Source organism: Piliocolobus tephrosceles, chromosome 2 (assembly GCF_002776525.5).
Source record: "Piliocolobus tephrosceles isolate RC106 chromosome 2, ASM277652v3, whole genome shotgun sequence".
In the NCBI taxonomy this organism is placed as follows: Eukaryota; Metazoa; Chordata; class Mammalia; order Primates; family Cercopithecidae; genus Piliocolobus; species Piliocolobus tephrosceles.
The window spans coordinates 171,940,062-171,997,094 of record NC_045435.1 but is presented as its reverse complement, the minus strand read 5'-3'; the positions used below and the strand labels follow the sequence as shown (position 1 = coordinate 171,997,094).

General features: G+C 42.2%; 1 protein-coding gene and 2 pseudogenes across 1 annotated transcript; 2 read left to right on the top strand and 1 right to left on the bottom strand.

The window, feature by feature from the left end:
• Positions 1–12,178: 12,178 nt before the first annotated feature.
• Positions 12,179–40,575, bottom strand: TM4SF4 (transmembrane 4 L six family member 4). Its single transcript, XM_023215407.2, has 5 exons — positions 39,495–40,575; positions 38,633–38,722; positions 26,690–26,826; positions 16,123–16,312; positions 12,179–12,396 (listed from the first exon to the last, which is right to left on the bottom strand). Exons 1-5 carry the CDS (start codon positions 39,666–39,668, stop codon positions 12,379–12,381), a joined length of 609 nt encoding a protein of 202 aa, XP_023071175.1. The 5' UTR covers positions 39,669–40,575; the 3' UTR covers positions 12,179–12,378.
• Positions 40,576–49,200: 8,625 nt separating this feature from the next.
• Positions 49,201–52,402, top strand: LOC111544755 (annotated as a pseudogene).
• On the top strand, positions 50,360–50,756 carry LOC111544692 (annotated as a pseudogene).
• Positions 52,403–57,033: the final 4,631 nt, after the last annotated feature.

Genomic DNA, 57,033 nt, shown 5'->3' with positions numbered 1-57,033 from the left:
TCTTCTCTTCTCTTTCTTTTTTTTTTTTTTGAGACAGAGTCTAGTTATATGGCCCAGGCTGGAGTGCAGTGGCGTGATCTCAGCTTGCTGCAACCTCTGCCTCCTGGGTTCAAGTGATTCTCCTGTCTCAGCCTCCCAAGTAGCTGGGATTACAGGTGCCTGCCACCACCGCCCAGTTACTTTTTGTATTTTTAGTAGAGTTGGGGTTTCACTGTGTTGGCCAGGCTGGTCTCGAACTCCTGACCTTGTGATCTGCCCACCTCAGCCTCCCAAAGTGCTGGGATTACAAGCGTGAGTCACCATGCCCAGCCCACACTCCTTTTCTTACAGCACTTCCGAGTCTGATAGCTATAACAGGAGGTTGTTTTAACTATGATATTTTAACTATGACTCTAATCTTTATAAAGGGCATAACTTCAGCAAGCCAAATTAGAACGCATATTTCTCATTACCCAACCAGAAAAGCTGACATTTCTACCATTAGGATTAGACTACTAAAGCCAGAAAAAGGCCCCCTCCTCCACCAAATATCTTCCCTGGGGAATGATAATGTGATAAATTGGGCTATAAATGGAGAAAACTAATTTGTGGGCTTAGCAGAAATTAACAGTCATTACTGTCTGCACACTAGAATGATAACCAATTTATGGGATTAGCATAGAGCAAAATAAGAGTTTCAGAGAACCAAAATAAGGATGAGACATTAATTGGGGAATAGGAGGCCCGGCACATTCCACGTAGCATATTGGAATTGGAAGAAAAGTAGCATATTGAGTTCTGGAGAAGGCGGGGTGTGTGAGTGCTAATAAAAGGCATGTGTGGGCTGTCTCCTTAACAATTCACCCTGGGTTTCATTACGACAGCAAGTTAAGAAGTTCAGCACTGTGCAGGTATCCATTAATGCCGTGACCTTAACCAAGTTTCTTAAAGTCTCAGAACTCAAGTTTCTTTTTTTTTTCTTTCATTTTCTTTCCTTCCTTCCTTCTTTTTTTTTTTTTTTTTTTTTTTGAGACTGAGTTTTGTTCTTGTTGCCCAGGCTGGAGTGCAATGGCATGATCTCCTCTCACCGCAACCTCCGCCTCCCGGGTTCAAGCGATTCTCCTGCCTCAGCCTCTGGAATAGCTGAGATTACAAGCATGTGCCACCATGCCCAGCTAATTTTATATTTTTAGTAGAGACAGGGTTTCACCATGTTGGTCAGGCTGGTCTCGAACTCCTGACCTCAGGTGATCCGCCTGCCTCGGCCTCCCAAAGTGTTGGGATTACAGGCGTGAGCCACCGCGCCCGGCGGGAGCTTCAGTTTCTTTACACGTAAAATTGGCATAATAAAAAAAGAGGGGTACAGTGAGAGAGTGCTGAAGATGAAGAGATTTATGTGAAAACCAGTTGTTAACAGGTGGTCAATAAATATTCATTCCCTTCTTTGAGCTTTTCCCTCTCTTGGCCCAGACCATGTCTTTCTCTGCAGCATTTACCACCATCTAACAGTGAGAGACAACTTACTTTTCCATTGTCCCCATTAACTTGTCAGCTGCATGAGAGCAAGGATTTTGTTCGTTTTTTACCTAGCACCTTGAGCCATGTCTAACGCAGAAAACTTTCCTTTGGGCAGTGCCATCTTGGACTTGTTTGCTGTCACTTCCATGACTTGCATTTATAAGGTTTTTGGAAAATGTTCCTTGATGAGAAAATATTCGAGAAAAATTGGATTATTTAGGAAGATGGGCAAACCTGCTCACAGAGACATTATCTGCTTAGTGACCTGTTATCTGCTGCCCTCTAATGGCTGAGCCGAGTCGCCATTAGCAGGCAGCAGGTGGCTTTGTCAAGATGTAGTGAGTGACCAGTGCCTGGCTCAGGGGGTGCAGCCAACCAGAGCTGGGAATAGAATGGGGCATTGCTGAAGGGGGAAAGAGAAAGACATGCAGAATACATACATGTTTGTTTCCTTCTTTGCACTGACCTGTGTGTCCTTTGGTGAGGAGCTCTGTGGCTTTTGAGTCAGAATAACGTTATTAAGTACAAAGAGAAAAAAAAAAAACAACAACTAAAGTCATTTTCAGAGCAGGGTTCACAGTAGAGTCAATGGCTCACCTGCCTTAGAATTACCCAAGTTGTTGGTGTAACTGAATTTCTCAGACCTCCTGAACCTGAAAGAGACTGAGGTCTGAGACTCTGCATTTGTTCGGTGAGCTTCCAGGCGATTCTGGTACAGTCAAGTTTGACACCTGAGGAGTAATCGCCAAACTTTTTTCTTCATCATGGAGCCCCAATGTATGTATGTTTGCTTGTTTATTTTTTAATGTTATAAATTAAATACAAAATGACTGTTCTAGTGTATTGTGTACATTATCAAACATTCAAAAATGGAAATTTTTAAAGGATAAAAAAATACACTAAAGTTTACGTATGAACTTCACATGCCACAGTTTGGATGAGTATAATTTATGCTAATTAAATGTTATGTAACTGATCCTTAGGGTGATCGTGATGGCACAACATTCATTTTCCCAAGTTTGTGGCCACAACATCAATAGGCATTACGAGGCAGCAGGATTATCTGCAGAGGTTTTATTTCTGCTTCAATAGCATCACGGGGCATTCTCTTTCTTCCCCTCCCCCTGTTTTTCTACCTCTTCACAATATTCACATTTGATGCTGGGAAAAGGTGTCATGTTTACTCTCTTAACCAAGCTGATGTTCTTAGTATTGCAACTTCTGGGTAGGAAAGTAAGTGTGGACTGGTAAGTGTGCTGGCATCGTACAGCCTGCAATGCCCAGGTGCTTAAGCAAACACACATATACACCCTTGGGACTACTCCAAGACTGAACCAGTTGCAAAATCATCTGCTGTGAAATCCTGCCTAGAAAGAGCTTTCAATGCATGATTACACTCCAATCTGGCTCTTAATTTTTCTGGGGTCATGGATCTTTAAGAATGCGATGAAAGGCCGGGCGCGGTGGCTCAAGCCTGTAATCCCAGCACTTTGGGAGGCCGAGACGGGCGGATCACGAGGTCAGGAGATCGAGACCATCCTGGCTAAAATGGTGAAACCCCGTCTCTACTAAAAAATACAAAAAAAAAAAAAAAAAAACCTAGCCGGGCGAGGTGGCGGGCGCCTGTAGTCCCAGCTACTCGGGAGGCTGAGGCAGGAGAATGGCGTAAACCCGGGAGGCGGAGCTTGCAGTGAGCTGACATCCAGCCACTGCACTCCAGCCTGGGCGACAGAACGAGACTCCGTCTCAAAAAAAAAATAAAAATAAAAAATAAATAAATAAATAAATAAATAAATAAATAAATAAAAATAAATAAATAAATAAAAAGAATGCGATGAAATCTTCAGGCTCCCCAAGGCTGGGAAAAAATAATTCACGTGACCATAGGTACCACTTAAGAGAGTGTAAACACTTCTGTAGTTCTCAAAGTGTGGACTCTGGGCTGGCAGAATTAGCATCATTAAGGAACTTAATAGAAATGCCCAGCAGGGCATGCTGGCATATGTCTGTAATCCCGGCATTTAGGAGGCCAATGCAGGAGGATAGCTTGAGGCCAGGATAGGAGACCAGCCTGGGCAACACAGCAAGACCCTGTCTCTACAAAAAGAAAGAGGCTGGGCACGCTGGCTCACACCTGTAATCACAGCACTTTGGGAGGCTGAGGCGGGTGGATCACCTGAGGTCAGGAGTTCAAGACCAGCCTGGCTAACATGGTGAAACCCTGTTTCTACTAAAAATACAAAATATTAGCCGGGTGTGGTGGTGTGGGTCTGTAATCCCAGCTACTCGGGAGGCTGAGGCAGGAGAATCACTTGAACTCGGGAGGCGGAGTTTGCAGTGAACCGAGATAGCACCACTGCATCCCAGCTTGGGCAACAAAAGAGAAACTCTGTCAAAAAAGAAAGGAAAGGATAAGAAAGGAAAGGAAAGGAGGAAGGAAGGAAGGAAGGAAGGAAGGAAGGAAGGAAGGAAGGAAGGAAGGAAGGAAGGGAGGGAGGGAGGGAGGGAGGGAGGGAGGGAGGGAGGGAAAGAAAGCGAGAGAAAGAAAGAGAGAGAAAGAAAAAGAGAAAGAAAGAAAAGAAAAGAAAATAAGCAATGCTCGACCCTCAAGGCTACTGAATCATTAACTTTGGGGTGGGAGCTAGCACTCTGTATTTAGCAAGCCCTCCAGGACTCAAGTTTGAGAACCCTCCAGAGCAGTTCTCCAACCTGCTTCCTTATTAGAATCACCTGGTGAGTTAAAAATAAAAAGGACTGATGTCTGATGCCTGGCCTCCAAACTCAATTAAGTTAATATACCTGAAAGTGGGGCCTGAACTGGACACTGGGATTTTTTTAAAGCTCCACAAAGGAGCTAAGCTCTGTAGACCCAAGTTTTAATAATCCAGGCTACTTCTCCTCCTCCTCCTCTTCCTCCTCCTCCTCCTTCTTCTTCTCTCTTCTCTTCTTCTCTTCTCTCTTCTTCTTCTTCTTTTTCTTCTTCTTCTTCGTTCCTCTTCTCTGCCTCTCCTCTTCTCTTCTTTCTTCCTTCTTCCTTCTTCCTTCTTTTTTCTTTCTTTCTTCTTTCTTCCCTCCTCCTCCTCCTCCTTCTTCTTCTTTTTTTTCTTCTTCTTTTACTTCTTTCTGAGACAGGATCTTGTTCCGTTGCTCAGGCTGTACTACAGTGGTGCAGTCATAGCTCACTGCAGCCTCAAACTCCTGAGCTCAAGTGATCCTCCTGTCTTAGCCTCCCAAAGTGCTCGGATTACAGGCATGAGCCACTGTGCCTGGCCCCAGGCTACTTATGACAACTCCAAAACCAAAGCATGATAGATTGCACTAAAGAGGAACTTAGCAACAGCCTGACTCGATTGCTCTTACTTACTGAGAAGGAAACTGAGGTCCAAAGAGATGGGGAGGCTTTCCAAGGCTACACCGTTGCTGAGTATCACAGTTAGCACCCAGTTCTCCTTCTCTCCCTGCTCCAGGAAAGGCCACACAGGGAAATATTGAAATCAAAGCGCTACGGAAGAAGCCTGGAAAGTTGAGATAGGCAAGTTTAATTTTTATTTTTTTTTTATTTTTTTATTTATTTATTTATTTTTTTTTTTTTTTGAGACGGAGTCTCGCTCTGTCGCCCAGGCTGGAGTGCAGTGGCTGGATCTCAGCTCACTGCAAGCTCTACCTCCCGGGTTCGCGCCATTCTCCTGCCTCAGCCTCCTGAGTAGCTGGGACTACAGGCGCCCGCCACCTCGCCCGGCTAGTTTTTTGTATTTTTTTTAGTAGAGACGGGGTTTCACCGTGTTAGCCAGGATGGTCTCGATCTCCTGACCTCATGATCCGCCCGTCTCGGCCTCCCAAAGTGCTGGGATTACAGGCTTGAGCCACCGCGCCCGGCCGAGATAGGCAAGTTTAAAAGTAGCATGGGAGGTTTAGCTGCCGATCATTGACATCAGCCTCCAGGGGATTTTCCCCTTTGGCCCCATCTCATCAGCACTTGCTGCTCCTTTTCATCCAGCTCGGTTCATTGAGCTTCCCCTTGCCTGACCAGTGGAGTGCAGGAGAGCTGTAGTTCTGTCATTGGACGTCTTTGTGTTGACACTTAGGGAGACAGGCAGGACAGCCAGGTGGTGGGGAGCTTGGGCTTGACGTCCAGGTGTCCTGGGTTTAATGCCTGCTCTGCCACTGACTAGCTCCGTGCAGTTGGCTTGTTGCACAACCTCTTCAAGCCTCAGTTTCCTCAGCTTTCAAATAAGGTGATGATAGCACAGCTATCCCTGAAGGACGTGAAAGGACGGTGTTTGTACCAGAGGGAGAGCTCTGGGAGGGGAGGTAGGCAAAGAAGAAGGGACAGGATCGGCCCGTCACAGAGGAGAGATCGTAGGGAGTTGCCTTTTCTTTTAACTCTGAGGATTATAGAAACCTGCCTCTGCGTTCGGGCCTCTTCCACACAGATGAGGTAAACCACAAAATAGAATGACTTGGGAAATAAAGAGCACAGGAGTGAGCACAGGCTGCTGTGTACAGTTCCCTTCGTGAGAGGTACTTTGAGTAATCGCATAAAAATCCTGATATTTATTATATTTTAGTTGATCATTTTCCCTAATTCAGGTGAAATGAACAGTAAAAATTATGCCAGTAAAAAAAGTAACACTTTGGCCGGGTGTGGTGGCACACTTCTGTAATCCCAACACTTCGGGAGGCCGAAGCGGGAGGATCACTTGAGGCCCAGTGTTAGAGACCAGCCTGGCCAACATGGTGAAAACCTCGTCTCTACTAAAAATACAAAAATTAGCTGGGCGTGGTGGTGGGCACCTGTAATCCCAGTCACTCAGAAGACCGAGGCAGGACAATCGCGTGAACCCAGGAAGTGGAGGTTGCAGTGAGCTGAGATCACGCCACTGCACTCCAGCCTGGGCTACAGAACGAGACTCTGTCTCAAAAACAAAACAGTCAAAACAAACAAACAAAAAAACCAACAAACAACAACAAAAAACACTTTTTATTATTTTCAGTTCTATGTAGGAACCCAAGCATTCCTTCCTAGGTGATTTTAGAATTGGTGAGAAATCTAGCTCAGTGGCTGAGGGAGTGGACTCACCCTCAGATAGTCGGACCATTTATTTGGCTTTGGAGCCTGGATTTCCTATTTGCTGTTTTTGGGACCCTGGGAAAGTTATTTATTTTTTCGAAGCCTCACTTTACTCTTATGCAAAATGGGGCTTATCATTGTTTCTATATCATAGGCTTGTGTCAAATAAAAACAAACATGGACTTAGATAAGAAGAAATGCTACTCAAAAGGACTATTGCAATAGGGAAAGCTCTCCAATCTCAGGAATTTGCAAATGTCTCAGAGACAAACAGAAAAAGCTTTTCTTTTATTGGGAGAGGTAGGCAGAGCTTAGCAGAAACGGGAAGTTGGACAAGCAAGGGGGCAGAGACTGACAGGAACAGTTCTCTAGCTAAACTGATAAGGGGGGTTTTCGTGCCAGCTCAGGCTTTGGGGCAAGCAGAGCTGAGGCCTGACTAAAGTGTGGTCACGACAAAGCAGAGGGTAAGAAATGGGCAGCTGTGAACACGTGGTCAACCACTTGGTCAATCACATCACTTACCAAGGTCTGGGGTTATTTTTATTATGAATGGCCTGATTCCAAAATGCTTGAGCAGCCCTTTCATTTTCCCTTGAGCAGAATAACTCTGTCACACCATCATAACAACGACAACATCCCACTGAGGGAGCACCTACCGTGTGCCAGGCCCAGCGCTTGAAAGAGATGCAAATGCTGATGAGACAGTCTCTGAGTTCTCAGTCCAGGGGGAAGAACGAGTTAGGCGACCTAACGTGACACAGGCACTCAGACATGGACAGCGTGTCATGGGAGAATGAGGCAGGTTTTCCACAGTGTAGAGGTTGAGAAACCCTGACCTAGACTAAGAAACCACACACATACACAGACAAGAAAACTAAAAAGCCACTCTCTTCTCTAGATCGGGTACAGCCATTTGGTAATGAGCCAGGCTAAACAGAACTACATTTCCCCAAATTCCCTTTCCTGTGTTTCCTGTTAGGGTGCGCCGCAGGAGGGATTCTTGAGAGCTTTGGAGGCAGAAGAGAAGGAGTATCTGCTTTTTAGCGCACAGGCACGGTTGCTATCCGCTGCCTCCCCTCACTAACACAGGACTGCTGGGCCTGCAACCGTTCATCTTCCCCAGGATTCTCCTTCAGTGCCTGGGTCGCCTGGGTCAGGTAGTGTGTCTTTAGCTCCACCACAAAGGGCTCCAGCTTCTGCAGGACACCCATACCGTCAGAAGCAACAAGAATGAACAGGGTTCCAGTCCACCCTCATGGCTGCAGTTCATGCTTGCGGGTTACAGCTTGTTCTTCTCTCTCAGGCTTTACATCCAAGTCTGACTGCCTTGTTGATTGCCTGCTCTGTGGACTTCAAGATCCAGCACCAGACACAAAGACGGCTCTCTTACAGAGACTGTTTAACTAGTTCCAACAATTATGTAAGGTCAAATCCCTGTAGCAAATGTGTGTGTGTGTGTGTGTGTGTGTGTACATAGACATTGCTCTCTGATTGAACCCTGACTGATACATTGGGTTAAAGTCAAGGTCACACTATTAATGTTTCTAACACAGGACAAAGTAATTTTGTAGAAAGGTGGATATAGAAAGAGGGCCTATGTCAGTGGCCCTCCCCCATTAATTGTTCTAAACTCTGGACGCATTCTTTTCTTCTTTTCTTTCTTTTTTTCCCTAAATCATCTTTGGATGCTTAGATTGGGAATAAATTATGGTATGTCCTAGAATTCTCTTTCCTGCATTTCAAGAGTTGAGTGCCAAGACAGTTATTCCATGTCATGGTGACTAAATTGGAATGCACTGCATGTGTTTTGATTTCTTTTTTATGAGATCAAACCAGAATCTTCAGCCATATCCTGCTGCCTCCTGGTTCTCTGTAGATGGAAGAATCATGTTTGTTTTGGAACGCTCTATTTGACCCTTTGTTTTTTTACCCCATCTGGAGATCCTCTAGAGCCTCTGTGTCTTCCTTAATCTGCTCAGAGCAGAGCTGTCCTTAGTTCCTGGGCAGACACTACCGGGTTTGAACAGTGAGAGGAGAAGCTGGATGTCACTCACACTAACTTTGTTCAGCACCTTGTTATAATGGCTTTTTGCCGACAACTGTACATGTGGCTGGTGTGTTTGAGTGTGATCCACAAATTCGTTTCATTCCTTTTTCCCCATCATCACTAATAGCTCAGGTCCATGAGCATATTATATGTGTGTAGCTGGGTGGTATTTTGAGATAATAATTTAGGTTTTGTCTTGCTAGTATTTCTCTTTTTCCTTTCCTCTATTCAAGTGGATTGTTGGCGCTGTGCTCATCAACCCAGTAGAATGCTAAGGCAGGGTGGAAAATCCCAAGAATGACCCAAGGTAAAGCCTGGTGCAATGGCATTCAGAACTAGAAAGCAAATGTGGTCGTAGAAAATATAATTTTAATTTTTATACTCATGGATCTGTGTACCGAGATCACTCCAGCCTCATGTTTAATTTTCACATAGACATCCACTTTTCTACTTGTTTTGTCAATTCTTTTTAAAAATTATTGTTATTATTATTTGTTTGAGATGGAGTCTCACTCTGTCACCCAGGCTGGAGTGCAGTGGCATGATCTTAGGTCACTGCAACCTCCGCCTTCCAGGTTCAAGTGATTCTCCTGCCTCAGCTTCCCGAGGAGCTGGGATTACAGGCACCCACCGCCACACCTGGCTAATTTTTGCATTTTTAGTAGAGATGGGATTTCACCATGTTGGCCAGGCTGGTGTCAAACTCTTGACCTCAAGTGATCTGCCCACCTCCCAAAATGTTGGGATTACAGGCGTGAACCACTGTGCCCAGCCTTAAATTATTTTTTTTTATGTTTTTTTTTTTTTTTTTTTTTTTTTGCCTTTCACTCAGGCTGGAGTGCAGTGGCATGATCATGGCCTCCACCTGCCAGGCTCAATGAATCCTCCTGCCTCAGCCTCCAAGTAGTTGGGACTAGAGTCATGTGTCACCATGCTTGGCTAATTTTTCTATTTTTTGTAAAGACAGGGTCTTACTATGTTGCCTAGGCTGGTCTTGAACTCTGGGCTCAAGTGATCCTCCTGCTTTGGTCTCCCAAAGTGCTGGGATTACAGGTGTGAGCCACTGCACCTAGCCTTGTCTATTCATTGTTGAAATCTTCAGTTTATTTCAGGGCAAAGGACACTACTTCACTTAGAGTGCAAGAGAAAGAAAATTAAGGGCTCTGGCACCTCCATTCACACAACAAATCTATGAATTACCGAATATGTGCTAGGTTAGGTATTCCTTAGTACCTACACTTGAATCAGATTATTTTCTTGATTCAAGTAACTTGTAGTCCAAAGCATAGAAAAATAAAGAAATGTACTCCATTAAGCAAAATGAAGTTGGCAACTCCCATAACAGAAGTTTCTGGACAGTCTGAAGACCAACCTTGAGGTGTGTGTGTGTGCATACAGAGGTCTCTAAGGGAGAGGCGCACTCATCTTTACCCTTTGTTTCCTGTCTCTTCCTTTTAAGTCCTCTTATCCATAGTAAGCAATTTCCTCTAATTTTATGGTAACTGGTTTTGAAAAATGGCCTTTTGTGAAAACTCGTCAAAAGTTATTCCAGTTCTTCATCTATAAAATAATGAGAGCAGATTTCATGATGATTACAATTGCTTTTTATCTAAAATAATGAATCCTTGCAAACCCCTGGATAAAGAATTGATGCCTCTTAGCTACATTCAAATTCCCTCATCAAAGAACTCAGGCAAGTGAATCAGTCCTAATAGCCCAACATCTCTGAACTTCAGAACATCATTACCCCGGAACATCATTACCTGGGTCACCGTTTAGTATTTAGCATGTACTACCTTGTATTCGTCTGTGATATGTGAGCTCCTGGTAGGCAGTAATGGGGTCTGACTCGGTCTTCATCCTTGTGCCTGCAGGTGGTGTTCTAACGCAATGGCTACTCAAAGTGGCTGGTTTTCGACATCACTTGGTGAGCTTTAAAAAATGAAATGACTGGCAGGGCGTGGTGGCTCATGCCTGTAATCCCAGTAGTTTGGGAGGCCGAGGCGGGCGGACCACCCGACGTCAGGAGTTCGAGACCACTCTGCCCAATGTGGTGAAACCCTGTCTCTACTAAAATACAAAAATTAGCCAGGCGTGGTGGTGGGTGCCCGTAATCCCAGCTCCTCGGGAGGCTGAGGCACGAGAATCGCTTGAGCCTGGGAGGCAGAGGTCGCAGTGAGCTGAGATGGCTGGCTGTGCCACTGCACTCCAGCCTGGATGACAGACAGTGAGACTCCATCTCAAACAAACAAACAAACAAACAAAAACAAATAGACTGACAAAGAAACAGACTTCCACATCTCATGCCCAGATTTGTAGATGCAGTGGGTCTAGGCTGCAGCTCAGAAATCTGTAATTTTAGAACATTCCCTAGGTAATTTTGATGATCAGCCATGTTTGAAAACAAATGGTCTAAACTGAATCAAAATCCTGTGTGTGTGTGTGTAGTTCCTGCAATGAGATCTTCAATGTCTATCTGCCTTTCTTGCTTCTGCCTATTGAGATTCAGGTGCCTGACACAATCCCTGATCTTACAGAATTCTCATTGTAGTGAGGTCAAAACTATAGCGTTTAACTCTGTGTTTTCAGTGCCTAGCCCCTCAGGGGCCAGCATACCATAGGTGACCATTAATTACTTTATTGATGGCTTTGACAAACCCAGTCTTCAGTGTGCCTGACCTACATGGTGCAGCCTATTAGCTTGGCAGGGGCAGGACGGAGACTTTCTGCCTTGGACTTCCCTGAGGCCCTTCTTATTGCACACAGTTATGTTGGCAGCCCTGCAGGCCCTTGCTTCACCCTTGGTGACTTCAAAATTTCCTGTATGATGGACTGTCTTTCAAGTGTCCTTTTACAGACGGGGAAACTGAGACTTTGAAAATAACTGTCCCGGGACCCCTAAGCTGGTTTGTGGTGGAGTTGGGGTTTGAACACAAATCAACAGAATGGATCTGATGCCCTATTAGTGCCTGACTCATAAAACCAGTTAGTCTTAATATGACACATAGAATAATAACACTTATTACCTTAACCCTGGGCAACAGGCTGACAAAATGATTACTCAAATCAATTTTTTAAAACTTGTTTTTGTTTGATCAAAGGAAACATTCGTAGAAAAGATGAGTTGTTATTCATTCACCCTTTTGCCCCTCCCTCCTAAAACACACGCAATCTTTGTTACATTACCTCTGAATTCAGGTTTTAATTTAACATACTTAAGAGAACCCTAGCCAAGACGACAGCCTCAAAAGATCCGTCACAAGAAACTCAAGCAAGTCAGCAAAAAAAGACGACAAATAACCAATACTTATGATACATCAATCATTCTTTTTTCCTTATACATCTTAAAAATTGGTCTTAGTTTCCCATTTTAAATGTGCTTTCCTCCTTTATGTAAAACGTCCAAAGATATAAATATCTGTATATACAAATAAGTAGTATGGCAGTACATGTGACTTTATACATTTTACATTTGTAATAAAAAGAATCATGAAAAGTTTGCTTTGAACCTGTTGGCAAATTCTAAAAAGAAACTGATTTGAAAGATTTATAAATCAAATTTGTTAAGTGGCCAAACTAATTTTTATTTGAAAATAACAAAATTCTGACTCGAGCAAAGCTGGTTGGAAAGAAGGAATAACTGCCTTCTCTAAGCTTTCTCAGCTAGGAAGCAGATAGGAATTAACAATCCCAAGAAGAGAAGTTTTATGAAAAGAAATTGTAGTCATCATGCTGTAGAGTTTGAGCAGCTTATCTCAGAGGTTTAAACGGGTCCATCTCCCTAGAAGGTAGAAAAGGTGAATTAGCTATGATGTCATGATTTAGGTAAATTACTGCTTTCCCCCTCCTTCTTCCCATCCCCATCACCTGCCTTCCTCCTGGCTCCTATTGGTTGCCTATTGAATTCCTATACTTTTTTATCTTTGTTTCAGAGCTTTAATCTGTCACCCACCTGTGTTGAGGTTATAGGAATGGAGGCTCCATTTTGTTTTGCATCACGTATTTATTTATTTAGTCCTCAAGGAAGTTACATTTTATTTATTTATTTTTGTTTTATTTTGTTTTTAATTTTTTAAAATTTCAATAGCTTGTGGGGTACAAGTGGTTGTTGGTTCTGTGGATGATGAATTAGGTACTGATGAATTCTGAAATTGCAGTGCACCCATCATGTGAGGAGAAAACATTGTATACAATATGCATCATTTATTTTAAAAAATAATTTGGTAAGAGGTGCTGAGAGACCAAGTGCTACATGGAAAGCCACCACTAACAAGTAGGAGAGCTGGGATTTGAACCAGGGAGGCAGAACCCAGAGACTGTGTTAAAGGAAATTCGAAGCTATGCTACCTCACTGACTTTCATAAGGTTAGTAAATAACATTCAGTGCCATTTACCGAGCCTTCTAAGGATTCAAATGAATTCATGCTTGTCACCCTGTACTAGGCACTCCATTGACGACTGTAGGAGTAGATATTAATAACCACGTTTTACAGACAAGGAGCAGTTGAGGGCTACTGACTGGGCCAAGACCACACAGCTGACATTCAAACCAGGCCTCATAGCATGTATTTTAAGGCACATTCACAACTACCACTTCATTTAAGGACTGTGCCAGGCTCAGGAAGCTCTCAGTACATACTTTCTGCCTGAATGGATAGATGTTGATCTCATACTCTTTCCATAAATTAGGCAAGAGGCAGTTGGAATAACGGAGACTATGAGAAGTTAGTGAGCTTGCTGGAGTTGCTCAGCTAGTAAGCTGTGGAACTAGGCTGAGAGCCCAAGTCTTTCCGCAGTGTCCTACTGGGGCAGGAATGCTGACCAGTCCCATGAGAGGCCAGCTGCCCACAAGAAAGGAATCTTCAGCAGACTGACTTTAAAACTGCAGCTCTTGTGCACTGAAATATTTAGTAGTGAAATTTTGTGATGTCCAAAAATTACTTTCCAAGAGTCCAGAAAGAGAGAGGGTGAGGAAATGTTAACAATTTTGTGAGCATGGGTGACAGTATATATGTGTTCATTGCACCATTCCTTCAACTTTATGTAGATCTGAAGTTTTCAAAATAACAAGTTGGAGGAGGAGCCGGGAGAGAGACAGAGAGGAGAGATGAAGGGAGGGAGGAGGAAAGGAAGGAAAAAAATAGGCAATTCTGGTGACGTACATTCACTTTCTGTGTCTCTGGTGCCCATGCGCTGACAACCATGGAGTCCATCTACTGTCTTTCAACTATGGAGTGACTCAGCCATTAAGATCTCCAAAATATGGTGTCCAGATAAATAAAACTCACTAAAAGGAACCAACGTACTGACACCTATGAATGTGTTTTTAAATTGAGAGATAATTCTCAGGTTTGGCAAAGTATTATCAACAGTTCAAAGAGTAATCATATTTTCTTTCTTTTCTTTTCTTTTCTTTTCTTTTTTCCAAAAAAGGTCTTGTTCTGTTATCCAGGGTGTAGGCAGTGGCAAGATCTCAGCTCATGCAGCCTCAGCATTGTGGGCTCAGCTGATGCTCCCAGCTCAGCCACCTGAGTAGCTGGGACTACGGGTGCCAAGCACCACATCTGGTTAATTGTTTGTATTTTTAGTAGAAATGAGGTTTTGCCATGTTGCCGTGGTCAAGACCAGTTCAAGGCTGGTCTTGAACTCCTGGGCTCAAGTGATCCTCTTGCCTTGGCCTCCCAAAGTGCTGGGATTACAGGCATGAGCCACCCTGTCCAGCCAAAGTAATCATATTTTCAATAAATCTTGCAAAGAAAATTTACCAGGCAGTTAAAATATGTAGAAACTGAAATTTCAGTATATAATTTAGCAAACATTCATTCACTTTGGATGAATTACAAGATTTAAATGCTCAATATTCTCAGTCGCTATCATAAAAATAATTGTGGTGGATTGCTAGCTGGTTGTTTCTTTTCCTCTCTAGTAGGTTTAAAGACCCAAACATTTAAATATAATACAATAGAACTGAAAATTTGTAGAATAAAAATGAAATACACAGTGAAATTTACTTGTAGTACATGCATTTTACTGCTGATTTGGGGGACTTATTTATATTTTTCATTTTTAAAAAGTAATATATAATTATTAAATTTTTTTAATACTGTAGGCTAGATTAAAGGAAAAAAGTTAGTCTTCTTACCTAGAAATAACAATTATTTAACTTTTGGTTGGATTTTTTTTTTTTTTTCTATTCACAGAATTTTGTTTTCTCCTACTTATATAATTGTATATTATGTACAATTTTTGTATCCTGCTAATAACAGTATCTCATAAGGATTTTCGATATTACTGCAGTTTTGGGGGAAACATTCTTTTAAGATAGGGAGAATAAAATAATAAAAAGAGATACTATGACAGGATATATAAGAAATTAGGTAACCTTACCTAGGCGAGGAGACTGGAGGGAACTGGGTGGATAGAAGACAAAGGCCGGAGGGAGACTTTCCAACTGAATAGCTTTATATATTTCTCCGTGTGTGTATACATGCACATATTTAGTTTTTGAGTTATATACATGTAATGCTTATTTAAAATAAATTTATTTATTCATTTATTTATTGAGACAGGGTCTCGATCTGTCACACAGACTGGAGTGCAGTGCTGCGATCTCAGCTCACTGCAACCTCTGCCTCCCAGGTTCAAGTGATTCTCGTGCCTCAGCCTCCTGAGTAGCTGGGGCTACAGGCATGTGCCACTATGCCTGGCCTTCTTATTTAAATTTTAAATAAAATAATTTGAGTCATTTAAAGTTTTACCATAACATTACGTTACGTGAATAGACCTTTATTTACATATATTTGCATAATCCCCCAATTAGGGAACTCTCAAGTTTTATTTTATTTTTTTCTTCATACATCAATCTGTGCTTTTAATAACTTTATGTAAGTGTGTGAATAATTGCCTAATTTGATTTGGGTATTAGTTGAAATAATCAGACTGTGTTACTGTCTGCAAGTCTGTTTTTATTTTTAGTATTTTGTTGTTGGTATTTTACAATGTTATTTAGAGACTAAAGCCTGAGTGATTTCCCTTTTTTCTTCCCATATAAGAACCACCTCTTTTTCTGTATCAGAAATCATATCAAATCTAGGTTTTGCACTGGTATGTTCTGTTCATCTGAGGAAGTGAGAACATGCCAGCCCAGACCATGATGTACTATTGCTGACATTGTACCCATATGACAAATACTCACTTCAGGTGGATCTTCATATAAACATCATTGTAAATGTTTATATATAGACAGAGTCCTTTGTCTCCAGAACTATGGTCAACTGGATGTGAGGCTGAAAATTATGGCCAACTTCAGCCTGGGTGTCTTAATGTGCTCTGGGTTCCAGTAATGCAATGTGTCTGTCTCCATGAGCTGACAGACTGGGCTGACTGGACTTCCCAACCTGGGCTGGTTTTCTGCAGGTGGCCACATTTACCCCCTCGTTCCCTCAGTGCTGGTGGCCTGACCTGGCCTCCCTCGTGCTGAGAAGAAACAGCAAAAGCCTTAACTTACCCCACAGCAGCCACAACACTGGCAGTCGCCACAGAGGGTCCCCAGGAGGCCATTGACCACCTGGATGGCGCAGAGAACCATCTGGATTCCTCCTACGACCAGCAGGATGGAGAAGAGGGTCAGATTCCAGGGAACCACCTTGAGAGGCTCTTGGCACTTACTCCACAAGGCTTCATCATTGAGATAATCCCTGTTGGTGATATGGGGGACAAAGGAAACATTTGTAAAAAGTGTGCAATTGCCTCAACTAGAAAGTTACCATAATGATGCTTCTTATGCGCTACTTCCCATCCAAAACTAGCTTCAGGAGAAAATACTCTGTACTAACAATTTAAATACCACAAAACTTACAGTTTTTATTGAGTACACCCTGTGTGTCAGATCCTGTTCTAATCACTTCACATATATTCACTCATTTATTCCCCATAGAAACCTCTGGTTCTCTTTTTTGGTTTCACAAATAAGGAAGCAGAGGCATAGAGAGGCTAAGTTACTTTCTCCCAGGTCACACAAGTGGCAGAACAATTTTCGTTAGCTGTCCAAAAAGACGGGCAAATTCACCATCTATGATGGGAACAGGAAAATGAAGACATTCCAGTGGTAGAATTTCACAAATGTTCACAGCTTTATCCTAGCTATCGTTGTTAGAGAGACCGTTTTGACTTTTGACAGATGACTTGTCAACTGTAGTGGCCATCTGAAGTCATGTAAAGTACAAATGTGTCATATAGCTAAAGGGAAGAGCCTGATTTCAAGTCCTAATTTTAACTAAATTGTGAATTTGACTCACTATATTTTTGTTAACATGTAGGAATCTCTCATACACAAAGATGTAATTAGTTTTCTTCAAAAGGAACAAATATCTGTTGCCTTAATACATATTTTACATAAAACGTGAATTAGGAGAAACTGTAATATACTTATATTTTATTATACAGAGAAAGAGTTTATTGTAATATAAAGGGCATTGTGGTCGGGTGCAGTGACTCACACCTGTAATCCCAGCACTTTGGGAGGCCAAGGTGGGCAGATCACCTGAAGTCAGGAGTTCGAGACCAGCCTGGCCAACATGGCAAAGCCCTGTCTCTACTAAAAATACAAAAAATAGCTGTGCGTTGTGGTGGGCACCTGTAATCCCAGCTACTTAGGAGACTGAGGCTGGAGAATTGTTTGAACCCGGGAGGTGGAGGTTGCAGTGAGCTGAGATCATGCCATTGCACTCCAGCCTGGGCAACAAGAACGAAACTCCATCTCAAAAAATAAAAGTAAAGGGCATTGTGCCTTGAAGGATAAATGTGAAGTATATTATTTTGAGGCAAAAATGAGTAAAGTGGGTAAAATGTTGTGGATTATTATGACTCTTCACATTCTTAGAGGTTCAAATTGGTCTCTTTGTTTCCTCCATCCTTTCAGAGCCTTAATGAAAAACTCTTTATCTATCTACTGAATTAATGTTGATGTTATTGTTTTTAGATCTTTTTAATATTCATGGAAAAGGAAGGAATGAACATTTTGCTCTTGATTTCAAAATAAAACATTGTTTATAGCATTGATTAATCTTTCCATAAGAGTACAGGTACTAGTAACTTGCTAGCTATGTGCCTTGTGTACTTACCTGTAAAATGGGAGTTACATTATAATATCATAGGGTTATTGTTAGGACGATGTGAGTTAGTATGAGTAAAGTGCTTGGATCAGTGCTTAGCATATAGTAAGTGCTCAGTAAATGCTAGTATTGTCATTATTTTACTTAATCTAAGAAGTCTAGTCTACTGGAAAGAGCTGGTATTTTGGATTCAGATGAACCGGGCATTCCCGTTAATAGCTAAGTATTCCTCATGCAAGTTACTCACCTCCTTTAGCATCAGTTTCTTTCTTTTTCTCTTAAAAAAAAAAAAATAGACACGGAGGTTTCACTGTACTGCCCAGGCTGGTCTCAAACTCCTGAGGTCAGTCCTCCCACCTTGGTCTCCCAGAGTGTGGTGATTATAGGTGTGAGTCACCATCCCAGCTAGTGTCAGTTTGTGTGTGTGTGTGTGTTTTTAAATCTATATAACGGACTAAGAACCACACCACAATTGTGAGAATTCACTGAGATGATACACCTTCTGCATAGTTGTGTGAGACTGTCCTTTTTGAGTGAGATTGCCACATTAATGACGGCAGCATCACCAGATTTCAAGAATTTAGGGCCTGCTTCTTACCAGAATGGTGATCAATCTTTTCCTTCAGCTCAGCAAACTTGGAAGCAATGTGACCTGTGTGACAAGCAGCAGAAGGGCGTAGCTAGCACTGATTTGGCCTGGGTGGTGCTTCATTTTAGCAGTGAAGCCAGCTGCTCCCATTGGTGGGTCATTTTTCTGTTACCAGCAATGTTGCCACTACAAAAATCTTTGACAGATGCGTTCTTAACACTGAAAACCCCATTTTCCCCAGGAAGAGCTTGCAACATGGTGCATTTTAACAGACCTTAGTTGTAACATTGACTGGAGCAAAGGTGACCACCATGCTGGGTTTGAGAACACCAGTTTCCACTTAGCACATAGGTACCAATATCACCAACTCTGTAGACATATGGAGGGGCAAGATGCAAGGGCTTGTCAGTTGGATGAGTTGGTGGTAGGACACAGTCCAGACCTCCAAGCAGCATGTTCCACTGGCATTGCCATCTTCATGGGTGACTTTACATCCCTTGAACCAAGGCATGTTACTACTTGGCTCTAGCATATTGTCACCATTCCAACTGGAAATTGATACAGATGCTGCTGTGCTGGGGTTGTAACCAATTTTCTTAATGAAAGGGCTAACTTTCTTAATGATTTTCTCGTGTCTCTTCTGACTGTAGAGTGGCTCGGTGGAATCCATTTTGTTAACATCAACAATTGGTTGTTTCATCTCCAGCGTGTAAGCAAGAAGGGCATGTTCATGGGTCTGCCCATAGAGATATCAGCTTCAGATTCACCAACACCAGCAGCAACAATCAGGATAGCACAGTCAGCCTGAGATGTGCCTGTAATCATGTTTCTGATAAAGTCTCTGTCCTGAGCATCAATGACTCATGCAGTATTTGCTGGTCTCAAACTTTCACAAGGTGATGTGTCACACTCACACTCATCTTACCATTTATTCAAGACCCAAGCATACCTGAAGGAGCTCTTTCCCTTCTTAGCATCAAATTCATCAATGGTTCTTTGGTAGATTATACCACATTTGTTGATCAGTTGGCAAGTAGCTTACCTGAATCTATGTGTCCAATAGCGACAATATTGATATAAGTCTTTTTCTTTCCCATTTTGGCTTTGATTTAGGGGTGGTTTTCATGACACCTGTGTTCTGGTGGCAAACCCATTGTGAAAATGCCTTTTTTTTCAACATGAAACACCCGTCTTTCTGTTCTGCATTTTTCCATTTAGTCCTTTCTATCTTTACAATTTTAAAACTTGGTAATTATAAAAGGTTATAAAGATACAATATTTTCCAGGCACACTTTATGAAGAAAAGATCCTGAGGTGAAAGAACTGGCAATCCTGAGTCCCGGGCCTCTTTGGAGAGCCTGTACAGCAGTGGGATGACAGCACCTCCTGGTGGTAGGATTTGTGAAACGTTTATGGGGGAAAGTAGAAGCAAGGATTGAATTTGGGTGGCTGGAGAAATCATGAGTCCCTCTCCTGCTGCAGCCTCACCCCTCACAAAACACCACATAGCTACACTCAGGCCCTTCTTCTCTCCCCTCAAACTCTCCAGTTCTGGAGGTCTTTGAGACTCTGGCAAAAAAGGCTGTGTTCACGTTCAGTTTGATCATTGTGTCCAACTCCCCAAACCCAGGGAGAGAGGGGTCCTGAGTTTTTCATGGACCTGGCAGTGAAGCAAGGAGAGCAGAAGCAGTTTAGATGCACTTAACTGATGTTTTAAAGCATCCAATTATTATGCAGGTGTTTCCACCGGAGCTATAGTAATACCATCAACATGGGAGCAGAAAGCCACAAATTTCACAGAACTCTCTTCTCAGCTGAGGACAGGAACCAGGGGGCCCGAATATGAATGCTTTGCTGGCCTGCTCTGTCTGATGAATTCAGATGCCACCGCTTCTGGAAGAAGCTCCACGATGCTTCTGCCCTCAGCCTGGGTTTGGTTTCCTTCTGTGCTCCCCAGCGCTCCGTGTTTCGTCCCTGTTGTACAGAGCCCCTGGACCCCGCGCTGCCACCAACTGTCCATTTGTTTGTCTTCTCTTCAGGACTATAAGCTCCCAAGGGCAAAGACCATGTGCCACTGTCTCTGTCCCCAGTTCCAGCACAGGGAGTGCTTCATAGATAGCAGCAGGTCTCATTTCCTAGGTCCTCTGTGCCAGGCTCTGGGCTAGCTGCTTTCCATCATCTTTCCTAATGCTCCAAGGAGATGCCACTTTACTTGAACAATACTTGGCATAGAGTAACCTTCAGTAAACAATCACTGAATGAATGAACGTATACCCATTTTACAGATTAAGAAGGTGAGGCTAATAAATGGAAGTGCCTGGGTTTGATCTTAGGTCTGTCTGACTCCAAAGCTATTGCTCTTGCCCATTACACAAATGCCCTTTGTTGGAGCAGTTATGTCCTTAGCATATTTGAAAAGATTTATTTATGACATTTGATTTATACATCTATAATAGTATGTGAATCAAGGGTTACTTATATCACAATAAAGAGTTTTTTTGAGCCTTATCTATGTCTGGTTGAAAGAATTGAAATTAAGTCAAATAATCATTATAAAAGCATAACAATTTTGAAGTTTTAATGCATGAAAATAAATTCCACTTACAATAATACTTTATATTCATAAAAATGAATAATAAGGCTGAATCAAGGAAGTATGTGGTAGGAACTGTGCTGAGTGCTTTATGTACCTCGTGTTATTTACTCTCATCTGAACCTGTGAAGTGCACGTTGCTGTTACTCACATTCATTTCACAGATGAAGCCTGAGAGATAAATGGTATACGGCAGAGGTGTGGCTAGACCCTCAGTCAGCCAAGGACAAAACTGGCTCCTAACATTTGTGAACTGTTTCTGGTTCATGAAAGCTAAGATTACATGGTGCAAATCCAATATCATCCTATTAAGGTGGCTTTCAGCTCTTGGGAATATGTTCAAAAGCAGCTTGTGATATTCCTTGCTAATAAGTAATTTCTGAAGTGCAAATGCAGATGGTCTTAGCTGAATGTCAAGGCAGAACATTTAACTGTGTTCAGTTCAGTGTCTTGGTGTCTGAACCACAGATGTGAGGGTGCTCTCCTTGCCCTTGACTCTTTCTAAGGAGGTGGAGAGTTGCAGCCTGGCCCAGTAGTGCCATGCGTGGACCCATCCCTCCCTGACTACTGACCACTCCTGGCTCTTCCTCTATTTCCCCTCCTATGGCTGTCCCCACACCCTGTGCAGGCTGCTTTCATTTCAGCAGCTCAGGGTCAAGGGAGGGATGGCCAATTGTCTCAGGGAGGAAGACCTTGGATGGGAGGAGGTTCTACCTCAAAGGAAGCCAAGAAGGTGTATTTCAAAATGCCCAGGTTTCTTTTTCCTTCTAGGGTGTTTCTTTAATATGCTTCTCAGGACAGAACAAGTTAACTACCTTTGCTCCCTCCCTTAATATTATAATCAACAAACATTTCTGAGGAAAACAGTGCTAAATGCTACGACACTGCAGAGCCCTGGATTTTGTGCACTAAATTTGAAATCTCAGAGTCCACCTTGATTAGCTTCCCCTTTTCTCCTCACACCTAAACCTGATGACTCCATTTCAAACACTCTCTGAAATTTGTCTTTTTTAAGCCCCAATTCTGCTGCCTGGGTGATGTCCACCATCTTATCTGGATTATGATGCCAGCTTTTATCTCTCTTTAGTTCCTGAACCCTCCTATTTACTTTCCACATCACTAGCACCATCATGCCTCTAAAAGTCCAAAGTAGCCATGCCATGTCTTGCTTGAAGTCCTCTGCTGTGCCCTGATGTCCTGAAGGTCTGGCTGCCTCTCAGTCTCACCACATTGTGTGGTGGTCCCTTCTGCAAATCTCTCCTCATTCACACTGAGCTTCTGCCACGCAGTGCTCTGATGTTCCCTAAGCATGTCAGCCTTTTCATGCCTGAAATGGGTTTCTTCTCCCTCACTGGAAGGCAAACTTCTGCTCATCCTCCAAAATCAGCCCACGTCACCTTCTCGAAGAAGGTTCCCCCACACTCCTTCTCCATCTCACACTTTCTGCATTGTGAGGATCTGTTCCATGTGTTCACCCTAACCCACATGCTGAGAGGGCAGGAACCATGTCTATTCATTTTTTGTTCCATGTTTGGGATAGGCTTCAGCACAAAATAAGATACTTACTACACACACACACACACACACACACACACACAGGTGTATATATACACCTATATATAAAAGTAGATATGTGTATATGTAGATATATAAATAGTGTGTGTGTGTGTGTGTGTGTGTGTGTATATATATATATATATATATTTTTTTTTTTTTTTTTTTGAGACAGGGTCTGGCTCTGTTGCCCAGGCTAGAATGCAGAGGCATGATTATGTCTCACTGCAGCCTCAACCTCCTGGGCTCAAAAGATCCTCCCACATCAGGCACCTGGAGTAGCTAGGACTACAGGCATGCACAACCATGCCGAGCTAATTTTTTAATTTAAAAAAAAAATTTTTTTCTTTTTTTGTAGAGGGGCGGTGGGGTGGGGAGTTCTCCCTATGTTGCCCAAGCTGGTCTTGAACTCCTGGGCTCAAGCAATCCTTCCACCTCAGCATCCCAAAGTGCTGAGATTACAGGCATGAGCCACCACTCTCAGCCAATTAAAAAAAGAATCCTGCTACTAATTACTAGCTATGGAGCCCTGGGAAAGTTAACCTTTTTCAGCTTCATTTTTCTCTTTCAGGGATAAAAATTCTTCTCAGATTTATGAGGAAGATAGGTGAGATAATGCACATAAAAACACTTAGCACTTAATCATTGGGAAGAAAAAGAAGAAGGAAAAGGAAGAAGAGAAGAGAAAGAAAAAAGAGAAGGAAAAGAAGAAAAGGAAGGGAGGGAAGAGGAAGAAGAAGAAGAAGAAGAAGAAGCAGTTGCCACCACGGCTGCCCTTTGGTAATAAGGAACAAATGACAACTGTCTCGAGTTTTCTTGTTTTGGCTCATACAAGTGACTGATCCTTTCTAGTCTCTGAGCAGCTGTGTATGAGTGTTAGGTTTCCAGCTATAACAACAGTCACTATATGCTGATTGGATAAGAAGATTCCACAGACCCTTTTAAACTATCAGATACCAGTATAGTACAGTATAGTAAAAGGAGTAGGAGGTAGAATCCCATGAGTTTTGCCAACAGGGAATCTAGGCAAAAAGCAGACAGTATGAGTCAATATAAATTGTGTTCTAGAAAAAACACTGTGTGGCCGGGCGCGGTGGCTCAAGCCTGTAATCCCAGCACTTTGGGAGGCCGAGACGGGCGGATCACAAGGTCAGGAGATCGAGACCATCCTGGCTAACATGGTGAAACCCCGTCTCTACTAAAAATACAAAAAACTAGCCGGGCGAGGTGGCGGGCGCCTGTAGTCCCAGCTACTCGGGAGGCTGAGGCAGGAGAATGGCGTAAACCCAGGAGGCGGAGCTTGCAGTGAGCTGAGATCCGGCCACTGCACTCCAGCCTGGGCGACAGAGCGAGACTCCGTCTCACAAAAAAAAAAAAAAAAAAAAAAAAAAAAAAAGAAAAAACACTGTGACTTCGAGTGAGAAAACTTGGATTTGAGCTTCTGCCATTAAGAAACTGTATTCCTCTTGTGAAGTCACTTGTCCTCTCGGAGCCTCGACTATCCTGCCTCTGAAGGAGAGTTACATAATCTCATGAACTTTTTGTGAGGATCAAATGAAACAATGTAGGTAACAGCACTTTGTTAACTGAAAACACCAAGCAATAGAAAGTTCAATTACTGCAGTAAGAAATTCAAGGTGAACTTCTGCGGTCAGAGGGAAGATTTGGAGCTGACAGTGGTAGATAATATCAAAAAGGAATGTGAGTTCTTGTCTCAGAAGGGAGGAAACAGGATTTGAGGAGACAACAGAATGCTGCTGAAGGTTTGCCAGATGGCAAAGAGGGTACAGTGAGACCTGGGCCCATCCCCTGAATGCCCTTCCTGTAGCCATCATGGCATATTTTATACCTTGCACAAAGAGCAGCCTTACATCTTACATGGGACTAAATTAAAACATAAGTAGTCAAAATCATTCTTAAATAGCCCATAAATCATCTGGAAACTGTGATATATACGGTTTTGTAATACATCCCTGTACAGTAATTTTTGATCACATTATAGTTTGAAGCAGCTGTACAGATGTCTTGGTGTTCAAATCATTCTCCCTTCAGGTAATTATCAAAGCTGTACAGTGAACAGAAGATAAATAGAGAATTCTGAAATGTTCCCGCTTGCCTGCAAGGTTTACCCTATTCTGTTTTTATTATTAAATATTTATAATCTGGTACCTGTTCTTGATACTAGTTAGTTGCTTTTGTGAGGGGTAGATAAAATAACATAGTTGAAAGTATCTATTACAGAGCAATGCACAATAAATGGCTGCAATGAGAATGAAAACTTGCTTCCCCAGAAGTACTAATATGGGGAACTTCAAAAAGTGATTTCCTGTCCTTCCCTCAGTTTGGCATTTCGTGGGGTGGCGCACAGGCCAGCTGTCACTCCTGACCTTGGGCATTGATCCCATCCCATCCCAAGCAGGGTGTGCGTGTGTGAGGGGAGGGTGTTAAGTTCTGCAGTCAGAACATGTGAGGCCATTGTATGGCTTTGGAGTGTTGTTTGGCATCTGTTGTGTTTTCTTTCTCCCTCCTCTGTTTTGGACATAGATTTATTTCAACTGACTTTGACTTTCTAGGGTAGTATTATTCACATAACAGAAAAAATAGAAAAATATGTTTACTGCAGCATTGATGTTGTTGCTGGAATTAATAGAGGGCTCCTTGAAGCAAGACATTATCTGTAGCTTCACACACACACCCCTAGGTGGCGAGAGTGAGCTGTCAGGGGAAGAGCCTCAATGGGGGCGGGTTGAGGGGCTCAGCCTGCTGGGATCTGAGTTCGATGCTCAAGCAAGCCAACCCCATGGTAGCGTAGCCCCAGCAGTCCTCTCTGCATGATAAGAGGGCTTTTCACACAGTAGACTAAATGTATTTGGAAACTGCTGCACAAGATATGAGGATGTTAGAGACCTTGTATTGCTTAACTATGAGAAAGGTGAGGATGTTTCATATGGGACATCTGTGAACAAACCAAGACTGTGTATCACAGAGAACTAGGCCCCTTCACTTCCCCAACCTGAAGCCATTCTTAAGGTTCTTTAGACTCTCACAGTAAATGAATACGTAGAGGTTTGAGTTAATATATTGGTGTTCTACAGATTATTTTTAGACATGAATCCATTCTTCATGTGCAGGAAGACCTGATAATTATATTTCCTGACTCTGTGGGATGTGCCAGTCCCTGTCAGACAGAGGGGCTGAGATGGTGAATGAACCAAAAATGCTCCAAGCCCCCTTGGAGGTTAAAGTCTAGTGCAGCTTGGCCTGACAGATCCATTTACCATGATGGAAATGTTCTAGATCTGTGCTATTCAATACAGTAGCTACAAGCCCTATATGGCTGCTGGGTACTTGAAATATCGCTAGTGTGATTAAGGAACTGTATTTTTAACTTTATTTCATTTAAATTAAATTGAATTTAAGTAGTTCCACATGGCTGCTGGCTGCTGGACTGAACAGTGCTGTCCTGGTCAGTGCAGGACAGAAAGATGTGTACTATGAAAGGCTAAGACTTGAAGTTAGAAGTCCTGAGTTTGAGTCTGGCACTGTCCTCGACTAACAATGTGACTTTGAAGCTCGTTGAACTTATTAAACCTGCCTTGGCACAGAGTAATTACCTCTTGAGGTTACTATGAAGATTAAATTAAATTATAAATTTGTGGGATAAAGGTCTTTACAGCCTACAAAGTACCATGAAAATATGAAATGTTATTTTAATGAGGCTATTACCATTAACATGAGAAACCTACAATGATTTCAATGTCATTTTCTGTACATTTGCACTTAAATGATTGTTTAATTATAGGCAATTTGGGGTATTAGTGAAAGCCCTTGGGCCCAGTTAGTGGATAATTATTCTTGTTTTCTATTATAAGATTTGCAAAGAAAACTATTACTCTGTTTATTAATACTATTAGTTGCCTTGTGTTGCTGCTAATAAATATTTAGGTGCAAGTGATGACACAACAAATCTCTTCCTTCCCTCAGGCTAAAGGAGGCATCCATCCTCTTTTAGTTATTTCTCCTGGGATCTGTCAAAGGAGCAATTCGAAGTGAGATTCTATGCAACTTTGCTGTACTCCACAACTCCAGCTCTGCCGCAAAGGAGCACCAAGCCTGAGACTTGCATAAGGATGAAGACATGACATTGTGTGTGGTCTGCCCTTGGGCAATTTATCTGCCCATGCCCCTTGTGGTGACAGGTGGGCATTGCAGGGTGTGGTCTTACCCGTCGTGGAAGGGGTAGCCCCATGTATTATTGGCCATGAGGCATTTCGGACCCTTGTTGATTGAAATGGCTGAGACAATAAACGAGTATCCAGCTCCCAAGAATCCAACCACAGCAAATATCGTGGAGGTGAACATCTGAAAGAGAGGAAGAGAGACAGTCAAATTCTCCAGGTGGTCCAGAAGATACACTCAGCAAACCTAATCCACCTGCTGTTGAACATGGTGACTAGAAGAAGTTATGGGGTAGGAGCTAGTCTTTACAGTAGATGGGGCCTGTGGAGTCTTCTAGAATGAATTTTGGTATCTTCTTTTCCCTTCTTCATTCCCATTTCCATTTCTTTTTCACGTTTTCATTGATGATGGAGGTGTTGATTCTGTTACCTTTGAGCCACGGGCTTTTAATCTTGTTAAACTCTCTTCCCCAGGGCTGATATAGAAAGCCAATCTATGATAGAATCAAAGAACCTTAGGATTGGCAGTAATCTTTTTTTTTTTTTTTTTTTTTTTTTGAGATGGAATTTCGCCCTTGTTGCCTAGTCTGGAGTGCAATGGCATGATCTCAGCTCACTGCAACCTCCACCTCCCAGGTTCAGACGATTCTCCTGCCTCAGCCTCCTGAGTAGCTGGGATTACAGGCATGCGCCACCACGCCTGGCTATTTTTTGTATTTTTAGTAGAGACAGGGTTTCACCATGTTGGCTAGGCTGGTCTTGAACTCTTGACCTCTGTTGATTCGCCTGCCTTGGCCTCCCAAAGTGCGGGGATTACAGACATGAGCCTCCGCACCTGGCCCGGCAGTAATCTTAAAAGTTTTCTGGTCAAATTATCCTGCTAAGGCCAGTCACTATGGTGCCTCAAGTGACAGGCAGGTTCTACTTACGAAAAAGAGTAAAAGTTTAGAGCCCCTCCTCACAGGCCCTCATTACTTTCCTTGAGGCCAAAAAGATCAAGTCTAACCGGTCTTCCATTTAGCATCAGTCTTTAAAATATCTGAAGATTGCCTTGACATCTTTCACCCCTTCCACCCTTGGAACGTTTTCTCTTCTTTAGGTTAAACAATCCAAAAAATTCCATTCTTTTAAATATTTTTCTATGATGGAGATTAATTAATGAAAAACAGATTAGACTACCTTTTTTTTTTTTTTGGTTTTTAAAATCAAAATAGAATTACTGACTGCAAAAGGCAGAAGCAATCCTGGAGTCCAACTAGGTTAACTCCCTCTTACGGATGAAAAAACGTAGGCCCAGGGATGTTAAGAACTTTTGCAATATCCATTCTAGACAGTAACTAGAAAGTAGCATGAAAACATTTAAAATTTTGGAGAAACAGGTAGAAAACGATTACCTTTATTGCTTTGATGACAAAGCACAGGGTTTAAAGTCAGCAGACCCAGACCCAGGCTCATATCTCAGCTTTGCTAGTCTTCTCTGATGTAATGACTTTGCATAATGAATGTGTCCTCAGAGCTTTAGTTTTATCATCTTAAAATGGGAGTGATAGAGCCCACCTAAAATGTCTATTGTGAGCATTAGACATGGCAACCTAAGTTAAACGTCAGCTATTTTCCCTTTCCCCTTTCACGTTATTAACAATATTATCATAGTACATATCTGGGATGGGGTGGGGTTTGAAGGTGAAGAGGACCTGATTGTGCCTGGGTGATTGGAATCTATGCAATAATGGAGTTCTACTTTAGCTGGTATCCATTTTCATATCATAAATCAATGTATTTTGGATGCGACTTTTTAAAAAATTCTTTTTAATAGAAAATTTAACTCTTTTGCCAACTCATCTGATTGATGCAACATTTTAATACCGAGCTCTAACTTCATGTGCTTTGTCTGACTCTCCTTGTAGAACGGACCTTTCATTCTTCATCTCTTCCAACCCCTGTGCTCTAGATTGCACAGACTTCTATCACAGCACAATGCCTCTAATACAATAATGCATAGGGTTTTGTTGTTGTTGTTGTTTAGACAGGGTCTTGCCCTGTCACCAGGCTGAGTGCAGTGGTGCAATCACGGTTCACTGCAGCCTCAACTTCCTAGGCTCAAGTGATCCTCCCACCTCAGCCTCCTAAGGAGCTAGGACTACAGGCATCCACCACCATGCCCAGCTAATGCATAGCTTTTTATGGCTGTCTTCTCCAAATAGAGCATAAGTTCCTTGAAGTCACGAACAATAAGTTATTTGAAGATAGGGCATTGTTCCAAACTTAGCATAGTCTTACAGTTTTTCTTCTTCCTAGCTTATCAAAGTCACTGGATAACGACTTGTTGCATGTTTTCAATGGCTAAGGTTTCATATTACTAACTGTTTAGATTTTTTCCCTTATCGTTTATGCTTAGGGTATCTAAATCCACTCTCAGCAGCAAGAACATTCATGACTTTAACCTAGGTCAGAAGTAAGTGAACATTTTGGCCAATTTCTCATATTAGAACAGGCAATCTCTTTTCCAAAGGATGTATGATTGAATAAGTTTGAGAATTGCTGGATTACATAAATAAGTTTCATTCCTGCTGCACTTCTAAAAATATAGTACTTATGAGACATGAATTTGTGTTACCTTCTGAGAAGGAAATCTACTATGTATGCTGGAATATAAGGAAAATCATTCACTCTCATATATTCCTCAGAAATGAGGGAATTACCTTAGAGTTGAGTCCTTATTTCATCTATCAGGCAATAAGGTATTTCCTCAAACACTTTATTTTGAACAACCAAGTACTGCGCAGAGAAGACATCAATCAGAAACAACTCAATCATTGTTAGATGACAGAATTGTGTTAAAAACTTTTTCTTAACACATATTTATTAATTATTATAAAAAAGTTGACCCCATAGTTCCTAGTTCTGATATTATAGTTAACAAACCTTTTAAAGGGCATTCTAGGCCTGGCGCAGTGGTTCACAACTGTAATCCCAGCACTTTGGGGGGCCAAGGCGGGCAGATCACGAGGTCAGGCGCTCAAGACCAGCCTGGCCAATATGGTGAAACCCCACCTCTACTAAAAATATAAAAAAAATTAGCTGGGCACGGTGGTGCGCGCCTGTTGTCCCAATTACTCAGGAGGCTGAGGCAGAAGAATTGCTTGAACCTGGGAGGCGAAGGTGGCAGTGAGCTGAGATCATACTACTGCACTCCAGTGTGGGCAACAGAGCGAGACTCCATCTCAAAAAAAAAAAAAAAAAAAAAAAAAAAAAATAGCAGGATGAGGTGGCCTGTGCCTATAATCTCAGTTACTCAGAAGGCTGAGGCAGGAGAATTGCTTGAGCCCGAGAGGCAGATCTTGCAGTGAGCCGAGATTGCGCCACTGCACTCCAACCTAGGTGACAGAGCAAGACTCCATCTCAAAAAAATAAAATAAATAAATAAATGGCATTCTAAAATAAGCACACTTCGTGTTGATAATTGTGGAGATCATTACTATATACCTGTAGGAGGAATGCTTGAACATTGTCTTTGCCTTTTGAGAGTTGATATTTGTGACTAACGGTGAAATTTTCCCTGACAACATCATGCATAGACATATAAATGTTGTATTCAAACTTAAATGGAAAAGAAGATGTGCTGTGGGAGCCTTTTGATGGCTCAAAGTGTGTCTTTAGTAGTAGCAAAGACATTGATGAAAAGAAACATGAATATTTATTTATTTTAAAATAAATGGGCGGGGCACAGTGGCTCAAGCCTGTAATCCCAGCACTGTGGGAGGCTGAGGTGGGCAGATCACTTGCTCCCAGGAGTTCAAGCCCAGCCTGGGCAACAAGGTGAAACCTCATCTCTAGAAAAGCTACAAAAATTAGCTAGCCATGGTAGTGCACGCCTGTAGTCCCAGCTACTCAGGAGGCTGAGAATTGCTTCAGCACGGGACACGGAGGTTGCAGTGAGCCGAGATCACACCACTGCACTCCAGTATGGGCGACAGAGTGAGACTCTGTCTCAAAAAATAAATAAATAAATAGGAGAAATGTCAGTTCACAATCAATATATTAAAATTATTTCATATTTTATATAATATGATTTAAAATATGTTTATGTCACTGCAAGTTTATATATTATTAACTTCAAAAAAAGAGCTTTTTTGAAGTTTCTTCATGGGAAAATAAGACATGGTTTTATGTTCAGATTTGCCTTATATCTGCAGTTGAGTATCCATGTTACTTGCAGTTTTCCATTCTTATTGGATCCCATAAGTTTTTTTTTTTTTTTTTTTTTTTTTTTTTCCCGTGAGTGCTTATAAGAAAACACTTTGGAAAATGCTGCTACAATTTTTTTTTTTTTTTAGTTTAGTTTAAATAGAGATGGGTCTCACTGTGTTGCCCAGGCTGTTCTCGAACTCCTGGTCTCAAGCCATCCTCCTTCCTTGGCCTCCCAAAGTACTGGGATTATAGTACTGGGATTACTGAGCCAACATACCTGGCCTACAATTCTTACTGAGAGCTTATATGGCTGGTTTCCTGTTTCTTAGCTACCTCCATGCTCCAACTAAATTTCTGTTCCGTTAGATACAGCTAGTATAACTCTAGGACTAGAGCAAGTGAAATCTTACACTTAGGGCAGTTTCTTCTAATGCTTACCTACTGCCCTTTCAGAAATAGGTTCTGAGTGGTCTGGAAACATTTGTTGACATATGGCAGATTGAGCTGTCCTTGTGAAAGACTAGGTGGTCACAGAGAAAAACAGATTCTATGAAGGAGGGGGGTCTTGGCACATTTTATGGATAAATCACAGGAAGCAAGATACATGCTGAGTCATGTTGCTTTAAGTTATTTCACATTGGGAAGTCTTAAAAGTGACAAATTCTCTAGAATCAATTCTTAGAGATATGGTCAGTCGAAAAGCCAGCATAGAATAACTTCAATTTATCATGGGTTTCATGACACAAAATGTTAAAAGAAAGAAAGGCCAGGCTTGGCGGCTCACGCCTGTAATCCCAGCACTTTGGGAGGCCAAAGCTGGCAGATCGCTTGAGCCCAGGAATTTGAGACCAGTCTGGCCAACATGGTGAAATTCCATCTCTACAAGAAATAAAAAGATTAATGAGGGGTGGTGGTGTGTGCTTGTAGTCCTAGCTATTCGGGAGGCTGAGGTGGGAGGATCTCTTGAGCCCAGGAGGCAGAGGTTGCAGTGAGCTGAGATTGCACCATTGCACTTCCGCCGGGGCAACAGAGCCAGACCCTGTCTAGAAAAAAAGAAAAGAAAGGTTCTTGAGATCAAGTTGACTACATTAGAGAGTAGACACTTCAAAATTGGTATTATTTATAGTAAATAGGTAAAAGTCCTGGGATATCTCTGGAAGGAGACAGTAATTGAGAACAGTGGGGACCTCTGAGAAGGGAAGTTGGCAGACTTTGGAATCAGATAAGGGAGTCTTCCTTTGTGATTTTTGTGCCATGGGCATGCTGTACCTGGTCTAAGTGTATAAATGGTGAAGAACGACACCACTGTGTTGTGGCCAAAGGTATGGATTACAGGCAGATGGATCTGGATCTGAGTTCTGGTTCCTCCCTCACAATCTTGGGAAGTAATCTTTTTTATTCCAGTTCTTCTTCTGTAAAATAAGGCTCATTAATAAGTACTTGCCTTACCGATAATATGTAAGATAGCCTAACCAGTAAAGGTACACACCTCTTGAAGATCAGATCATCCCCAGGTGGGATAGGCTACTAGCAATCCCCAGTGCCTCACTGATAGGACACCTAGAATTATTTTTCCTGTTCCCAAGGTTTGGGTAATTTCCCAGGACATTAGCAAGCACTTGATCAATGTCATTATTATATTATAGTATTTTTGTTATCATATCCTCACATGCACTTACTTGCCACAAATACAGAGAGCATAACTCTGGAGAGAAAAAATTCAACTGGCTAATTCCCTCATAGCTGCTCAGCGCACATATTCTGCTCACATTGTTAATGTGTATAGCACACACTGCAAATGTTTCCCTTGAAAGAAGACCTGCAATCATATGTCCCCTAATTCACCAATTGCCAGCTTGAAGACCTCCCTTTCTGTTGGGCTCTGGAGACAGACAGGTACCATCAGATCCCAGCTCTGTCTCCACATATGGTGTGTCCTGGGGTCATGTAGGTGCTTATGTTGGCCAAAGCACATCCTGAGGGCATGGACATTCCTCCTTAGTAAGGAGGAATAGAGATTGCCTGAAGTCTTTTTTCTTCTTAAAAATTAATATCCTCTATTTTTTGCCTGGGCTAGGCTTGGGAAGGGAGTGGGGGAAGTGGCAGTCAGAAACTTAACTTGCAGGAGCCCCAGTTTCCTCATTTATAAAATGAGGAGTTTAATGCCGAACTCAGAGGGTTGTTGTGAGAACTGAGTGTGATAAATATGGAAAGCCCATTTTCTCTCCTAGGTGTTCACTTACTTCATTTATCCAACAAGTATTTATTGAGGATCTATGTGTCCTCCATACCCTAGGCACTTAGTTGGTAGTTCCCTCCTCTTCCCTCACACGAATGCTTGCAAAATCTTCCCCTAGAACTTACAATATCCTTATGAGAGATAGTAACTGCCATGATCCGTTTTATAGCAGAGGATTTTGAAGCATAGAAAATCTTTACTGAAGATGTCGGTGTGGTGGCTCACGACTGTAATCCCAGCACTTTGGGAGGTCAAGGCAGGCAGATCAAGAGGTCGGGAGTTTGAGACCAGCCTGGTCAACATAGTGAAACCCCGTCTCTACTAAAAATAAAAAAAATTAGTTGGGCGTGGTGGCTGGCGCCTGCAATCCCAGCTACTCGGGAGGCTGAGACAGGAGAATCACGTGAATCCAGGACTCGGAGGTTGCAGCGAGCCGAGATCGCGCCACTCACACCAGCCTGGGTGACAGTGCAAGATTCTGTCTCAAAATATAAATAAATAAAAATAAAATATGTAGAAGTAGAATAAAAATAGGAGCTTAAGGAGAAAGCATCTGGAAAAAAAGAAATAAAATTCCATACTTTATTTTTTTTCTTTCAATATATTCCATTTTTCTAAAGGAATGGTCTTTCTTAAATCTTCCTCAAGCTGGCCGTATTTCCAAGGAATGAGGAGGTAGATTAAGGATGCTTTTGGCCTGCAGGACCTCTGCAAGAGGGAGTCCTCAGAAATGCTCACTCAGGAGGCACCTCTAGGGGGCACTGATGAGCCAGGCACGGGAAGAAGTGCTGACCACAGCACACAGACTACATTAGGACATGACCAAGACCTTTCTTCAAAACACCGAGGTTGATCATCTGACCCTGCCTATGGGTGGGGTGGGCCTTGATCTATCTAATATGCTTTAAGGATAGTGAAATGCTTGCCTACCCAACACACGTCCTCATCAATCTACCTTTGGTCTCATTATTAAAGACACTCCTTTGAGTCAAATCCAAGATTTACAAAAGGCTCTTAATAAAACACATACTTAACATAAACGAGTTGACAAAATTAATTTGCTGCCCCACTGGGCCCTGAGAGATCCATTTTTTAGAAGGATTAGAGGGGAGGAGATGTTGACCAGCCACTGATATGCTGCCAAGAAGCCACTGGGAATCTGAGGTTTAGGAGGATGAAGCTGTGACCTGAAAACAAACCCAGGCCAGGGTTCTCACTATTTTTGCTCCAGGGCTCACTTTTTCCGGCTCTCCTTTAGCCTAATTTATTTCAAAGAGCGCAGGTCTTTGGAGCTGAACTTCAGTCTCGCTCTGCCTCAGAGGAGAGCCATTTTCTCGGCTTTACCAAGAAACTATGAATCAGGTGATCCAAGATTCTTTCCAGCTTATTGTCTTGCTTTATCTCTGCAGCCACCACATCCTGCTTCTCCTATCTCCTACTTGGTTTTGCTACCCAAGGAAAGGGAAGAAAATGGTGCAGTGGGCCTCTGGGGAATGTTCCAGAAAGATATAATAAAGATGAGAGGAGAGAGAGAGGAGCCAGGAAAATAAATGACAGCGAGCAGACTGTAGAGAGGACAGAGGATTCAGCCTAGCAGCTGGTGGCCCAGTCTGTGTCTGCCTCACAGGCCTTTCCACCTGCAGGGCTTCCTGTGCACTGCTCCCTGTGCAATGCTCCACAGAAGCCCCATGTCCCTGAAGGAGCTGGAGCCTGGAGGGGAATGCGTGAGCCTTCGGAAAATAATTCAGAACTTCAGCAGTGTAGTTCTCTCCAAACTAGTCTGTAGTTTTTGCTTCTTGTCTGACAAAATGCAAATACCTCATTTTGGAAAAATGATTAGCCAGGTGAGGTGGTGAGCACTTGTAGCACCAGCTACTCAGGAGGCTGAGTGGGGAGGATCTCTTGAGTTCAGGAGTTCCAGAAGTTTGGGACCAACCTGGGCAACATAGTGAGATCCCCAACCACCTCAAAAAAAAAAAGAAGAAAGAAAGAAAGAAAGAAAGAAAGAAAGAAAGAAAGAAAGAAAGAAAGAAAGAAAGAAAGAAAGGAAAGAAAGAAAGAAAGAAAGAAAGAAAGAAAGAAAGAAAGAAAGAAAGAAAGAAAGAAAGAAAGAAAGAAAGAAAGAAAGAAATGATTATTGCTTGATGCTCCAAAGCCTCAGAACATAACATTAAACAAACAAGAGTCTGAAGCAGGGGACATGAGCTCAATGGCCTTGGTGGCAGGAAAGGGACCCTAACTAAGTAGAGCAGCCAGGGTGGGCCCTATGGAGCTCAGGCAGGCCCAGTGAAGGCTGCTGTTGTGCCAAAATGCAGGCTAGGGGTGCCAGATTAATTTTTTATTTCTTGGGAAAAAAAGTCAGGTATCTAGATACTTTACATTCTATCTCTGAATTTTTAAAAATTGGCAGCTGATTAAAAAACAAAACAATCGGCTGGGCGCGGTGGCTAACGCCTATAATCCCAACACTTTGGGAGGCTGAGGCAGGTGAATCACCTGAGGTCAGGAGTTCGAGAGCAGCCTGACCAACATGGTGAAACCCTGTCTCTACTAAAAATAAAAAAAAAAATAGCCGAGCATGGTGGCAAGCACCTGTAATCCCAGTTACTCAGGAAGCTAAGGCAGGAGAATTGCTTGTACCCAGGAGGTGGAGGTTGCAGTGAGCTGAGATTGCATCATCACACTCCAGCCTGGGGGAAAAGAGTGAGACCTGATCTCAACAAAACGAAACAAAATAAAACAAAAAATCAAAGACAAGAAATCCTTCTGCTGGCTACTCAGCATGTGGTCGACCCTGACCCAGGGCAGCCGTGCTAGGTGCCTTAGTTTACAGTCTGGCACAGCTGGTCCTTTGATGGACACTGCCTCGTCATTTGGATAGTCAGTTGGTTATGTGGAGGAGTTACCCTCAACTCATGCCAACAGCAGCTTCCACATAGAGGCTTAGACAGCCCCCACAGACAACTTGTACTGGGAAGACCAAATATTTCAGATCCTATTGACTCAAAACTTTCTTTTATGAAATGTACTTATAAAAACATTTTTTTCCGGCAGTGGCTCATGCCTGTAATCCCAGCACTTTGGAAGGCCGAGGCGGGCAGATCACCTCAGGTTGGGAGTTCGAGACCAGTCTGGCCAACATGGAGAAACCACATCTCTACTAAAAATACAAAATTAGCCGGGCATGGTGGCACATGGCTGTAATCCCAGCTCCTTGGGAGGCTGAGGCAGGAGAATCACTTGAACCCGGGAGGCAGAGGTTGCAGGGAGCCGAAATCGCACCATTGCACTCCAGCCTGGGCAACAAGAGTGAAACTCCATCTCAAACAAACAACAACAAAACAAACTTTTTTGCCTTCATCTTGGATTTCATTTACATCTAATTTTAAAAACCAAGTTTTGTTTAATACTTAGAATGCTATTTCACTTCTTACTGTGGTTATATGTAAACCTAAAAACAAAAATCAAGCAAACAAAAGATCCTGTATTTTATATTTGCCAGTCGTTAGCCTTTTACTCAACATCAGGCATGAAATGTTAGATTTCTAAAAGAAATGCCTCTTCTTTCTTTTCATCCCTATTTTCTTAATTGCTAGTTTAAAAAAAATCCTCATCTCCAACTTCTATCCCCCAAAAGTTCACAACGTATAATGGGAAAACAAGTTATAAATATCTTCTTTTCATTTATAATTACATAAAATATCATTTGTTATATAAAACATATATTACATTATTATATTAAATTGTGGGTTTTAAAAAATCTCTTTGTAAATGATGATTTTAAATGTTAACATAACAATTATCAATACTTATTTGGGACTCATGATGTTATATTTTCTTTGACCTTTGAATTCACATGGAAACTGTAATGTACGCACATCGGACCAACCTCAGCCTTTCACATATGCTCAATATTTTTTGATTGAATAAATGAACAAATAATGCTAAGAAAGAAATGTTAAAAGGATCCTGCTTCAGAATGGATTGATGCACCTTTCCCTTTAGGAAGTTAAAGTAAATGTGGTTAATTCATTATTGTGGTTCATGAATCTTTTAGGTGGACATGTGAACCATGGGAGATTACAGGAGAAACTGGACTTCCTCATTTTTCAGACCAGTAATTCTAGTTCTACTATGCTTCATTTCTGCCTCATCAATATATCTAACTCTTAATATTTTTTGTCAACTCTCATTTTATTCATTTATATCACTACATGAATGAAAAATTAGAATCACTGGCAGATAGAAACACAATATAATTGCATTTTAGTTAAATAATGTTGCATTCATTTCTGGAGGCTAAGACTTGTCCTCTCTTTGTTATAAAGGGAGATTATGAAGGGTAAAAAATAGTAAAGACGACTGGGCACGGTACCTCACACCTATAATCCCAGCACTTTGGGAGGCTCAGGTGGGTGGATTGCTTGAGTCCAGGAGTTTGAGACCAGCCTAGGAAATATGCCAAAACTCTGTCTCTACTAAAAATACAAAAAATCAGCTGGGTGGGGTGGCGCACTTGTACTCCTAGCTACTTGGAAGGCTGAGGTGGGAGAATCACTTGAGCCCAGAAGGTCAAGAGGTCAAGGCTGCTGTGAGCCAAGATCTAGCCTGGGCAAACAGAGTGAGACCCTGCCTCAAAACAAAACAAAACAAACAAACAAAAAAAAAAAGAAAGAAAGAAAAGAAAAGAAGAAAGACTTATGTCTATCAAAATAAGATATATATATTTTTAAAGTATCAAAAGGATTGAAGGAGAATTGAATGAGAATGACATTCTATGCTGTTGAAAGATATAGCACATCTGTGTAGCACCAGAGCTTGTCCCATACTTGAGAAATTCTGGTCTAGTTCAGCTTCCTGCTTTATACATGAGCAAAGGGAGGCAGAGCAGTACAATGACTTGCTCAATTGTAGAATAGGTCCTATCCCCAAGTCCCAGCATTCTTTTCACTGCACCCTGGAACTCTGATGCCTAATGTCTCTAGTTCACCTACTCAAAGATTGATGGCCGCATGAAACAAGAGAGGAAGCAGAAGTCCTGAGGCAGAGCCCAGTGGAAGCCAGAGGTGCAGGGCCTCAGAGATAGAGAACACGGAAGTGGTGTGGGTGAGGAATCTAGAAGCCTACTGGGGAGGGGAGGATACCATCTTTTGTCCTGTCCCAAGTTCCCTTTGCAGATGAGGCAATTCAGGGCCAGAAAAGGGAAATGACTTGTCCAAGTTCTTATGGCCTCTCAGTGGTAGAGGAATGCTGCAGCCCCATCTCTGCCTTCCAGGATTGCATTCTGCATATGGGACCCCTCTGAATCTCCAGTTCTGACATCCCTGTCGGTTTGCAAAATCTAATACTGTATTCATACCCTGTAAGTATGAGGGCTATGGTATTTTGGAAAATTATTATTATTTCACACTGACAGGAAAAATCACAGTTTTATCCCTTTACCAACTGCTCCCAGAGTCCTGGCTGAAGCTGATAACTTGTCTCCATCCCCATGTTGCCCAGCACAAAAACACAGAGCACCCTGGAGTAATTCTAGTAGCTGCCCCCCATGGTAACTCACCGCAAATCGCTTCCCACAGCCCTCGTTGCCGCAGCACCCACAGCAGTCATTGTTCTTCAGGCCCAAGAACATCAGCGCAGGGAAGATCATCTACCAGCAAGAGAGGCATTTCAGAGAGAGTCCAGGAGTTGAAGGGAAGGCCCGAGCCTGCCTGACTGTATAAGGAGCCCCATCCACAATGAGGGACTTGGAGGCCCAAAGGGAACGGCAAAGTAACAGAACATGGCTGGAGGGGTAATGGAGTGTTATGGAGTACTTAGGTTCCATTTGGGGTGACTAACCAGCTTCAATGAAGCAGGGTTTCAAAATCTGAGTTTCCATTTAGATGGTGTGTTAGAAAAAGGAATAAGAAACTTGTCCTCAATTGTCGTGAAAAGTGAGTCTCTCTTCCTTTCACTCTCTCAAATGGAGGTTTCCAATTCCGTTGGAAACCAGAGGTAAAGAAATCATTAGGTCCTAAGTGGAAGATGACTGCGCCGACAACCGCTTCTCATGGTGGTTTTAAATCAATTTGCTTTTCTAGCGGGTTTGCATTGTGGCTTTGTTGTTGTTATTGTTTTGGGCACTATCTGGTTGGAGTGAAGAAATTATGTGACCTTCACTTCGGTTCATGGCACTCAACTGACCCATGAGAACTGCCGACCCAAGTTTAGAAATTAATTACTTAGTAAATTTAGCTGATGTGTCCTTGTCAGAACCTAACAGAAAGGAGAAATAAATTAAGGCATTGACCTCTCATCATGCAATGCTCGAGCTTTTATTACCAACTAAATATCTCCCTGTTCAATAAGTACCTGATTTTAAAAGGATTAGGGGGAAGGGGAAATCTCCCTTAGGGGGATTTTAAGGCTTCCCTACTCACCAAGACACCGCTTCCTAATATTCCTCCGAAAAACCAGACCTCTTGGGAAAGGTGGTCGTTGTCATCTATCACTTTTCCTCCAGGAAAAAATAACAGGATGTTAGCCACGAAGCCAAATAAAGCAAGGGGAATGAGGGTGCCCCCCAGGCATCTGGCACAGCCCCCAGTGCACATGCTGGGGTGGTACAATACAGGTCAGCAATCAAAAGCTCCTCACTGCCTCCTTCACGGGGCCTCTTCAAGGGTTTTTGGCCAGAAAGTCCTTGTAATTGTGCCCAATTCAATCAGTATTTTGGGGCTGAGAACCAAATTTCTATGAACTGCGTCCTTGGAGTCGCTTCAGCTTCTAAAAAATAGCAGAACCTTGATGGCGACGGACATTTATACATTCTCCCTGACCTGAAGTGCTTTTTTTTTTGCACCCCCATAAATGAGATTACGTTCAGAGCAATCATTCAATCGCTTTGCCATGGAGACCAATAACCTCTGTTAATAATCCACCAGCACAGACAAGACACTCACATTGTTGCAATCGAAGACAGGGCTGGAACAAACAGCATTTAGAACCACTGCACCTTTAATCTGACAGTGTCCATGCTCAAATAAAGAAATATTTTCTCCAGACTCTTTATAAGTCACTAATATAATTGAGTTACATCCTGGTTAAAATCATGTCTCCCAAGTACTTAACGCTGTACAGTGCATGTCTTTGTCTTTTCCACCAAAAGCCTGGAATGCAGGGTTATCCAAAAGAGTTTCTGTTTTCCTCAATATGAAAATAATTTGATGGTCTAGTTGTGTATCATTGAGCTCAGACTTACAATAATTTTTTAAGGAAAAAAGTAATTGTTCATTTTATTGTCTGATTGCTGTATTTCTCTACTTGTTACCCAATTAAGTAATTAAGTTCTATCTTTTCCCTACACGATGTGATGGAATTAGCAAAAACAATTTTCCTAATCAACCCTTTCAGCTATGTCTTCCATATAGAAATAAATAAACCATCATTCACTAAGAGGGCTAAGGGGAAGAGAAGGTCGGCATTGGGTACAGAGGGAGAGAAAAGGTCCTGAGGAGTTGAATGGGGAGAAGACACAGTTGGAAGGGCAGTTAGAGTGTGGGAGGCAGTAAAACACACCCCTATTGGAAAGTTTGCCAATTGCCAGGGGCATGATTCATTATTCATTTGCTTTGTGTCACTTAAGAAGGTCTCTGCCACGCCTGGACCAAGCTCTACATTATGCGATGGCCCTGCCTGGTACTAGTATTACATAACAGCTGAAGGATTAAGAGGTGGAACCGGAAGCCTTACTAGTTCTTCATTGAGAATCTAGAGGTTAAAATAGGTTGAATATTTTAGGGAGTCAAATTTTAGCTAAATAAAAAGCAAGTGACATTATTACCATGGTGAGACCTGTCCTACCGTGGAATAGGCCACCTGCTCACAAGGAAGCCATGGACTGGGCTCTGCCAAGGCTCAGAGTCCCTTGGAAAGGGAAGCTGTGGGAAGGATTCCAGAGAAGTCAGACTGGATAAATGTTGAGGCTCCTTCTAAAATTTCTACAAAATGAGTACTGGTTGCTTTATAAAGATACTTAGAAATTTCAGGGTCAGGATGAGAAAGAAAGCAGAAAAACAGCAAATGTTTATTGAGCCATGTATAACATTCTAAGCACAAATGAGCACTTTAAATGTTCTTCACCCTTCTGTGAAGAAGGTATCATGCCCCCTTCACAAGTGGGGATGCGTCTGCTCAAAGTGATTTTTGCAAGGTCATCTCAGCAAAACAGGAAGAGCTAAGATTTTATTTTTTATTTATACATAATATTTTACACATTTATGGGGTATGTGTGATATTCTGCTACTTGTGTAGAATGTGTAGTGATTAAACCAGGGTATTTGATGGTATCCATCACTGAATATTTATCATTTCTATGTGCTGGGAACAATTTAAGTCCTCTCTTCTAGCTACTTTGAAATCTGTAATACATTATCACTAACCATGGTCACTTCCGTCTGATGTCAAACAATAGAGCTCATCTCTTTGGCTAACTGTGTGTTTATACCCGTTAGCCTACCTCCCTTCACCTCTGGGCTGCCAAAACCCAGGCTATGGTCTCTCTCATAGATTTTCCCTTTCAAAAACAAACAAACAAACAACAAAACATCATCTTTTAAATATAAACAATAGAATGACACTGTGTGAGAGGTACACGCAGACAGTGGGAAACACTTCCTTCTGAACACAACGACAAACTGTGATTTTATTCCTTATTACAAAATAATATGTGACTTTTTTGGTAGAAAAATTAGACATACAGACAGAAGGAAGAACAGGAAAACCAGCTGTGTTTCCACCAGAAGCAAACAAGGACTGTCATCACTGTGCTGGCAGCTGTTCTCCAACACCCTAGGCAGGTGCAAATGAGCTTTATTTATAACCTACTGGCTTCTGACAGGGAGTCCTGAGCATATGAACTCTAAAGAAGGCAACAGTCCTGGGGGTGGGCGGATTGGGTTAATCAAATGCATATGCCACTTAGAGCTAGGCAGCTCCTCTCTGGGGACTGGGAAGCTTTTTTCTTTCTCCCTGGACTACACCTTTTGCTTCTAGAAGTTATCATCATGGAATTTGACCAACACTAGCCCTAATGTCCTAGATTTTTCAGACTTGCAACTGGAGTTACCCATGTATACTGTCTGAGTGAATAGATGAAAGTAAGAAATATTGTGGACCACACTTTGGTTTTCTTTCAGGCCTGAGGTAACTTATTTCACGGGTAGAGGAAGGGAAGAGAAGCACTGAAAAACAGTCACTTTTCTGGAATGTCCTGATCACTTCAGACTTCAAACACTTGGATAGTGACTAACTCATTAATTGTTCAACTATTAATTGTGCCTTCAGACCTCCAGGCAAGAAGTGGAATATCTAATCTGGGGAGAGGGAATCGTAGGGGGAAGGGAACCTTGGTGAAATTCACTCTCTGGAAGTGTAGCAGGGAGGTCACCAACAAACTGCTATAGGTGCAAGAGGGAAAATTGTGTGAGATTCTGAGAATCATTTTTGTGACACCCCTACTTGATAGTTTATTGCTTACTCTGTTCCTCTGGATGTTTAGCAGTGAAGGCTTTAAACCAAAAAGGCTAACCCCCTTGTTTTCAGAGACAGCAAGAAGGAAGTGGCTGAGGACACTGAGCCCTACTCTGTTATTACCCATGTAAAGAGACCTCAGAAGTGAGAGCAGATGGTAGCCCTGGAACGGATAAAAAGACAGGAGGGATCCTTGGGGGAAGAAAGGGAGAAAAACGTGAATATGGGCACTGTCTCCATGGACCTCACCGGATGGGAGGTTTGACCACATGGGATTAAGCCGCAGGAAGTCCAGGGGTTCCTTCCAGTGATGCAAGAAGTCAGTTCCTCAGCCAACAAGCACAGAAGCAGAAGACGTTCACCCTGAAATGGGTGAAGACTTGTCAATTCAGTGCAATGCAGTGCAATCAATAAGTGTGTTTGATACATGCATGATATGTCCACCAATGTGCCAAGTACTGTCCTTGTGAATAAAATAAATCTAAGACTTGCTTTCTGCCCTCAATGATATTGCAACCTTCTACCTGTGACAAAAGACAAGAGAACCCATACACAGAGGTTAAATGAGTAACCGCCCCTTAGCAGAAGAACAAGACATGGCTTCTTCTGCTTGTCTGAAAGCAGAGCATTCTCATCTATTCATACAGAATATCAGGAAGAAGACGGGGGTCTCCACACATCTGCGTTCAAATAAAATCCAGGTCCTCATCTTTGCTTACCTGCATGATGAAAATAGATTGTTAAAAGTGACTTCTCAAAGGAGGAAAAAATAATATAAAATATTAATGGGCATTGCATGTAATAAGAGCCATTTTATGAAATTTTTGTTATGTGTGCATAGATGTTAGGTAATAATGCAACATGTTTTCCTCACTATAGGTCTTCAATCAAAAAATAAAGATCAAACCAGGTAGTGAGAGTTAGTGATCTTTATAAAGTGAGAACTAGTGATCTCTATAAATGCTAAACTGATATTACATTTTTGCCGAAAGCCCTCAGGAGGCTTCCATGGCCCTCAGATCTTAAATGTAGTCCTCCCTGATTGGTCTTCCAGCCAGATCAATCCTCCTGTCTTCCTGCTTCCTTCTCTGCTCCCTTCTCCTCCTACACCCCTCCAGAACTCAGCTCAGTGGTCACTTTTTCTGAGAAGTCTTGTTTTATAAGAAAACTGTTTTACTGTCAAGATATGTTTGGGAAATCTGAATAACACAGAGCAAAATAGGGCTCTGAATGGCAGAACTTTTGGGGGCCTTTAATTCGCAAGTGCATGTGTAATTATTGGGGAGCTGAGAAATATAAGATCCAGTGTTTTCCAAGCCTCAATGCCTGCAGAACCCATCTTTTGTATCCTGTAGCTGGCAAGGCCAGGATTCTCCAGAACATCCTTTGGAAAACTTGGAGCTCACTCATTTCCCAAGTGCTTGTGATGGAATCTGTGTTGGCAGAGAGAAAGTGAGTGGTGATTTGAGGCAAGGAAGTATAACAAGAGCAAAGATGGAAGACAGGATTAACACGATTTGGGGAGATTGTGAGGTGCCAAGGTGGTGAGCTGGGAGCAGGGTTGAGAGCCAACTTGGCCTCCACAAACAGAGGAATGTGAAATATCTTGCCTAAAGGAAGACAGTCACTCTTCTCTAAGAGCTCTGATGCTTCATGACGGACTCCTCCATGCCTGGGCCACTTCAACGTGAGTGTTCCCTAAAGCACCAGGGTCCTGGGAGAGGCTGGACTACTAAAGGGCCACATGGTCTAGAGAACTAGAAGAAACACAGCTCCCTCTCAGATGTCTCTATCTCACTATCTAGTGTTGTCATCGAGCTCTATAGAAGCAAGCAATTACATGACATTATTGTCCCTATTTTAGAGATGAGGAAACAAAAACAAGTGGTAAGCACTATTCTGGTTTTTTTTTTTTTTTTTTTTTTGAGACTGAGTATCACTCTGTCACCCAGACGGGAGTACAGCGGCACAATCGCAGCTCACCAAAGCCCTGACTGCCTGAGCCCAAGCAATCCTCCGGCCTTATCCTCCTGAGAGGCCACAGGCACATGCCACCATGCCAGGCTTTTTTTTTTTTTTTTTTGAGACAGAGTCTTGCTCTGTTGCCCAGGCTGGAGTGCAGTGGCACGATCTCAGCTCACTGCAGCCTCTGTCTCCCAGGTTCAAGCAATTCTCCTGCCTCAGCCTCCCGAGTAGCTGAGAACACAGGCATGTGCCACCACACCCAGCTAATTTTTGTATTTTTAGTAGAGACGGAGTTTCACTATTTTGGCCAGGCTGGTCTCAAACTCCTGGGCTCAAGCAATCCTCCTGTCTCTGCCTTTCAAATTGTTGGGATTACAGGTGTGAGCCACTGCATCAGGCCACTGGTTATCTTTTGATGTATAATAAACCAACTCGAAACTGTGTATTTAAAACAATAATCATTTTACTTTATCTCAGGATTTTGTGGGGCAGGAAGGTGGGTAGAGACAAACTGGGTGATTCTTCTGCTCCAAGTAGCATTGATTGGGGTTATTGCTGTTGCTCAGTTGTGGCCACATGGGTGTGCAGAGTCCAAAGTGGTTTCACTTATATGCCAAGGTGCCTTGATGGGAACAGCTATAACACTGGGCTCATATAAAGCTGAGCCCCTCTTTTTCTTCCTGTAGTCTCAGGGCTCTCCATGTGGTTTCTGCAACACTGTAGTTAGACTTTTACATGGTAGCATAAGGCTCTGAGATATAAGTAGAAGCTGCCATTGTCTTAAGGCCTGGGCCAGAAAATGGGACGGGGTCACTTTGGCCATATTTTATTGGTCATTGTGGTCAGAATGATCTCAAATTCAAGGGGAGGGAACATAGATCTCATCTCTTTATGAAAGAAATGTCAGAGAATTTCTAGCCATCTTTAATTCACCACAGAGATAAAGGTAGATTTAAACCAAGGGAGTCTGATTATAGATACCATCCTCTTAATCACCACAGTATCCTGCTTCAGAAACCAAAGACTGGTACCTATTGTTTGCTCAACACAGAGAGGACTGCTTGCATGCATTGAGGTTCAAATGAAGGGCTTTTCTTAGCCACAGGATAAATTATCTGGATAATTCCCACAATTTTGTATGGGCAGACACAGCCTGAGTTAGGATTTGAACTTGAGGAGCTAGCAGGCACCATCTACACCCTAAAAGTATCTCCAGTTGTTTTCAAAATTAGAATGAGCAAATGCAAATCTGTCCCTGCCTCATGACTCAGAGGGGTGCTATATAGTTCCCTCTAACGTAGTTCTTAGTACAAAAGGGCACAGCTGTGACCTCTCAGAGAGACGTCAGCTCTGGCTGGTAAATCTGTCCCAGATGACCTGTCCAGATATTGATTTGTTTTAGCATTCTTTCATATCGTCATGGTTATAAGTGAAAAGTTAACTTTCAACAGGAACTCACCCTTCACCCACTCTCCATAAGATAAAACATCACTAACTGCGGTTCCTCATCTTCTTTTTAAGATTAAACATGGGTTCAAACATAAACCAAGTTTAAAAATTCATGTGATGGCTTTAAAATGCAGAGAAATTTTAACACTGCATTTATTTTAATGTCTATAAATCTGACTATATAATTATGTGTTATTCTTTTCGTCTGTGCCTTTGCACAAGCGTTTCCCCATTTGTTTTTAAAAATTATTTTTCCAAATAATGTTTGCTTATAAAAATTTACAAACATATTGGGAAATGATAACAACACTAAGAGAGCAAGCACAATTGGGAAAAAATAACATCAAAAGCAACTGTCTTAAAATTTCATGTCAGTGAACTTTTCTGGGGGTCAATTTTAGCTTTTATATATTTATTCTTTTAGCATATTTTTTGAGCTCTGATGTGTCAGGTACTGGAGACATGTTAAGACAGAGCTTATAAGAAAAGGAAGATAGATATTAATAATGCTAATAACAGAAAACAGAGCAATTGTATGAAGTTGGTTCTATTTTAATCTGAATTTTACTAATAAGGAAACTGCATCCCAGAGAGGTTAAGTAACTTTCCCAAGATCTCATCACTAGTAGCAAGAGATAGGATTTGATCTCAAGCAATCTAGTTAAAAAAAAAAGTCTGTGCTCATAACCTCTATGCATGTTGCCTTTCATTAATCAGACCATCTCAAAAACATATAATAACAAACTATGATTTGTTCCATGGACTAGAGAAAGCCACAAAAGCATGTAGGGTAACAGGGGGATTCCAGTGAGGATAGGGAAGGCTCCCCTGAATAGGCTCCTTTGAAACTGTTCATTGCCAAGAATAGAATTTTGATAAAATTACATTATGTAGTACTATTTATTGTAAGCTTGTTATATGCTAGGTACAACTTTAATGCTTTTCAGTATTAACTCACAATGTCCCTCTGAGGTGGGTAACAGTAATGCAGTAACCTCCCTCTTTGCTATATGGAAGGAAGTTGAGGCTTAGGGGGTAAGGAGTTTGCTCAAAACCACACAGCTAGAAAGCAAGTCAGCACTTGAACCCAAGCCCACACTCTTTAGACTGAGTGCATGTCTTATGAAAGAGCAATGCCAACGAGTTGGAAGGGACATGTGGTCCCACTGCTCAGAGATGTTCTCACTGACTCTAAGTATGGATTTCTAGTTGCCAAAGGACTAAGCAAAGAGAGCAAAAATTATGGGTAAGACCAAATTCTAAGGCGGTAAAAACATTAAAACTAAGTTTTAAAAGGAAGTAACTCGGTGTAGTAATTGGTATGATGTGTGCCTGCTCTAAGTGCACCTGGGCTATCCTGCCACTGACAGTGGTGGTGAGTCCAGAAGCAAGGTCGAATGATAAACTTCCTTGCTTGAAATGGAATAATCAGCTCCAATTCACAGAATGTCAAAGTTAGATAAACCTTTTCCCTTTTATAGGTTTCCAAGACTGAACTGCCATTGCAAAAATAATTCCTCCTTGCAATAACTACTGTGATTAAACCTAAAGGGTAGAGAATGCATCCAGGTCTTTGGTGGTCTTCACAGTGTGAGGCACACTGTAGATGCCCAATTGTTTTTTTTTTTAAATTACCATTAGCTTTTCTGTGATTACCCATATGTATATTAAAGCTTCTAGCAAAGTTATAGACCAACGCTTCTCAAATTTTAATGTGCATGTAAATCATCTACAATCTTGTTACAACACAGATACTGATTTAGGAAGTCTGGAGCAGGGCCTTAGATTTTGAATTTCTAACAAGCTTCTGGTGATTCTAGCAGTCCAAGGACCATACATTGAGGTTGGACACATTTACTACTCTACTTACTTTGGGGCAAATGGATGCCCTTCCTTAGACTTTCCACTGGAGCAGCTCATTGTGGGGTGTTTCAAGCAGTTGCTACTTGCTCTAACAAACTTTTGTTCTTGGGACAGTCACTTGCCAGCTTAGGGATTTCAGAAGACTCTAGGGTTGGAAGAGACCCCACATCACTCTAGCTTGCTGTTTTCTGCATGCTTTATGGTGGTGGTTCTCAAAGTACGAACCGGTTAAAAGTTTGGGCTCCCTTTCTCTAGATGGGCCTGCTTCTCAACAGTCATCTTCCCCTCTTACTCATTCCTTACTGCATTCCACAACTGTTATTCCAACCTTTTTCCACATTCCTCAAACCCTCCCTCCTCCCGCGCCCCAACTGCTTTGAGAGTTATAACCTCTCCTCCCACTTGCAGAAACGAAGGCCCAAGTTCCTTCATCCATCTTCCTTTCAGCCTTATAATATTTTTATATGAACACTTTCCTCTTTCATCCACATTTTATTCTTATCTTCATCCATTTTTATTATCTTTCCCCTGTCAGCAGATTAATTCCCTCACTGGTGCTTTTGTTTCCATCTCTAAACCTCCCCTGAGACTGTACCACCAATTATCGTTATTCTGTCTTAAAGATTTAGTATCCTCTCTTACCCATTTCTTCATTCTCTTCACACATTCTCAGTTCTCACTTTGCCTTTCCTAAATTTTTATTAAAGAAATTAGAAAATACTCACTAGGTATAGAGAATTGTATAATGAATTCCCATTTACCCATCAAACAACCAGAAATAATCAAACTTTTCAATTTTTGAATTATCTCTTGGAAACATCTTCCCTTGACCCTGCTCCTTTCTCCTCATGACCAAGCCTCTCTCTCCAGTTCCCGACCCCCTCTGATTCGTTAACCTCTTGCCATCTGGTTCCTGTCCCGGTCTCACTATGGCAAGTTCATCAGTGCCATTACCCGTTACTGAACCCTGTGGCCATGTCTCAGGCTTCATTCTCCTTTTACCTCCCTGCAGCGTTCCACTATTTCTGAGGCTCTTCCCGCTGAGCAGCTGGAAGCACACTGGCTATCTGAGGAAGGACTTTGGAAGTCAGCACTCTGAAGCTTGCTCCCTGGCCTCCTCCCTTCTCCCCGGGACTTTCAGGGCTGTATCTGTTTTTCAAACTTATCACCATGTCAGAACCTCTAATCTTACCTCTGGGCCAGAAACACATGGGACACTCCTTAAAAATGGTGACTGTATCTTCTAGAAAGGTAAAGTCCTTAACTGTACCTAGCACTGTGCCTCCACTTAATCAAGGCACCATAAAATATTCACTGATAATAGTGCTGATGACGATAATGACTGCCACCCACATACAACTGTTAAACCAGACGATGGAAAACACAAGACAAAGGAGCGAGCCGGAAGTCGCCCTGCCTGCCCATTTCCACGCTGCACGGGTGGACCCTCAAGCACTGGAAGAGAAGTTCCGGGGCTGGGCTGGCCTGGCAGGAGGCGGCGAAATGGAGACGCGGACCGAGGACTGGGCCTCACTCCGGCCCCACGCTGCCCTCTTCCTGGGATGCCGCAGGCGGAGCCTTGACCCACAGCCTGCTTCTCACTCGGGCCGTCTTAGCGCCGGCGACTTCGAATGTGAGGAGCTGCTAGCGCCGCCTGCTCCAGGCGAGGATCTGGTGATTTTGAAGAGGCCTGAACAGCCAACATGAAAACCCCTGCTTCCTTTTCCTGAAGTGTAACCCTGATGGAGGTGAAGAAATCGCTTCTATTGACATTTTAAGTTCAGCAAGAAATACAGAAGTGTACCCAGGAGAGGAGTACTGTGGAACCAGCAGGGGCAAGAATGTTTATACTGTCCTGGATTACAGGACTGTGAGGACGTGGGAAATTGAAAATCCAAAGAAACAAAAAACTGTGTTTAAACCACGGACCATGCAGGGCAAAAAAGTCATTCCCACAATGTGCATATATAATAGAGATGGAAATCTCATAGCAACTGCCTGCCAGAATGGAAGCATACAGATCTAGGACTGATATCTGACTGTTCATCCTAAGTTCAACTATAAACAGCCTCATTACCTGGACACAGACACTTCTTGGCGTGACTTTTTCTTATGATGGTAATGTCCTTGCCTCCCGTGAAGGTGATGATTCGTTAAAATTATGAGACATCTGACAATTTAATAAGCCACTTTTTTCAGCCTCGGGTCTTCCCACCATGTTCCCAATGACTGACTGCTGTTTCAGTCCAGATGATAAGCTCATAGTCACTGGTACGTCTGTTCAAAGAGGATGTGGCAGCGGCAAACTTGTTTGCCTTGAGTGTAGGACTTTCCAAAGGTTCTATGAAACAGACATCACAGATACTGCCTGCGGCATCCAAGGCTGAACCAGATCATGGTTGGAACTGGAAATGATTGCCTAAAGTCTATTACAACCCCAACAAGAGTCAGAGGGGAGCAAAATTATGTGTGGTTAAAACCCGGCGGAAGGGGACTAGGCAGAACTATGGAACTGCCGCCAGGTCGCTGTGAGTCCACGCCACCTGTTGCGCCGCCTACCCACCCAGCTATGAGAGTGCAGGTGGAAACCATCTCCCCAGGAGACGTGCACACCCTCCCGAAGTGTGGCCAGACCTGCTTGATGCACTACACCGGGATGCTTGAAGATGGAAAGAAAGTTGATTCCTCCCGGGACAGAAAAGCCCTTTAAGCTTATGGTAGGCAAGCAGGAGGTGATCCCAGGGTGAGAAGTAGGGGTTGTCCAGAAGAATGTGGGTCAGACAGCCAAACTGACTGTATCTCCAGATTACGCCTGCAGTGCCACTGAGCACCCAGGCATCATCCCACCACATGCCACTGTCGTCTTCGATGTGGAGCTTCTAAAACTGGAATGACAGGAATGGCCTCCTCCTGTCATTCCAGTTTTAGAATGATCCAAGATCCAGATCCCTGTTCTTGGATCTGCCATGGAGGGATCTGGTGCCTCCAGACGCGTGCACCTGAATCCATATGGAACTTTTCCTGATGTTCCACTCCACTCTATCTAGACATCTGCCCTGACTGAATGTGTTCTGTCACTCAGCTTTGCTTCCCACACCTCCATCTCCTCTTCCCCTTTCTCCTCATATGTGTGTTTACCTAAACTATATGCCATAAACTTCAAATTATTCATTTTAATTTGCTTTCATTTTGGGGTGAAGATTCAGTTGCAGTCTTTTGGATCTAGGTTTCCAATAAGTATATGGTCAAGTATTAACAGCACAAGTGATAGGTTAACTTTAGAATAGGAATTGGTGTGTGTGTGTGTTGGCGCAGGAGAGGTGGGGGGGGGGGGGGGGGTTGCAAGAATATTTTATTTTATTTTTGGGGATGAAATTTTAATCTATTATATATTAAACATTCTTGCTGCTGTGCTACAAAGCCATAGCAGATTTGAGGCACTGTTTAGGGCTGAATTATTCTCCAAGTTGACAGATGTCATTGGGTTAAATTAAAAACCCTACCTCAAACTGAGGTGGGGATAGGGAGAGCCTTTGCTTCCACTAGTCTCACCCCACCCTCCCCTTAAATCCTCTGCCTTTGAAAGCAGATCATGTTCACTGCCATGCTGTACACTACAGGTATCTGTCCCTAGGCCAGTGGGGACCTCTGAAGTCTTCTTTGTGGCCTGGCTTATTTATTTATTTTTTTTCCATCCTGTGGTTTTTCTAGTGGACTTTCAGGAATTTTGTAATCTCATAACTTTCCAAGCTCCACCACTTCCTGAATTTTAAAAACTTTAATTGATAGTTTAAATTGAAGGTGCTGTTTGTAGACTTAACACCCAATGAAAGCCCAGGCATCATGACAAATCCTTGAATGTTCTCTTAAGAAAATAATGCTGGTCATCGCAGCTTCAGCATCTCCTGTTTTTTGATGCTTGGCTGCCTCTGCTGATCTCAGTTTCCTGGCTTTTCCTCCCTCAGGCCATTCTCACCCCCTTTGCTGTCCTGCGTAGTGATTTGGTGAGAGAAATCATTGCTGTCTCATCCCCCCAGCACTATATATGAGTCTCAAGTTTTGTTATTGCAATAAAAGTTTTTTTATGCTGGCTTTTCTAACAAACGAACATACAAAAAACCAGTGAAAGGCAAAACAAGCTGAGACACTAACCCAGGACTACATCATCACCCCTCATGTCTTGCCTATGTTCCGTGAGCCCCGCCAAAGGAGTACAAGGAAACAGCTGGAGAAGGACAGACTGGATTCCCTGAAATCACATAAACCTGAACCTCCTGTAGCCAACCCAGGTTGTGGTGGCAGAGTTGGGACCCACAAGGGCACTCTTTCTTCCTATATTGTGAAGAACATTGCTTTGGACAAGACTGAAAACATTAATCATTGGGAAGCCATTTTGCATCATTCCAAAGCAGCAGAAGACAACCCATATTGGGTTTTTCCAACATGTTCCAAGACTCAGCCCAGAATCGTGTTTGGCCAAGTTGAATCTGATGATGAGGAAGCAAAGAATGAGCCAGAATGGAAAAAATGTAAAATTTGAAGAATCTCATTTGAGAGCTGTTTGTATGAGTGGGAAGGAAATGTGACAGGTTTTGGTTTTCTTTTTAATGCTCATGAAATTAAAAATTCATTTTTATTAAAAAAAAAAGAAAAAAATACAAGACAGGATCATTTATTTACTTCTCGAACCTTTAGTTTTGGTCACCATCTAATTACCTAAGCTGCTGAGGCTAAAATATACATGCTCTTGTGATTCTTATGTATTAATAATTTTGAATGCATTTTAAAATTCAACTTAACACTTAAAATATCATCACTTGTTGACAATTGAATTGAGAGCTACTCAAGTGCATAAATGCAACTGGCAAGGTGGGGTGAGTTGGGGGAAGAAGGGCTTGGAGAGAGGACTAAGAAGGAGAGAAGTGATTCTGTCTGGTTCAAGCATAGTATTTCTCTCCACTACCATCACAAAAACATAAACACCTGAAAACTACCATCATACAGAACATTTTCTGACAGTCTGGACAATTATGTTTCAGACAGGGATGTGACGCACAAGAAGCTTCGGCCATTTTCCTCTGCCACATGCACATGCTGGCTGGGAGGCCCCAAATGAGTACAATCTTATCCACCACCATCCATGGGGTCTCCGTCTGCCCAGACCCAAGACACCTCTGATATTCATTTACTGTGAAGTCAGTGGTGCTTTCCAGTGCTGCCTGCCAGCCCCATGATTTATTCACCAGCTCTGGTGCAGGCAAAGAAGAGAAACAAAAAGATCTCCAAAACTCCCTGGCTGAAGGGATTTGTTTTCTGCTTTGTTCTTTTGAAGATGCCTGGGCATCATCCCACATAAAGCTACCTTCTCAGAGTCAGTGATGTACGTGTGCCTTTGAGGCCAACTTGCCTTCAATCTTTTTGAGAAACCTTGCTGGGATATAATGGAAAGGGTCCCTGGGCACAAGTTCTGGCTCTACTGCTTAGTAACTGTAGCCCTTGAGAAGTTACTTAATCTCTCAGAGTCTCAGTCACTTCACCTATGAAGCAGAGTAATTGGTTATCCAGGGTTAGCCAATTATTAATCAGTTTATAGCATTGATTACATATATTATCATACACAAAAATGTATTTATTTTGTAAAATGAAGTCCAGGTATTTGACATCATATAGACTAAACACTGACTTTTTTTTTTTAACAGAAAAGTTTTATCAGACATTTTGAATAGTCCAGGCAAAACTGTAGTGTATTCAGTTGAGATCGTACGTCACATCCTTACGTCATCTCATGAGTGTGTATGCATATGAATACCTTTCAGCATTCACTGTGTGTTCATATCATCATCTTACTCGATCCTGCCAGTGAGGTGGGTAGGCCAGCCAGGTAGGGATTATTATAGCCAGTATTTTTTATGAATGAGGAAACTGAGGCCAGAGAGGTCTAGGGAGTAGCCAAAGTTCACACAACCAGCAAGTGGCAGAGACAGAATGAGAGTAAACATCCTCTGACTTCTGGGCTAGGGCTCTAGCTGCTGCCATGCAAGGAAAAACAGAATGTCCATACCAGAAAGCTCGGCAGCCGCGTAACCCCAACTACCAGCTCTAACCATATATGGCCAAGTCTCCTGCTCACTCAGCCTCCTACTTCGCCACCCACTCAGGTAAAAGTAACCTGAAGAAATACATATAAGGGATTTAATTATTACATTATTATTAATAATAAATGGTCGCTTTGTTGACAGAATATTGTCTAATATCAGGATTGGAGATTTTGCATTTTTTTCTGTGTTGGTTAGTGATTATTGTGTAACAAACCAGCCCAAAACTCAACAGCTGAAAGCAACATTGGCAAGGCCAGAAATGACCTTGCAGTCTCAGGCACACAGCTGTCCAAAATCTGAGGCCCAAGCAGAAAAGCAGATTGTGGCCAACTGCTGCTACAGTGGAATTTCCCTTCTGCCTGTGGCTCACACATTCTCTCTTTGATTCCCCAGCCCATTCATAAGAATTTCTTCACTTTGAGCTGCTAAATGGCCACAGAGAACTATTTTTAAATGTGAAGAATACTCTGAGAAAAATCATGTTTTTACTTTTTACTGTTTCTTTACTATGAAGCTGGTTATCAGGCCTCTTAAAATCACTCCTGTTTTCTAAAACTGTTGTCCATTTGTCATCACACCATTAAATGAAAACTCTTTCTCCTTACATTTCTATATAGCAGCAAATGTGACATTGTTGTGCACCAAGTTAAAACACTTTTTCTTTCTTCATTTCTTCCAGTAAGGAAAAGCAGATGAAATGATATGTCTGGGGATTTGCTTCAAAATAGACACTAGTGTGGGTGGGTGTGGAGACACAGCAACAATTGGCCAAGGAAACTGGTGATGGCTACGGTGAAGGAGATAGATGGATTCATAACACAGCTCAGACTATTTTACTCCCTAGAATCAGAGACTGACAGAGCTAGAAAGTTATCTAGCCCAAGCTAGTTATATTGTAGATAAGGTAATGGGGGCCTGGTGAGATAGTGCCCAAGACTACGCAAATGTGGGTCTTGAACTCCAGCCCTTCCCATATCCACGCCAGTGTTGCACAGGGTCACATTATACTGTATTCCTTAATCTTTCCTGACTCATATATCATAATTTCACTGTCATCAAAAGTTTGGAAACTGTTTTTAAGCAACTATGTTGACTTGGATCTCAATAAGAATGCAGACCAAGAGAAGAATATTTCATTTATTTAGGTCATAAGATAATTTTGTAAGCAAAAAGTATAAAACACACAACAGATATGTGCTTTATATATAATGTAAACATTCAGTATATACATTCAAAATATAATTACTTGGAACTTTCTTAAATTAATTCTCCCCTTATACACACACACACACAAACACACACACTCACACACACATACACAGTTCGGGTTCTTGATTCTAAATTCAAACAGCATATATTATTCTTTTTTCTGGCACTTGTTACCTCCTACTTTGTATTTAATTTACTCATATGTCTGGTATTGTATCAATATCAGACATATTGATATGATATGTCAATTTTTGTACTTTCAGTAGAGATGGGGTTTCCCCATGTTGGCCAGGCTGGTCTCAAACTCCTGACCTCAGGTAATCCACCTGCCTCAGCTTCCCAAATTGCTGGGATTACAGGCATGAGCCACCACACCCTGTCTGGACCCACACTCTTTTTAAAAATTGTAGCAAAATATATATTACATAAAATTTACCGTTGTAATCATTTTAAAGTATACAATTCAGTGGCATTAAGTGGCATCTTGTGCAACTATCATCAGTACTCATCTCTAAAACTTTCTCATCTTTCCAAGCTGAAATTCCATACCCATTAAACACCAGCTCCCCATTCTAGCCTCCCCCCAGTCCCTAGTAACCACTATTTTACTTTCTGTGTCTGTGAATTTGACTATTCTAGCTACCTCATGTAAATAAATCAAACAAGATTTGTCCTTTTGTAACGGATTTATTTCACTTATCATGTTTCAAGGTTTATCTATGTCATAGCGTGTGTCAGAATTTTATTCCTTTTAAAAAGACTTGTGCTTTTTTTTTTTTTTTTTCCCAGCAGCTAAACAACTAAGCTTGCAAAAATGATTAGTTAAAATTAAATTGCTCTTCTCAGGTGATTTGGCAATGGGCAGTCCAGGGTATTGGGTCCAAGTCTGTCACTGTGCTCACCCTGGCAGGGATGGGCACTACCCTGATGCTACTCCACTCTCACCGAGGTGTCCTGTCTAGTCAGGTTTCCTCAGTGATATGGTTTGGCTTTGTGTCTTCATCCAAATCTCATCTCGAATTGTCATCCCCACGTGTCGAGGAAGGGAAGTGACTGGATCATGGGGGCAGTTTCCCCCATGTTATTCTCGTGATAGTGAGCAAGTTCTCACGATATATGATGGTTTTATAAGGGGATCTTCCCCCTTCATTTTCTCTTCTCTCTTTCCTGCTGCCTTGTGAAGAAGGTACTTGCTTCTCCTTTGCCTTCCGGCGTGATTGTAAGTTTCCTGAGGCTTCCCCAGTCATGTGGACCTGTGAGTCAATTAAACTTCTTTCCTTTGTAAATTACCCAGCCTCAGGTATGTCTTTATAGCAGCGTGAAAATGGACTAATACACCTGGCATGGCTCCCCTAGCCTCCAGAATAGTAATGCCCCTTCCTTTGTTAATCTCCATTACCAACCCCCCCTTCCTTTGTTAATTTCCATTACCAACCCTACCACAATCCCACCTGTCCACACACCAGGCTGTCCATCCTGAAGTATTCAGCTTGGTCCTGCTACTGTGATCTTCTTTGATCTCTAACCTGTTATTGATAAATAAACTTCTTGGTCTCTTCTGCTCTTGATATTCAATGCCAATTTAAGTCTACCTTTGATGGCGAGTTTAAAACCTTCATTCAGAATATCATTTACTGTGTCAGGGTAAATTTAGATCCTTTCTTCTTTCTGACAAATGAAAGAACTACAAAGCAATAAAGAATAATGTGGACAGTAATAAGGGTAGAAATGGGGAGTCAGCAAAGAAAGACTCAGGTTTAACATATATTACAAATAACATCCTTTCATGGTCATGTCTTTCTTTCTTTCTTTCTTTCTTTCTTTCTTTCTTTCTTTCTTTCTTTCTTTCTTTCTTTCTTTCTTT

What these genes read in the sequence shown, in the direction of transcription:
- TM4SF4 (XM_023215407.2), bottom strand. Translation starts at nt 39,668, where the DNA reads ATGTGCACTGGGGGCTGTGCCAGATGCCTGGGGGGCACCCTCATTCCC. An exon ending in GCTGTGGGAAGCGATTTGCG is followed by an intron (nt 26,827 to 38,632) that starts GTGAGTTACCAT and finishes CCTCTCTTTCAG; the next exon opens with ATGTTCACCTCCACGATATT. An exon ending in GGCTACCCCTTCCACGACGG is followed by an intron (nt 16,313 to 26,689) that starts GTAAGACCACAC and finishes TATCACCAACAG; the next exon opens with GGATTATCTCAATGATGAAG.